The sequence below is a fragment of the Lolium rigidum genome, unplaced genomic scaffold (assembly GCF_022539505.1).
Source record: "Lolium rigidum isolate FL_2022 unplaced genomic scaffold, APGP_CSIRO_Lrig_0.1 contig_19763_1, whole genome shotgun sequence".
In the NCBI taxonomy this organism is placed as follows: Eukaryota; Viridiplantae; Streptophyta; class Magnoliopsida; order Poales; family Poaceae; genus Lolium; species Lolium rigidum.
Genome location: NW_025899946.1, coordinates 313,279 through 385,367, shown reverse-complemented (window position 1 = coordinate 385,367; position 72,089 = coordinate 313,279). Strand labels below are relative to the sequence as shown.

At 46.1% G+C, this 72,089-nt stretch overlaps 2 protein-coding genes across 2 annotated transcripts; one reads left to right on the top strand and one right to left on the bottom strand.

Moving 5' to 3' along the window:
- Positions 1–23,507: 23,507 nt before the first annotated feature.
- LOC124680548 (uncharacterized protein At4g15970-like) lies at positions 23,508–27,306 on the top strand. Its single transcript, XM_047215597.1, has 3 exons — positions 23,508–24,161; positions 25,512–25,883; positions 26,534–27,306. The coding sequence occupies exons 1-3, from the start codon at positions 23,883–23,885 to the stop codon at positions 27,017–27,019; spliced, it is 1,137 nt and encodes a 378-aa protein (XP_047071553.1). The 5' UTR covers positions 23,508–23,882; the 3' UTR covers positions 27,020–27,306.
- A 531-nt stretch (positions 27,307–27,837) lies between these two features.
- Positions 27,838–30,760, bottom strand: LOC124680536 (receptor-like protein kinase FERONIA). Its single transcript, XM_047215583.1, has one exon. The coding sequence runs from the start codon at positions 30,567–30,569 to the stop codon at positions 28,077–28,079; it is 2,493 nt and encodes an 830-aa protein (XP_047071539.1). The 5' UTR covers positions 30,570–30,760; the 3' UTR covers positions 27,838–28,076.
- Positions 30,761–72,089: the final 41,329 nt, after the last annotated feature.

The window sequence follows — 72,089 nt, the reverse complement described above, 5'->3', positions numbered from 1 at the left end:
CTTGTGGTCTGGGGCCCCCAGGCCTCCCCTCCGACTCTCCTTCGGTGTCCTGGTCCGTCTCGGTGAATTATGATGTTTGGTCTTCGTTTCGTCGAATTCCGAGAATATTGCCCGAACAGCCTTTCTGGAACCAAAAACAACAGAAAACGAGGACCGGCACTTCGGCATCTTGTTAATAGGTTAGTTCCGGAAAATGCATAAAAACATTATAAAGTGTGAGCAAAACATGTAGGTATTGTCATAAAACTAGCATGTAACATCAAAAATTATAGATACGTTGGAGACGTATCAAGCATCCCCAAGCTTAGTTCCTACTCGCCCTCGAGTAGGTAAACGATAAAAAGAATAATTTCTGTAGTGACATGCTACTTACATAATCTTGATCATACTATTGCAAAGCATATTAGATGAATGAAGTGACTCAAGGCAACGATCTATAGTTTGCTAACAAATAGATAACATATAGTAAAACTTTTCATGAATAGTACTTTGAAGACAAGCATCAAGAAGTCTTGCATACGAGTTAACTCATAAAGCAATAAATTCAAAGTAAAGGCATTGAAGCAACACAGAGGAAGATTTAAGTTTCAGCAGTTGCTTTCAACTTTCAACATGCATATCTCATTGATAATTGTCAACACAAAGTAATATGATGAGTGCAAATAAGCAAGTATGTAAGAATCAATGCACAGTTGACACAAGTGTTTGCTTTTAAGATGGAAGGAAGTAGGTAAACTGACTCAACATAAAGTAAAAGAAAGGCCTGATGACCCACAAGTATAGGGGATCGCAACAGTCTTCGAGGGAAGTAAAACCCAATTTATTGATTCGACACAAGGGGAGACAAAGAATACTTGAAAGCCTTAACAGCGGAGTTGTCAATTCAGCTGCACCTGGAAACGAGACTTGCTCGCAAGAGTTTATCGATAGTAACAGTTTTATAGTAGTAGCGGTAGTGAAATAAAAGCGACAGAGTAACAAAGACAAGCAGTAGTGATTTTAGTAAACAGCGAGGATTAAAATACTGTAGGCACGGGGACGGATGACGGGCGTTGCATGGATGAGAGAAACTCATGTAACAATCATAGCAGGGCATTTGCAGATAATAATAAAACGGTATCCAAGTACAAAGCAATCAATAGGCATGTGTTCCAATTATAGTCGTACGTGCTCGCAATGAGAAACTTGCACAACATCTTTTGTCCTACCAGCCGGTGGCAGCCGGGCCTCAAGGGAAACTACTCGGATATTAAGGTACTCCTTTTAATAGAGTACCGGAGCAAAGCATTAACACTCCGTGAACACATGTGATCCTCACATCACTACCATCCCCTCCGGTTGTCCCAATTTCGTCACTTCGGGGCCATTGGTTCCGGACGGTGACATGTGTATACAACTTGCGAGGCAAGACCATAAACAATGAATATCATGATGAAATAATAACATGTTCAGATCTGAGATCATGGCACTCGGGCCCTAGTGACAAGCATTAAGCATAACAAGTTGCAACAATATCATCAAAGTACCAATTACGGACACTAGGCACTATGCCCTAACAATCTTATGCTATTACATGACCAATCTCATCCAATCCCTACCATCCCCTTCGGCCTACAGCGGGGGAATTACTCACACATGGATGGGGGAAACATGGCTGGTTGATGGAGAGGCGTTGGCGGTGATGGCGGCGATGATCTCCTCCAATTCCCCGTCCCGACGGAGTGCCGAACGGAGACTTCGGCTCCCGAGACGGAGTTTCGCGATGTGGCGGCGTTATGGAGGGTTTCTGGCGACTTCGACTTCTCCCCGTGCGTTTTTAGGTCGAGGCTGATAAATAGTCCGAAGGAGGGCGTCGGAGGCCAGCCGAGGGGGCCACACCATAGGGCCGCGCGGGCCCCCTAGGCCGCGCCGCCTTATGGTGTGGGGCCCTCGGGCCTCCACTTGATTTGTCCTTCTGGCTCCGTCATTATTCTGGGAAAATAGGGCCTTCCGTCAAAATCCCGAGGTTTTTCCTGAAAGTTGGATTTCTGCACAAAAACGAGACACCAGAACAGTTCTGCTGAAAACAGCGTTAGTCCGTGTTAGTTGCATCCAAAATACACAAATTAGAGGCAAAACAATAGCAAAAGTGTTCGGGAAAGTAGATACGTTTTGGACGTATCAACGCCCCAAGCTTAGCTTATTGCTTGTCCTCAAGCAATTCAGTTAACAACTGAGCGATAAAAGAACTTTCACGAACACATTTGCTCATATGATGTATATATTCTCATGATATGGCTAATACTTAAGCAGTTCATAATAAGATACATGGAAATAAGATCATCTAACAGCTATGTCAATCACGAAGAGGTACCAACAATTAATAATAAGCATCATGAATCATGTATATAAGCAGGATTGCAATGTTCATAAATGAGTATGATAGAGTGGTATCTCGCTTGCCTGTATTTGATTGGCAAAACATAAATGCCCGGGCACCTCTGGAGTTCATAGAAAGACTAGAAGTAGTGATTGTCAAAGATAAAAGCATCAAAGTTATACCACAATCAATCATATTTTGTGACAAGCATATTACACTAAGAATGACAGTTGTGCTCTCAAGAAGGTGCTCAAAGAAAGGATGGAGACACAACATAAAAGTAAAAGATTGACCCTTCGCGGAGGGAAGCAGGGATTAACATGCGCTAGAGCTTTTCATTTGTAAAGCAGGAGTAAAATTATTTTGAGAGGTGTTTGTTGTTGTCAATGAATGGTAATGGGTACACCAACTACCTCGCCAACCGGACTTTCAAGAGCGGCTCCCATGAATTATTTGCATGTTTATGTGACACTCCTTCCAACCTTTCTTACACAAACCATGGCTAACCGAATCCTCGGGTGCCCGCCAACAATCACATACTATGAAGGAGTGCCTTTTTAGTTTAGTTTTATTATGATGATGACACTCCCCCAACCTTTGCTTACACAAGCCATGGCTAACCGAATCTTCGGGTGCCGTCCAACAATCACAAACCATGGAGGAGTGTCTATTTAAGTTAATTAATTCGGGACTGGGAATCCCATTGCCAGCTCTTTTGCAAAATTATTGGATAAGCGGATGTGCCACTAGTCCATATGAGAATCCGTCAAAAGTAAATGACAAGGTTGAAAGCTAAACACCACATACTTCCTCATGAGCTATGAAACATTAACACAAATTGAGAAGCATTTTGAAGGTTTTAAAGGTAGCGCATGAGAATTTACTTGGAATGGTTTGAAATGCCATGCATAGGTATTTATGGTGGACACTTTGGAACAACTTGGTTTTCATGTGTTTGGAGGCACGAGCAGCGTTTCCGCTCGGTACAAGTGAAGGCTAGCAAAAGACTAGGGAGCGACAAATCAAGAGAGCGATGAATCGTCATAATCATGCTTGCGGCAAAATAAATTAACCGAGGCATAAAAGTGATACAAGAACTCGAAACAATGTAAATCATTGAGGCTTAATTGACTTTTGTTCAGTCATATGCATGCGTGAGCATGTGCCAAGTCGATATAAATGAATTATTCAGAGGAGGATACCACAATGCCATACTTACTTATGAATAAAACAATGCAAGCAAACATCCATGACATGCTACTCATATTAATAAATTGGAGCTAACATGAGAGATCATGAACTACTAAACTTTCTTAAATGACATATACCTCACATGAACCAACTAAGCATGCTCACATGGATGAGTATATGTACAAAAATGAAAACAAATAGAGTTCATACCAGCCTCTCACCACAATCAGATTGTCGTAGATCGTCATTATTGCCTTTTCACTTGTGTAGCTTGGATAATATGAAATGAAAACCATGCTCCAGCCACCGAAGACCATTGAACTCATGATGAACTTTACAAACCAAAGAAGAACATCAAATATTTTTGGTGTTTCCGAATTTGAGAACAAGAACAAAAGGAAACAAGCAAACAAAGCAAAATCTTTTTGAGTTTTCTTATAGCAAACTAGCAATAGCAAATAAAGCGAAACAAATGCAAGCAACCAAGATAAACAAATGGTGAAGATAAACAACAGAAATATTTTTGGTCTTTTTGTGTTTTGGAAAAGAAACAAAGTGAAAGCAAGAAATAGCAAACTAAAAGAAACACAGAAAAGCGAGATGGCAGAAATCTGCCAAAACCTGACAGCAGTACAGAAATCGATTTTTACAAAAATCTTACGTTGCTCAGCTCGAAAAGTGTTCAACTAATGAAAGTTAGATAACAACCTGGGGAACCTGCACAAAAATTGGCAGCTCAAAATAACGTTCTGGCTGTGCGCACGAATTTTTACGGTAACAGTCCAGAATCTGTTTTCAGGCAGCACTTCCCCAAATATCATCTCCCTCTCATTAGAAAACCACTCAAACAAACTAAACAAGTATATACAAGTATCCAGCAACCATGATATGCAAAGAATGAGTGATGGCGGTATACCTCCCCCCAAGCTTAGGCTTTTGGCCTAAGTGGAGTTCAATCCCATCGAGGCCATGAGGTAGTATCCCCGCAGTACGACGAAGATGGATCATATTCCGGGTATGTGCTAGAAGAAGCACCCGGATACGTGACGGTGTAGTCGTAGGAGGGCTCGGCGTCCTCGGAGTCATGCTGCTGGTGGAAATCTTGTATCTTCATATGTTCATCCACCTCCTCCTTAGTGCGCGACCATGGTTGCCTGTCAATACCGAACAAACCTGGTTGGGGAAGAGGGATTTCTTTCTCATCCCCGTCAGCAAACAACATTCTATAGACCATATTATCTACAGTGGAATCAGTGGTAACAAAATGATGGCTTTTCATAGCAGTGATATCAAGCCTCCTAGGAGTTAATGGCACATCATTAGGATCAATAGGAAGCTCTAAATATGTTAAAATGCGCAGTGCAATAGTTCCTCCAAAAATAGGCCCCCTGTTAGATAGGCGGCGAGCAATAAGAGAGCCAAGATGATAAGATGTCCGTCCAGTAAGTGCAATATTCAAGAAAGCAAGATCGTAACTAGAAATATTGCTAGTGTTCTCCCTACCAAGAATGCTAGTGGCAATGTAATATGCAAAATATTTAATGGCGGGGAGTTGAATGTTCCTTATCTTGCCCCGCTGAATGGTGCGACAATCATCATTGGTGATCCCTCGATAGAGCTCCAACAAGTCTCGGGGGTTGTCATCAATCCTCCTTGCTGTACCTACGAGGGCAATATCCAATGCACGACAAAATTCTTCCAACTCCATAGTAACAGGATTACCATAGATCTTGAATGCAACTGTCGGACTATATTGCGTGTTTTGGAACTTGAAGCTCTCGACGAAATTTTGGTGAGCATGTAGTATTGCTCCCTTTCATCTCCAACGTAGGTGGCTAAACCCGCCCTGTTGACAAGGGTGAAGAAATCATCCAATATCCCTGCATTTGTCAGAAAATCATAACATGGGAAGGATGAAGCATTAGGAGGCCCATTGTCCTCTTCGGGCGCGAAGCTAGGCGCGATGATATCCTCATTATATGATCGCCTAATTTGGGTGGCGGTCCTAGAAGGCCTCCCGGTGCTGGTTGTTCCTTTCTTGAACAATTCTCCAAATTTGAACTTCTTCATCTCTTTTCTGAAATTTTTCAACAAACAATATAAAACTTGATTTGGTGACATATAATTGAGGGAAACTACCATAGGAACTTGCTAGAGTACTAATCATGCATCAAAACTAGTTTCTACCACTTAGAACAAGCATGCAAGCTCACTAAACATGTTACCTACAGCAGCAAAATATTCAAGATATACTCAACCAAACAAAATTCTATTTGGATAATCGAAGGAGTCACATACCGGAGAGCAAATGTGCCAAATTTCGAGACGAAATCTGGGCTGAGCAAAGAGATCGAAAAATCCTGAGCTCTTGAGCAAAAACGCGAGTGAGAGAAAGTTGGTTCGAGTTTTTCGGGAGAGAGAAGATGCTGGGAGAAAGAGATGAAGTAGTGGGGCAAGGAGGGGCCCACACCACAGGGTGGCGCGCCCCCCTCCTTGGCCGCGCCGGCCTGTGGTGTGGCACCCTGTGGTGCCCCACATGTCATCCTCTGGTGCTCCCAGGTGCCTCGTCGAAAAATAGGACCAACGGTGTAATTTTCGCGAATTTTTGAAAACTTTGAAAAATGCACATTTCTGGGTATTAAGTTTATTATTACTGGCCAGGAAATTTTTTGAAAACTCTAATCAACTAAGGAACTTTGGAAAAAATAAAAGTGCTACAGCAACTAAAGCAAGTGGAGGAAGAAAGAGATGTTGTTTACCTCCTCTATGCATATAAAAGGTATTTGTTAACAAGGTTGATCAAGTCTTGCCACCAAATAAATTTTACATAGCATATGAAGAAATAAACCTCAAATCAATCATGTTACCTTGAATTGTATTGATATGGATCCGATCACAAGAGTTTGATATTCTTCTTTAGGCTCATATATAGGACAATCAATAGTTCCCACTTTGATAGTTCTCACATTAGAAATAGTATTAACTCCACACGCTTTCTCAATCCTCTTGGGGAAATAGACGGTGTGTTCCTTATCATCAACATTGAAAGTAACCTTTCCTTTATTGCAATCAATAACAGCCCCTGCGGTGTTAAGAAAAGGTCTCCCAAGAATAATAGACATATTATCATCTTCGGGCATTTCCAACACAACAAAATCAGTTAATATCAAGCAGTTATTAGTAACTTGAACAGGAACATCCTCACATATACCAACAGGAATAGCAGTAGATTTATCAGCCATTTGCAAAGATATATCAGTAGGTATCAACTTATCTAAGTAAAGTCTCTTATAAAGAGAAAAAGGCATAACACTAACACCGGCTCCCAAGTCACATAGAGCAGTTTTAACATAATTATTCTTAATAGAACAAGGAATAGTAGGTATACCTGGGTCGCCCAACTTCTTTGGAACTTTGCCATTGAAAGAGTAATTAGCAAGCATAGTGGAAATTTCCTCATTGGGGATTTTCCTTTTGTTAGTAACAATATCTTTCATATACTTTGAATAAGGAGGCAATTTAATAGCATCAGTCAAAGGTATTTGCAAGAATAAAGGTTTCATCCAATCACAAAATTTATTATAGTGTTCTTCTTCCTTTGATTTTAGTTTCTTAGCAGGAAAAGGCATTTGCTTTTGCACCCAAGGTTCTCTTTCATTACCATGTTTCTCAGCAATAAAATCTTCTTTAGTATACTTTTTATTTTTAGCATGCTTTTCAGGTTCTTTTTCAACTTCTTCTTTATTAGGAGTATCATTCTTATCATTATCTTTATCATGTTCATTACCACTTTCAGTTTCAGCATCAGAAATAGAAATACTATTAGGATCATTAATAGGTTCAGAGGATTCTACAACATTCTTATGTTTCTTTTTCTTTTTCTTAGATGGAGCACTAGCTAGTTTTAGTTCGTTGAGAATCTTGTTCAACTCTTTTGGGATGCCCTTCAGGATATAGAGGATCCTGGGTAGAGACACCACCTCTAGTTGTTACTTCATAAGCATGCTTTTCTTTAGCATTATTTCCTAAAAAGTCATTTTGCACTTTAGTGAGTTGATCAATTTGAGTTTGAACCATATGAAAATGTTTAACAAGCATCTTAACATCATTGGAGGTTCTCTCCACAATATCATGCAATTCACTAATAGCTTGAGAATTTTCCATTAGATGATTCTCTACTCTCATATTAAAATTTTCTTGCTTAACAATATAATTATCAAACTCATCTAAGCATTGTGCAGGAGGTTTTGAATACGGAATATCTTCCCTAGTAAAGCGTTGAAGGGAGTTTACCTCAATCATGGATGAAGGGGGAATTATCTCACATATATCTTCTATGGGAGGTAGATTCTTCACATCTTCGCATTTAATACCTTTCTCCTTGAGAGACTTCTTGGCTTCCCTCATATCTTCATCATTCAATTTAATTAAACCCCTCTTCTTCAATATTGGCGTTGGAGTTGGTTCGGGTGTAGTCCAATCATCATGATTCCGGCCTATTTTAGCCAATAATTCTTCAGACATCGTCCGAAGTTCTTTTCACGAAAACACAACCAAGCACAACTATCCAGGTATGCCCTAGACTCAATGGTTAGTCCACTATAAAATATATCAAGTAAATCATGCTTTTCCAAATCATGGTCGAGCGAGCTCTAATAAGAGAGCAAAATCTCGCCCAAGCCTCGAGCAATTTCTCTTCATCTCCCCGATCAAAATTATAAACTCTCCGCAAAGCAGACATGTTGAGCACTAGCAGGAAAGTATTTCCGGAAGAAAACATTAAGCAATTCTTTTGGACTTTTAATAGAACTAGGTGGCAAACTATTATACCAAGTTTTAGCGTCATCCTTTATTGAGAATGGAAAGATTTTAGCAACAAAGTAAGTACGCTTCTTAACATCATCGAAAAACAAGCTACTCGTAGTAGATAACTCAGTCATGTGTTCAACAAGCACTTTCTTTTTCAAGTACCACAAAAGGGTGTTTTCTCAACAATAGCTATATGAGATAGATCAAGAGAAAAATCATAATCTTTATCCTTAATGTTTATAGGAGATGTGGCAAATTTAGGATCGGGAGACGAGTTTATATCTAACGAGTATGTTACTGCAAGCAACTTTTTAATTTTTCTTGCATCGGTAGTAGCATTGCATTTTTCAATAAAATCATCATCAAGTTCCACATAATCTTCATCAAGATCATCACTAGAGTATTCAAGTTCAGGTGAATTAACAGGTGTAGTAACATCAGGAGTTTCAGTATTTTCAATTTGTCTAGACCTAGCAATTGTAGTATCTAGAAAAGTTCCCAATGAACCACTATCATCAAGCACAGCAGAAATATTATCAATATTATGAGAGTTTTCAGATTCAGCAGAAGTACCAGCATTTGAAGCTTGTGGTGGTGAAACAAGTTTATCAATCACGAGATGGTGAATCAAGAGCAGCAGAGGTACTCGAGTTGTACCTTTTCTTGTAGTGGATGGTAATATGGCGACCTTAGTATCGCGAGGTTTACCCATGATGGAGAATTTGCAGCGAACAATATCAATCCAAGTGAACTTCCAAATAAAGCTATGCTCCCCGGCAACGGCGCCGGAAAATAGTCTTGATGACCCACAAGTATAGGGGATCGCAACGAGTCTTCGAGGGAAGTAAAACCCAATTTATTGATTCGACACAAGGGGAGACAAAGAATACTTGAAAGCCTTAACAGCGGAGTTGTCAATTCAGCTGCACTGGAAACAGACTTGCTCGCAAGAGTTTATCGAGTAGTAACAGTTTTATAGTAGTAGCAAGTAGTGAAATAAAAGCAGCAGAGTAACAAAGACAGCAGTAGTGATTTTAGTAAACAGCAGGATTAAAATACTGTAGGCACGGGGACGGATGACGGGCGTTGCATGGATGAGAGAGACTCATGTAACAATCATAGCAGGGCATTTGGATATAATAAAACGGTATCCAAGTACAAAGCAATCAATAGGCATGTGTTCCAATTATAGTCGTACGTGCTCGCAATGAGAAACTTGCACAACATCTTTTGTCCTACCAGCCGGTGGCAGCCGGGCCTCAAGGGAAACTACTCGGATATTAAGGTACTCCTTTTAATAGAGTACCGGAGCAAAGCATTAACACTCCGTGAACACATGTGATCCTCACATCACTACCATCCCCTCCGGTTGTCCCAATTTCGTCACTTCGGGGCCATTGGTTCCGGACGGTGACATGTGTATACAACTTGCGGGTAAGACCATAAACAATGAATATCATGATGAAATAATAACATGTTCAGATCTGAGATCATGGCACTCGGGCCCTAGTGACAAGCATTAAGCATAACAAGTTGCAACAATATCATCAAAGTACCAATTACGGACACTAGGCACTATGCCCTAACAATCTTATGCTATTACATGACCAATCTCATCCAATCCCTACGATCCCCTTCGGCCTAAAGCGGGGGAATTACTCACACATGGATGGGGGAAACATGGCTGGTTGATGGAGAGGCGTTGGCGGTGATGGCGGCGATGATCTCCTCCAATTCCCCGTCCCAGCGGAGTGCCATAACGGAGACTTCTGGCTCCCGAGACGGAGTTTCGCGATGTGGCGGCGTTCTGGAGGGTTTCTGGCGACTTCGACTTCTCCCCGTGCGTTTTTAGGTCGAGGCCGATAAATAGTCCGAAGGAGGGCGTCGGAGGCCAGCCGAGGGGGCCACACCATAGGGCCGCGCGGGCCCCCCTAGGCCGCGCCGCCTTATGGTGTGGGGCCCTCGGGCCTCCACTTGATTTGTCCTTCGGCTCCGTCATTATTCTGGGAAAATAGGGCCTTCCGTCAAAATCCCGAGGTTTTTCCCGAAAGTTGGATTTACGCACAAAAACGAGACACCAGAACAGTTCTGCTGAAAACAGCGTTAGTCCGTGTTAGTTGCATCCAAAATACACAAATTAGAGGCAAAACAATAGCAAAAGTGTTCGGGAAAGTAGATACGTTTTGGACGTATCAAGGCCCTTCGCAGAGGGAAGCAGGGATTAAATCATGTGCTAGAGCTTTTTAAGTTTTGAAATCATATAGAGAGCATAAAAGTAAAGTTTTGAGAGGTGTTTGTTGTTGTCAACGAATGGTAGTGGGCACTCTAACCCCCTCATCAAACAGACTTTCAAAGAGCGGCTCCCATGAAGGACGTTATCTCTACCAGCAAGGTAGATCATCTCTCTTCTCTTTTGTTTACACATGTATTTTAGTTTTATTTATGGTCGACACTCCTCCCAACCTTTTGCTTACACAAGCCATGGCTAACCGAATCCTCGGGTGCCTTCCAACATTCACATACCATGAAGGAGTGTCTATTTTCAAAATTAAGTTGCTTACTGATGAATCAGGGCAAAACATGTGAAGAGAATTATTAATGAAAGTTAATTAATTGGGGCTGGGAACCCCATTGCCAGCTCTTTTTGCAAAATTATTGGATAAGCGGATGTGTCACTAGTCCATTAGTGAAAGTTGCCCAACAAGATTGAAAGATAAAACTCCACATACTTCCTCATGAGCTATAAAACATTGACACAAATAAGAGATAATAAAGTTTTGAATTGTTTAAAGGTAGCACATGAAGTATTTACTTGGAATGGCAGAAAATACCACATAGTAGGTAGTTATGGTGGACACAAATGGCATAGGTTTTGGCTCAAGGTTTTGGATGCACGAGAAGCATTCCCTCTCGGTACAAGGCTTTGGCTAGCAAGGTTGTTTGAAGCAAACACAAGTATGAACCGATACAGACAAAACTCACATAAGAACATATTGCAAGCATTATAAAACTCTACACTGTCTTCCTTGTTGCTCAAACCCTTTTACCAGAAAATATCTAGACCTTAGAGAGACCAATCATGCAAACCAAATTTCAACAAGCTCTACGGTAGTTCTCCACTAATAGGTTTAAACTACATGGTGCAAGAGCTTAATCATGATCTACTTGAGAGCTCAAAACAATTGCCAAGTATCAAATTATCCAAGACAATATGAGGCATTTTCTGTTTCCAACCAAATAACAATAAGTGCAATAGCTTCCAACTTTTGTCATGAACCTTAAAAGTAAAACGAAGAACACCAGTGTTCATATGAAAAAGCGGAGCGTGTCTCTCTCCCACACAAGAATTGCTAGGATCCGATCTTATTCAAACAAAAACAAAAATAAAAACACACAGACGCTCCAAGTAAAGCACATAAGATGTGACCGAATAAAAATATAGTTTCACTAGAGGTGACTTGATAAGTTGTTGATGAAGAAGGGGATGCCTTGGGCATCCCCAAGCTTAGACGCTTGAGTCTTCTTGAAATATGCAGGGATGAACCACGGGGGCATCCCCAAGCTTAGACTTTTCACTCTTCTTGATCATATATCATCCTCCTCTCTTGACCCTTGAAAACTTCTTTCACACCAAACTTCTCATAAACTTCATTAGAGGGGTTAGTACTCAAAAAACTTTAATCCACTTTAGTCCTGTAGTGACACATTGCAAGAACTCAATAAAACATTAGCTACAGCTCTCCACGTCTAGAAAGCCTTGCTTAAAGTCCACAAGTGATAATGCAAAAAACAGAGACAAAATCTGTCAAAACAAAACAGCCAGTAAAGACGAATTTTTTAGCGGTACTTCCATTGCTCAAATCAGAAAACTCAAAACTAATGAAAGTTGCGTACATATCTGAGGAACACGCATGAAAATTGGCAGATTTTTCTGAGTTTCCTACAGAGAGACCTACTCAAATTCGTGACAGATAGAAATCTGTTTCTGCGCAGAAATCCAAATCTAGTATCAACCTTCTATTAGAGACTTTACTTGGCACAACATTGCAATAAAATAAAGATAAGAAGAGGTTGCTACAGTAGTAACAACTTCCAATACACAACAAAACAATAGCAAAATAAAGACATGTGTTATCTCCCAAGAAGTTCTTTCTTTATAGCCATTAAGATGGGCTCAACAATTTTAATGATGCTCACATGGAAGATAGAAAATGAAGCAAAAGGGAGCATCAAGAAGCAAATTCGAAACACATTTAAGTCTAACCCACTTCCTATGCATAGGAATCTTGTACACAAATAAATTCATGAAGAACAAAGTGACAAGCATTGGAAGATAAAACAAGAGTAACTTCAAAATTTTAAGCATATAGAGAGGTGTTTTGGTACCATGAAAATTTCTACAACCATATTTTCCTATCTCATAATAATTTTCAGTAGCTTCATGAACAAACTCAACAATATAACTATCACATAAAGCATGTTTTTCATGATCCATAAACACATAATTTTTATCAAGCTCAAAAATAATGGGATTAAAACTTTCAAACCCACTTTTATCAATAATATAACAAGATGATTGATCAATCTCAAAAATATGGGACTCCTAGATAAAGTCAAGACCTCTCCAATCCCATTTTCATTAGTAGTACAATTAATATTATCAAGTAACATAGGACCATCATCTAGAGCTCTATCATAAACATTTGCTAAACAAAACTCTTTAGTACCATGCATTTCGACATCAGGCACAAACAAAGCATTATCATAAGATTTATCAAAATAGGATGGATTATCATGAATAACAGTAGCATAATTATTCTCACAAGTTTTACTCATAGGGAATATTTCAAGAGAATCCACAGGAACATAACATTCATCCTCCTTTGGTAAGCATGGAGGACAATCAAATAGTGTAAGAGATAAAGAGTTACTCTCATTAGAAGGTTGGCATGGGTAGCTACTCCATTCTTCCTCCTTTTGTTCATCACTCTCCTCTTCTTTTTCATCCAATGAGCTTTCAGGTTCATCAATTTCTTCTTCCACTGGTTCCTGCAATATGTGAGTGCATTCTTGTGCATTAATGAGTCTCTCTTTATAATCAATGATATAAGGATTATCGCTGTAGCTTTCTATGCAAAAATTAAGGATAGAAGAGACATAATCTTTAAGGTCCTTACAAACAGCACAAGTTTCATAATTTTTAGACATGAAGGATTCTATCTCAGAGGCTCCCATAAACAAAACAAATTGTTCTACTTCTTCAAACCCAAAATAAATATAGCTATTCCAATTATAGTTCTTAATTAAAACTTTCTCACTAAAGCCACATTGAAATTTAAGATGTTTAGTATCCTGTTGAGAGCAACAGTTTATATCATGGCGTTTAAGCAAGATTTTAGCAATTGTATTCAATTTTTCTATCACAGCACTCCTGACTTTACCCGTTCTTGATTCTCTATAATTATTATATAATTTTATAAGCTCCAAATAGGTTGTGGGTTCTCCCATAGCAACAGTTTTTATTTTTTCGGTTTTTCAATTTTTTATGGATTTTCGGGTATATAGGGAAAATAAAACAAGACAAAAATAAACTAGACAAAAGTAAACTAAGCAAAATAATACTAGACAGAAATAAACTAAGCACAAATAAACTAGACAAAAGTAAACTAAGCAAAACAAAATAAAATAAAACAAAAACAGAGAGAGAGGTAGAGTGTATTCCCCAGGTGAACTTATGAGTAGAGCTATGCCTCCCCGGCAACGGCGCCATAAAATAGTCTTGATAACCCACAAGTATAGGGGATCGCAACAGTCTTCGAGGGAAGTAAAACCCAAATTTATTGATTCGACACAAGGGGAGACAAAGAATACTTGAAAGCCTTAACAGCGGAGTTGTCAATTCAGCTGCACCTGGAAAAGCACTAGTAACAGGGGTGATGTGAAAGCAACAGTAATATGAGAGCAATAGTAACAGTAACACAACATCAATAGCAGTAACACAGAGGCGATGGCACCAGAAAATAGTTGATACTACTTCCAATATCATATAGGAACGAGTATATGATGATAAGAGATGGACCGGGGTTCCCAGCTATCTACACTAGTGGTAACTCTCCAATAACAAGTGACAAGTGTTGGGTGAACAAATTACATTTGGGCAATTGATAGGATTGAAAGCATTAAGACAGAACATCAAGATTATTAATCATGTAGGCATGTTTTCCATATATAGTTATACGTGCTCGCAATGAGAAACTTGCATAACATCTTTTGTCCTACCAGCCGGTGGCAGCCGGGCCTCAAAGGAATCTACTGGCTATTAAGGTACTCCTTTTAATAGAGCACCGGAGCAAAACATTAACACTTGGTGAAAACATGTGATCCTCATACCTACGCCTTCCCCTCTAGTTATCCCAGTTGCTGTCACTCTGGGGCCTCGGGTTCCGGACACAGACATGTGCAAACAACTTGTAGATACAATCTAAGCAATAAGTATATAGCTTAAATCTACGATCATGCCACTCGTGCACTAGTGACAAGCATTAAACACAACAAGATTGCAGCAACAATAACTTCACAAACTTTATAGATAGACTAATCATAATGCAACAATCCATCGGATCCCAACAAACACAACACCGATTACATCAGATGAATCTCAATCATGTAAGGCAGCTCATGAGATCATTGTATTGAAGTACATGGGAGAGAGAGTACCAACTAGCTACGGCTAGAACCCGTAGTCCATGGGGGAACTACTCACGGAGCATGATGGAGGCGGTGGCGTCGATGGAGATGGCTTCCGGGGGCACTTCCCCGTCCCGGCGGCGTGCCGGAACAGAGACTTCTGTCCCCCGAAACAGAGTTTCGCGATGGCGGCGGCGCCCCTGGAGTCTTTCTAGAGTTTCGTCAATTGGTATCGAGGTTTTAGGTCACGAGGGGTCTTATAGGCGAAGAGGCGGCGCAAGGGGGCGCCTGGGGGGGCCCACCCCATAGGCTGGCGCGCCCCCCTTCCAGGCCGCGCCGCCTTGTGGTCTGGGGGCCCCAGGCCTCCCCTCCGACTCTCCTTCGGTGTCCTGGTCCGTCTCGGTGAATTATGATGTTTGGTCTTCGTTTCGTCGAATTCCGAGAATATTGCCCGAACGGCCTTTCTGGAACCAAAAACAGCAGAAAACAGGAACTGGCACTTCGGCATCTTGTTAATAGGTTAGTTCCGGAAAATGCATAAAAACATTATAAAGTGTGAGCAAAACATGTAGGTATTGTCATAAAACTAGCATGGAATATCAGAAATTATAGATACGTTGGAGACGTATCAGCCGCCGGCAGGTCTTCATCTTCGCATGGGAGAAACCCGAGGACCGCCACCATTATTGCTAGATCAGCAACCCCCATGCCGCCAGTCACTCATGCCGGATCACCAGAGAAGAATAAGGCGGCACGGAGCACCGACGATGGCTTGGCCGAAGCCATGGATCCTGCGTCAATTGGGGCTAAGAGGGCCCAAATCAGGCCCAGATCACCGCCACCGCCGAACCGCTGCCGGGGGCGAAGGCCGCCACACTCCACCCACTCCTCCATGATGACCGGCGAAGTGCAGCAAACCACAGCCACCGCAGTCGTGCCGCCCGACATCCTCAGCAAGCGCCCCACCGCCTCCCATGAAGCGCCGCCGCGGAGCTCTCTCCACCCCTTCGTCCTTCGACGGGAGGGGCTGTCACCGGAGACAGCGGCAATGGCAGCCTTAGGGGTGGGGGATGAAGGGCCGCTGGGGTCACGCGGAAGGGGGCCTCCGCCTCCGCCCGAGAAGGGAGCGGCAGGCCGGCAGGGGAGGGTTTCGGGAGGGGAGCTAGTCGCTTATTGTTTGTTTGAACAGTGCTATGCTGCTGTATTGAAAGAGAAGAGAGAGAACATTATACATGGTCATATCATAAAGAGCTCGATCTCAAGCAGTTCCATGAGAAAAAGAAACAAGAATTAACCATTCAAAAAGAATTCAATGCCCTCTCTTGAGCAAGCAAAGACGTCACAGAATTTAGCAATCTGGCGGTGCATGTGCAGGTCGGGCATAATGTACACACAACGACCGCGGCTGCACATGGAAAGCAAGCAAAGCGAGAAAAAGACCGACGCGTGTTTGGAGCTAGTAGCACAAGCCGACGATTTCCAGCTCGTCCGAAGCTTCGCATCCTTCCGGTGCAACAACCGTAGCCGCTAGCTGACACCTTGCCTGCCTGCCTGCTTTGGATTAGGATATTTTTATTTCTTTCTGTTCAGCTGCTGCCAAAGCACCTCGGAAACACAACACCGTGTTCAACTGTGACATGACCTTTTGCTTTTTGACTTGCCAAAACAAGAGCAAAACCGGCAACACAATCATAGAGTGTACTACCATGTTAGGTATTCTTTGTTCTCTCATCGAAAGGGTGCCCTGCAGCGGAAGGAACGATGATTCGATATTCAGTTCAGACCCATTCGAAAAGATCAAAGTCTTGTGGCTGAATTGTGCGAGTATGTAGAATTATGTCGTCTGATGTATGAGGAGCATATGCATACTTTGTTTTGTCAATCCCTGGCTTTTAAGCTGGCCGGCTTTCAAAAGATACGAAATGGTAGCAGTTCGACAGAAACAAATTCCTCTTCTGCTCATGTACATTATTGACACCTAGCTAGCCAAGCTAAGCTAGCCGTGGCCGGGTGGTCTATATGTCACTGAAATACTACTTTGTAAGTTTGTATATCTCTGATTACACGGAACATGACTAATTCTTTTTTCAAATTTTGTTATTGGTCTTCAAAATCTACTAATCATGCAGTCCTGTCTTACTCCTTATCATAATCATGCATGATAGATTCTCCATATTTTTTTTTCGAGATTGACGGGGGGAAATTCCTACCGCTTGTTATATTCCACGAAAGTAGCCTGGCAGGCCCATGTTCTTACAACAGATGTGGGGAGATACACGGGGATACAGGAGAGAAGGAAACAATAAAATACAGAAAAAAAAAACAAACTAGAAAAAGGAACACAAAGGGGAGGGGGAGGTTAGCAACCGAAGCCAACCGAACCCCCGGGAGGTCAGCTCCACAAAGGACAGTCATTGCGACTTGGCATGGCAGCGAAGGACGACGACGAAGACCTGCAGAACCGAGACCAAGCTCAGTCGAAGGGCGTCGGATAGCCGAGACTGGGGCGACGACACCGGTGTGCCGACCCCGTGGTCGAAGGGCGATGCAGAGACAAGTCACGCCACAAGCGCAAGCCAGACAAAGCCAAAACCCGACGTCACCTTGAGGACCTCACGCCAACCGCTAGCGAGCAACTCCGGAGAGAAACCACACCACAAGCAGACCGAGGGAGCAGGCTGTGGAATTCGTGGAACCCATCAGAAGCACACGAAGAACCATCCCGGCACGGACGAACGGCGTCGGATAGCCGAGTCCGTGCGGCGACACCGGTGTGCCGCCGGCGATGCCGAAGGCGGTGTGCCACCAAGACCAACACAGTCGAAAGGCGTCGGATAGCCGAGACTGGGGAGACGATACCGGTGTGCCGCCCCCGTGGTCGATGGGGCGCATACCGAGGCAACCCCAGGACGTCCAGGCGGCTCGGACGGGGCCACCATGACAACGGCCTAGGCCCGTAAATATACGAGCAGGCGGCTAGCGGGAAGACGAGAGGTAAGCATAGTCCCGAACGCGGCGAGGTGCACAGAGCCAAAAGAACGCCTCCAAGGAGGGGTATGGCGACAGCGGCGTCATCGTCCATGAGCTTTCGCTCGGATGTGCACCTACAACCAGGCATCAAGACAAGCTGACCTCTCCCACCCAGCAGGAACCACGGCGAGGGGTGGACACGGGCCACCGGAGAAGGGGAGTGGTCGAACTGCAGGGAGCCCCCACCCCGGACGGAAGGGCAGCGGCAAGAAGAGGGGCAGCCACCCAGAAGCCCGTCGCAGGGGCGCGGCGCCGGCCGCGCACGACGGCGAGCCACACACCAGGGGCCGGGATCAACGGCCGGACACCCAAGGCGGAGACTCGGAAGGCAGCCGGACCACGCAGCAGCCGGCTTGACGACGCCGGGAGCCGAGGTGGAGAACGTCTTGACGGCTTGACGACGCCAGGGAGCAGCAGGGGGGGCCAGCCATTGATCCCGACGGGGCGCCGAGGCCTGGCGCGACGGCTGGGCGGGTCGGACCGCGCACCCACGGGATCAAGGCGGAGGAGAGAGCGGCGGCACCTGTTTGCGTGCGGGCTTGGGGGCGGAGTGGCGGCCACGGCGGATCTCGACGGGGGCGCCGTCGATTGGCGCAGGGCGCGCAGGACGCAGCAGTGGCCCCAGGCGGAGAGCAGCCGTTGCGCACGCGCAAGATCCCGGCGGCCGCCGTCGTCTGGCGCGACGGCCAGAGGTGCTGTGCCTGGAGCGCCAAGCAGCCCAATGTTGAGGTGTTTCTTGGGGTTGGGGGTTTGGATTTGGGGAGGAGGTGGCCTCCCGCTGCCGCCGTCCGCCGCTGGGCGGCTTCCTCCGACGGCAGCGGGGGTGGAGGGCGCGGTGGAGAGTGGGGTGTGGCGGCGGCGGCGCGGGCGCCTCGGAGTCGCCTGGGAGCGACCCAGAGGCGGGGTTAGGGTTCTCTAGCCTCCTGTTAGATCGAAAAAATTCCATATTTATTTATTAGATTAACCATATGCAAGTAATCAAACATAGATTTCCAACTGTCGTCCCCGGTTTCCAGAGACGCCGCGGCGTCAAATGTAGGTAGGCAGGCGCCATGTGCAAGTGCAAACAACTACTTGGCCTGGTCTGTCCATGCATGCACTTACATCTGTAGCCAACACATTTCTTTTCCCCTACTATTCTCTTTCCGGTGTGCCGGTGGCAATTAGTACAACTAGCAACTAACTAATAATCATTGATAAGTTCAGAAAAGGGAAAAAAAACTCCCTAATCATCACCTATCGTTGACGTCTATGTTGCGTCAGGGCATTGATTCCCTGATCGATTTATAATAATATCGCTAATTCGGTAGCTACTACATTTTGTAAACCACCGACGAACATGCTGCTATGGCGACGTGTGTGCAGAATCCAGCGTAGGATGACTCAATGAGGTCACGCACGGTGGAAAACTTCCAACAGGCCCACCTGTCGCCGTATGGAAAAGTCAAACTCTACTAAGGTAGGCGACATCTTTATACGACCAAGGTAACCGCATGGATAATCATTCCTTGGGCCAGAATGTGACTCGTAAAAAGAAAATAGAAAAAAAATCTATTTAAAATTTTATACTTGTAGAGGTTCGACGAAACAAACCCTAAGTTTGATTCCTTGTTGTTGTATTCTAAAGTATCGACCACCGGTCTAAATTTAAACTTGAGTTGTCTCACGCCTCAGGAAAAGGATAATCCTAACCGGGAATATCCATTTCCTCACAAGCACATACGTTAGATTCCTCTCCCATCTAACTCCTCTCTCAATCTGAAAAAACAAGGCAACATAACCATACACGCCGGCGGGATTGGGAGGGGCAGGAATAAGTTACGGCGTAGCATCAACCTCTACTCATCAGCGGCGTGAGTGCGGAATCGAGGTAGACATAATCAGAAACCCACGACAAGCTTCATTTAATTTCTTCCATATTTTCGAGCGCCGCTAGACTCGTCGCTTGTGCTCCTCGCTTATGGACGGTGACACACCCGTGGTCTTAATTAATTCAGAATTTCAGATACATAACTACCCAAGACAGATAGCACAAGTAGAATAGATAATTATGTATATGGGCCTTTTGTAAATTATTTGCGTATGTGCAAGGATGGAGCCAAGAATGAAGCATAGGGGGGGGGGGGGATGCCCCCCTCGTCCCCCTTGTCTCCATCCCTGTCCGCCACCTTGGCGATGACGACGGGTATAAGGGGGGTTTCAAGGAGTTCTTCCGCAAAACCGCTCGCCGTCTCAAGACGCTTGGGTCACGTCGAGGAATCGTTGACCAAATCGGTGACCTCAAAGATCGCATCAAGCAAGTCAAAGAGGTCAAGGATTGTTACAGGCTAAATGACGCTTCTTCTAGGACCACTCGTCATGTAGCCGTTCAATTTAGACCTGGCCAAACAGCTTCGAGGTCCAATTTAGACCAACGTTCAGTTGCTCAGAGTGCAAACAACAAAACTTGAAACAAACAACGGATTTTGAAATTCAGTGTTTCATTTTGCTGAACCTCTTGGACTTGAGTGTTTAAAATAGATTTTTTTTTTTAAAAAAAATCACATGTTCCACGTTATGGGCAGGTGGGGCTAGGTGGTTAATTAGTACTGGAAGGTAAACGCAAATTCCTTATTCCTTGTAGGCCACTTAGCATGGACGGCCGGCTAAAAGAAAATTGCAGTAGTTTTTGGATCGTAGCTAAAAACAAGAGTTCGGTGAGGTGTTGAATTGCACCATGCATACATATATCAGGAGAAAAACGTTGGACCACGTCTAACTCCACGGCGCCGCGCCCAAGTATGGAGCTTGGAAATTTGTGGCTCAGGCCAAACCGGCGGATTAATCAAAGCACGCGCCTAAGTTTAGGAAGCGGGACGACCACATTTGACGTCCGGCCATGGTGACGAATTATGCATTCGTTCGTGACGACGACGTGAGAGCTAGCCAGAAATGTGCTGCTAATTTGTCGACGCGCGCACCGACAAATTAAGTGCAGTATACTACTACAGCAAGCATCATATTCGATTTCAAAGCGGAGATTAGTCTCCCCGGGATTGGCGGCAGAATGCCGGGGCGGAATGTCGCGAGCTAGCCCGTGGTGATCATGCTCATCTTTCTTCTTAATTTGTTTAATCCACAAACGGGATGCCTGTGGGCCCCTGTGTTGCGTACGTACCACTCGAGACGAGGAAAACAGAGCATGGAAGAAGAAGAAGAAACATACTGAGCCTATAAATCTACACTAGACGACGATCGATCATCAGTCACGGGACTAAAGAGGCAGTGGATTACGAAAAGAATAAAACCATTTTTCGAAAACAAAATCGTATAGTATTAGCAACAAGCAAGTATGCTTAGCTTTTGCAACGTCGACCGACGGCAACAGCTAGCAGGCGTCGGCGTCGCGCGAGACGGCGTGGGGCGATCGACGCGACTGACTACACAGAGAAGCCAGCCTAACACGCCAGAGCAGCAAGATCTTTTTCTCTAAGCACCGACTGGTCGAAAGCGAGCCTGGTTGACCGTAACATGCATCTTCGACCACTCGTCCTACATGTTTACACTACACCCTTGGCCAACTCATCGTTAGGGTGCGTGATTATTTGCCGCATCCTCTCTAAATAAACTGTTGGATGCAAAAATATATGTTTGTACGTTGCCTGCTAGAAGCAATTTTTGGTTGGGCTCTGCTAGGAACGTCAGTTTGGTCGTTTCCATGGAGCCCGAAGCTAGCGGCGTCAAAGGAGGTAACGGTGTGGGCGTGGAAGGCCAACGCGAGACATCGGGAGAACCAAAATTGCCGGAATGGGTTTCGTGGCAAAGCTAGTGTCACCTTTTCTTTCCGGCCATCTCCGAGCAGAAGAGTATGAAAATACACTCGTTTTCGCTCTCGACACATGCGGTTCCGCAGTTTTACCTCCCCCGAAGGTTCCGTCTGCTCCAGCACCGGAAGGCCATACTTGTTTGTCGTTGTAGCTACTTAGTCTCCAGCCTAGGATCCACAAGCGAGATCTTTTTCTTCTCCGACCCCGACTACTCACCCTCATTACCAATGGCGGAGGTAAACCAGCATCTCGTGCCCTACTTTCTACCCATGTCGTTAGTTGATATCCTCTACGGTAGATTTAGCAAGAACTTATGTTAGATCTAATTGAATAGGATGACCAGATGAATCTGCCCCATCAGGCAACAACAATCGTAGTTGTTGTTCAGGCCTAGATACTCTTCCTGCACATAATAATAGTTAGACGAGCTGCCTATCAGGCAGTAACTTATGGTCCCATGCTGGCCCAAGATAAGAATGAAAAATCCTCCTTCCATAAACTTTTCAAGAGGTTTAACGGGAGTTGATTGTTGCAAGATAGCATCCACATGTGTGTGGAGAGCAAGTTGCCATGTACATTCACGGTGTAGGTCATAACCAGACTTTTAGAGTGGCCCACATCACAGTCAGGTAATTTCCTGCTATTTCAACCAAGTCTTTTATGCAACTGGAGTGCTTAGACAAGAGTACTTAGAAAACAATAATCGAACACCGTGTTGTATATACAGATGAATGTTCTCTTATAATTAAATTTACCAACCAACACCGGTATTTTAGGAAACAGTAACCAAAATGACTTTTCGACTTTGCTGGGGAGACGATCATACGAACCACCATTATCGAAGATGCAGCATTCATGACAAAAAAAAACCGAGGAACATCATCCTCTTGATAACTTTGATAGTAATTCCAAAACCGATATGACGAAGCAGGAGCTATGAGACCGTACATAGTCTATCAACAACACCATTTGACGTTGCAAGGAAGATCTCGTCGCCTAACGAAGGGCCAGATGCCAGCTCCACTGACGTGGAGGCGGAAACGAAGATGGTTTCGGAGTCCCTACCCTTATCTGTTGACTTTAGTAAGAACTCAGCTCAGAGATCGGGTTCCCCACCGCTCTCGATGTGGCGGAAGGAGAAGGAACCGAGTTGTGGAAGAGTTGGAGGCGGCGGCTAGATCCGAAAGAGGCGGCTAGAGCCTTTGGTGAAAGACGAAGCCGCCGTTCATTCGATCACTACGGATGGGCAGAGACGAAGTACGCGTAGGAAGTGAAGCGAGCCCATCCAAAAATCCCAAATGCTACTACGTTGGAAACACCCATGACTCCATGAGCAAGCTAAGCTAGGTGCAGAACGGCACTACACTAGTCCTATGGTACAGAACAAAATGCGTTATGGCAGCAGCGGCGCGGTCTCGAACGGGCGGCTGGCAGCAACCGGCGGCGTTGGGGTCGCTGCCAAACCGAAGCCGGCGCGGCGGACCCATGCCCAACCGTGCGACGACTTTCAAACTAGCCACCGATCGGGCGGGCCAAACAGGTGGGCCCAACCGAGCGAGCCAAGTACCACTTCCTTTCCTTTTTTCAACAAGCTGAGACTCGAGCGAAAGAGCCACGCGACGGGCCCAAGAGTAGTTATAACCTGCTCCATGAACACACACAAATAAGAGAGAGACCACCGGCGAGGCAAGGGTAATCAGGCTATAGGCAGCAACATCAATCAATCAGTGGGAATCAGATGATCTGTCTCTAAGCCGCCACGACATACATACGCGCAATTCCACAATCATCATTTCTCCTCCTTCTTCAACCTCTTAAAAGCCTTCGAGTTTGCTTCCTTGCTTGTTGCATCTTTCCCTCCCGCTCGCCTTCCTCCTCGTGTCCAACCAACGGAGTCGCCGGCCCTGTTCTTGCCCTGCCAATTCGTCCCGATTGGTTTCTCTGAGCTCTGAGCTCTGAGGTTGCCGTGACAGATCGATTCTTTGGTGGAGCAAGACCAGATGTTGGGAGGGAAGATGAAGGGGGACGCGGGCAGCGCCAGCATTAGCCCGCTGGTGTCCTTCACGCTCGGCGCCGCCATGGCCACCGTCTGCGTCCTCTTCTTCATGTCCGCCAGCCCCGGCAACCGCCTCGTCGACGTCGCCGCATGGAGCCGCAACAACGGCACCGCCGCCGCCCAGCTCGAGCACCTGCGCTCCGTCGCCGACGACACGGCGGCCGCCTCCGACGCCGCCCGCAACGTCTCCGCCCTCGCCGCCCCGGCACCCGCACCCGCCAAGGTACGAAGCAAATCAATTTTGTCTCCGTGCTACTTGCTTGATTACCCGTACCAGACTTGGGGTTTAATTAAGATGATCTCCGAGGATTACTACTGTTGGATCATAAATACTACCATCCACGGACAGTTCGTCTCCGACAGCTGATCCTCCACGAGCAAATGTTCTGCTTACTCAAGTACTACCACTAGTATATCCATCTTCCCGGTTACCACGAATCTTCTTCGCCATTCTTTCAACAAAGTTCCGAAAGAAGAAGAGTTTCGTTGTTCATTCTCACCGCAATCTACAGCTCGGAGCCAGTCCTGTTCCATTCCGTTCCGTTCAGAAGAGGACTTGTTTCTCTATGAAATTAGCAGATGAATTCTTTTTTTCTTAAATTTCCTTGCTCACCTAATCGAGATACCGTTTTCATGCGCTGATCAGCTAGCTAGGAAGATAAACAATGCTATTAGTAGCAGAATCATCTGCTTTCGAATAAGTTGCGTGAGCCGACGGCGACGGGTTAACCAAAAGGAAAAGCCCGCGCGCGTGATCACGGTGTGTGTTGATCGAGTCCAAGCCGAAAGGAAAGCTGTTGAGGAGGCGAGACCAGCTCACGTCTCGAGGCGGCTAGCTATGTACTGTATGTGGACGTATGCTTTCTCCGCCACCTCTGACCGCCCTCCCTCACCAATTGCTCTTTCAACATCCAACTTTTTTTTCTTTCCTCCACCGACTAGCTAGGTGTCATTAGCCATTGCCATGGCCATTTATAAAGTGCTAATGACTCATCGACGCTCTTGTAGCTTCTGCAAATGATGGCCAAAAAAGCTTGGTTATGACACGAGTCATCACCCTTGTAGCTTGATCATATGATGACAAAAAAGCTTACTAGTACACGAGTCATTACGGTTCACGTTCTACTCTTCTGCCTTTGTTACTGCTGTCGGCATGGCTGCCACGTCTACACACGTGTCCGCCATGCGTCGCCCTGACAGCCGTACACGTGGCGGTCCAAACGGCTATTTACCTCTGCCTCTGATCGGACGGCCGTTGCTGGCCCTAGGACCCAGGGACCACCGTCCATCTGCCTGCCCGTGTTGATGCATCAAAGTACAGGCACGGCAGCATGGGGGCAGGCCTCCCTGACAACCAAAATCTATTTCTGTTCAGACACCCATGTGACCATCATTAGGCTCCACATGTGACTAGTAAAAACAACTGAAAAATTTGCAATCAAGTGCAGTTGCCGGTACCGGCATGGCACGGCCGGCAGGCCGGCATTCACTGGCCGGTCTCTCCGAATCCGTCCATGCATTCCACAAACCCTGAACTTTGTCTGCCCCTCACTGACGACGATCGGCATTGCAGGCGGCGTCGGAGTACGGGGACCTGGAGGAGGTGCTGGCCCGGGCGGCGATGGCGGACCGGACGGTGATCATGACGCAGATCAACGCGGCGTGGACGAAGCCGGGCTCGCTGCTGGACCTCTTCTTCGAGAGCTTCCGCAACGGCGAGGGCGGCGTGGCGCGCCTGCTCGACCACCTCGTCATCGTCACCATGGACCCGGCGGCGTACGCGCAGTGCCAGATCGTGCACCCGCACTGCTACTTTCTCAGGACGACGGGGGTGGATTACAGGTCTGAGAAGTTCTTCATGAGCAAGGACTACCTGGAGATGATGTGGGGCCGGAACAAGTTCCAGCAGACCATCGTCGAGCTCGGCTACAACTTCCTATTCACGGTACGTACTGATACATTTATCCTGTTTGTGTTTTCACCATCTCAATTTCATATTAGTTTTCGCTTATTTAGTCGACTTTATATATGGAGAGGAGTTTTACACATTACTGTTATTAATTACCGCTGAAATGTGTAAATGTATTTACCTTCTTGTCACTCTAGGAGTACAGTTAGTTAGAGTTGTCAGACGACTAGGTCGCTAGGTTTGTTACGTGTTGGTTAGTGTGCTCCGCTTGCTCCATGATCGATCGGTGGTTCAACGGGTTCGGCTGGTCAGCATGTTCGGTTGAATTGTCCACAGTCTGTCACACAAGGCGGTCTAGCTAGCTGCTGTATAGAGTCTGAACTTTTTTCGATGGAATATGCTGCTAGAGTCTTCGTTTCAACTGTACCAATCATGTGAGCTGCCGGCCGGTTGGAAACTTGTGGTTTGTATCCTACGGCCGACTGAACCATGGAACTATCAAAGATTCCGTATACAGTATGTACCCGACACGCTTTCCATGCCCCCCCGTCGATCTCAACCTTCACATGATCATCTACCAGCTACTAGAATCCTAAAACAATCGCCATCAAATTACTAATCAATCTTGTACACATACTACTACCCGGTCTCTAACGTTTGTTGCCGTGTCAATGGAAACGATGCAGGACGTGGACGTGATGTGGTTCCGGGACCCGTTCAAGCACATCTCCATGGGCGCCGACATCGCCATCTCCAGCGACGTCTTCATCGGCGACCCCTACAGCCTCGGCAACTTCCCCAACGGCGGCTTCCTCTTCGTGCGATCCTGCCCCAAGACCATCGAGTTCTACCGCCACTGGCAGGCCGGCCGGTACCGCTTCTTCGGGAAGCACGAGCAGGACGTGTTCAACCTCATCAAGCACGAGATGGTCGACAAGCTCGGCATCGATATCCAGTTCCTCGACACCAAGTACGTCTCCGGCTTCTGTCAGCTCAGCAAGGACCTCAACAAGATCTGCACCCTGCACGCCAACTGCTGTGTGGGGCTGGGCGCCAAGCTGCATGATCTGAGGAACGTGCTCGATGTGTGGCGGAACTACACGGCGGCGCCGGTGGCGGAGAAGAGGGCCGGCAAGTTCCAGTGGAAGGTCCCTGGCATATGCATCCACTGAGTTGCTACTTCTGGTGGTTGCCCATTCTTTGTGTTGCTAGCTACTCCTCTTCTTCGTCTTCTTGAATCATAATGATAAAAGAGGAAGATTGGGATTCAGAGAGGTAGCAGCATCGATCCGTTGATTCTTTTTTTTTTTGCCAGCTTAATTGAGGGCTTAGGAGGTATACCGTTAAGTTAAGTTATACTCATATCCTTATGCATATGTGCTCTTCCCTGTAATTATAGATGGAATTAATGAAACAGCTTATTTATACCCCTGAACATGAAGTCCTCGAGTTAGAGCAAGCTTATAGTATACCCGTTGGATCCAACTACGAAAGAAAAAGAGCGTTCCCTGAAATTTTCTTTTGCATGCTTTTAGGTGCTTTGAGCATTCCCTGCAAAAGGTGTGCTTAGTTAAATCCAGGGATGCTTAACATTTCTATATAAAAAAATTAAATATACTAGAGGAAATTATGGGCTTCCAAAAATCCAGCGAAGAAAAAAGAAAGCACTACCCCTAAACTCGAGCGAATTTATGGGCTTCCGAAACTCAAGGAATAGGTGTGTTTGAGCAAGCATTAAGGCCAAGCATATCTGTACCCCTGGGAGGAATGAAAGAACAGGATCCAACTCCCAAAGTAAAGAGTGTCCCCTGAACATTTTCTTTTGCATGCTTGGGTGCTTTGAGCATTCCCTACAAAATGGGTGCTAAAATAGAGGGATGCTCAACATTTGCATATAATTTTTGCAATTTAAGTTTGAAAAAAGAGAGCATTACTCCTCTAAACTCGAGCGAATTTCATGGCTTCAAACTGAGGCATGTGGAGTCTGCTAACTCAAGTTTTTTCAACAGTAAGAATACATCATTGGTGGTGCATATACCAGTACAACAACTGAGGATATGATCAGTTAGGAATGTAACCAGAATGTACAATGCGCACACAGGTTTATGGAACGGTTCAACAACACACTTGCTAGTACACAAGGGGCAAACGACCTGTAAATGTGAATCTGCCAGCTTCACAGAACCAGCAGATGATAAATAGAAGTCCTCATTAAACAGCAGTTCTGTCTTACCGGCCATCTGGATGCATGAGCGCCGAGAATACGGCTTTCTGTCCTGACATGCTCATCACTGAGCCTGAAGATGGTTGTACCCAGTTCGTCAACAATGGTGTCTCCTCGGAGTGGTACCACTCGTCCGTCAGATCTGTTGCACCCCGCTGCAGCTGTAGTGCGACCTGGAGGTTCCACAGAACATCACCCATAGATGGCCTATCCATGCTCCGTTCAGCGACACACTGCTCCGCAGTCTCTGCAAATTTCTTGAAGCACCTTGGCGTGATTTTGCCAACAAGATAGGGGTCGATGATCTCACCGAGAACACCTTCCTTCTGGCAGCACAGCGCCCAGTCACGCAGGCTCACTTGCTCCTCGGGAAGACTGGTGTTTATTACTGGACGTGCGCAGAGAACCTCAAACAAAACAACCCCAAAGGAGTACACATCCGATTTGTTGGTGAGTCGCTGGCACCGAAAGTATTCAGGATCTAGATATCCAAAGCTGCCTTTCACGGCAGTGCTCACATGGGTTTTATCCATGTCTGTACTAGCCTTAGACAACCCAAAGTCGGAAACCTTTGCCACCCACTTGTCATCCAACAGGATGTTAGTAGTCTTCACATCACGGTGGATGATGGCCTGCTTCGCACCAGTGTGCAGGTAATTCAGCCCTAGTGCTGCACCAATGCATATCATAAGACGCTGCTCCCATGGCAATGGTGGTTTGTTGGTATTATACAAGTGCTCCTGGAGTGTCCTGTTGGCCATGTATTCATACAGCAAGATCATCTCGGAGCCTTCATCACAATACCCAATCAGTGACACGAGGTGACGATGCCGGAGATCGGTTAACATCTCTATTTCATTCCGGAATTCGTGAATGCCCTGCTGAGACAGAGGATTACCACGCTTGAATGCTATCTTCGTCCCACCCGTTATCTGACCGTGGTATACATTCCCAAACCCACCTTTACCAACCAGGAAGGCTGCATCAAAGTTATTGGTGGCTTCCTGAATTTGCATGAACGAGAAGCGGTGGCAAAGCTTGGAATCCTTTGAGTGCGATGTGGTTAATAGTAGATGCATGTGTCTATCTGGAGGATTCCAGCGAATCCATTTGGTACCTACAGTTTTCTTCCCTCTGTACTTAACACAAATGCAGAAACAGACAACCAACAGAGCCAGGAAACAAGAAATAGCTCCACCAACAATTGCTAGGATACTAGCGTCAGTTTTGCCTTGACCATCAGACTTGAGTATAGGGTTAACACCAGCAAGGTTATTGCGCTTATCTTGTAGCTTGAAGACCTCCATGCCATTCAGGATTGCGTCAACATATTCTGGCTTGGTTCTGCAATCGGGGTGGAGTGCCACCCACAGATCTGTTTGACCATAACCAACTGTGGCAACAATGTAGTTGGTGTAAAACGGAATACCAATTCCTCCACTCCACTCAATGACATCCATTGACTCTGTAGTCTGATTATTGATGTATATGAAGAAGTTCCTCTGGTTCTCCTTGGTAATTGGGTACTGGATCTCACAGAAATGGAACCTCAAAAGGTAGTAGAACCCTGCATCAACAGGCAAAACCCATGTAAGGTTGTACCTTAAGTTGATATGTGCATCTCTTCCCATGGATCTTGCTGTCTCATAGACATACACTGGTGCAATATAATCTGGCATGCTAAGCGGGTAACTGATTGTGACATTGCTGTCTCTGAAGAAATTCACCCCATCTGAACGTCCATAAATATATGGGGAGTCCTCTTCCCATGAGCGATAAAAGCCGGAATCATATTTCCCGGCGGTAGTCACACCCCCAACATTGAGACGGTACATTGTTTGAAAGCCTATGTCAGAGGAAATTCGGACTAGATCTGGGTTCCCACCATTCACAAATCTTGGCACCGGTGTCGTGAAAATGTCAGGAGTTGGCACAACCTCAATGCCGTTCACAAATGCGTAAGACCTAATACTCCGTGATGATGGGGAAAATGTGACATAAAGCCCATCTGAAGTAACATTCAACGAGTATTCACGTATGAGGTAAGTATGTCCCATGACCTGAGCAGTGTGGGAAGGATTGAAGTCATTTAGAAGGCTATGGATCCCTGCAGTGACACTAAAGAATGCATCTGCAGCAGAATGTTCACCATAAGCAGATGGATAGAAGTAGAGTCGAAGGAACATGCGACCAGGGTCAACCCCAAATACATATGTGAAATTCGAAGTGAAGATGCGAGCAGTCATGTAAGGCACTGGAGAGGGAAGTGAGGGGTCTAGGTATGACGCGTTGGTTGAAAAGCCCGGAACAGCTAACCGCAAGTTACTGTCCCCTTCCCATGTTCGACCATCAGAATCACTGGCACTGCTGGTAGCGCCACATCTCAGGCGGATCTGGCGAGAGCCTTCGGAGGCGTCACACACCATGGGAAACAACAAGAGAGCCATCAGTGGGAGGCATATGTGGGAAAATAGTAGTAGTTGGATCGGGTAGGCCATAGTGGCTGACTGGCTCGTGTCTTTCTGTCTGTCAAGATCAAGTGTCTGAGAGTTTCTGTTGTTACATGTACAAATGTACCAAGCAAGAAGATCGGACTAAGGCCTTGTTGTAGAGATTCAGGAAAGATTTAAGAAACATAGTTGATTTAGCATACTAGTTCTTCCTTTGTGGTGAATGGGCAACAAGATAGCTAGACAACCCCACCTGAATATGCAGAACAAATTATTAGTTGGAAAGTGGGTGAGGACCAAACTAAAGTGCTCCAATATTAGTAGTCAATAAGAAAATGATCCATCACAGGGCTTCAAGTGACATGAGATTAGCATATCTGTTCCCCAGTCAAGCATCTTATGTACTAAAAGTCTAAAACGGCATAGTATGTTTGCCATACATATTTAAGTTTTCCATCGAAATCACAAAGTTATCAAATTTATGAGAACCTGCTCACAACCAGGGTTTCAAATTCAAACGTAAATAATAAGACAGTTACCATCAAGAAATGACAATCCTTGTGAGTGCAGGGTGAGAAAGTCCTCAACATTTAACTGAACTTCAAATTTTTAAACTGAAAACTGATAAACAATACTAATTCCAAGCGGGAACCTTGTGACTGCGATAACCTGGGAAAATGCCATCAAATTCAAAGGTTGTGTTCATATTTGTCAAATCAAATCACGTTGGCAAATACCGGTTCTGCTCCAGCAAAACATTAAGAATTTATTGCTCCAACTCTTCAAGATGAGAGAAACTAAAAGTAGTAAGACCATTTTTATTTCTCGGTCATAGTTTCTACCCCTTATTTGATGAATATGAAGCTAGGTTAAAGAATAAAAGTTACTACAAAGATTTAGGAAATATTATTTATCTAATGAATATAAAACAAAAAAAAGGCTAGCACGCATAAAGACAGCAAACCTGAAGGAGAGCAGAAACAAAGAGAAGTGATCAAAGAAGGAAACGGAGAATTCAGAAATTTAAATTTACCTGATAAGATAGCTGCAGTTGCAAATTCCTAGTGAAAACAAGGCTGAGTATCTACAGGATGATGATACATTGGCACAGTAGCTACGGCTTGTGTTTGGTGAAGTGATAATGTAATGGTTGGTGGGGAAAAAGGAGGATATATGGAGTGCATTTTGACAAACAAGTACCTATAGTTTCACAAAATTGCATTAATAACTATTTATATTTCTTTACATGAATTATTACTGTTTTAGGTTTATAATATTTTTTTCAGCACATCAAATTTATGTGCACATCAAAAGAGCAAATTAAAAAGTTAGGAGGACTTTTAAAGATAATAAACAACAGGGAGACCCATACCCAGGTCAATGGCTGGCCAACAGCTTTCATGACTAAGTTGTGAATTGGCCTGAATGGCGAAAGTGATTGTTTTTCTTCATTCTTGGATAGTACACTTTTTGGCAAAGAAACTAATATGATGGATGACTTTGATTATTCCTACTAGGCATCAACTCGTGCATTCATGCAGGCCGGCTATTTTAAAAGCTGTTTAAATACTAAATTATCTTTATCACTTATGACATGTGAAAATTTACAGGAAGAATTAAGTTAAGGATTATACATACAAAAACTTACCCCCAGAACAGGAAATAACTTATACTCCCTCAGATCCATAACAAGTGATGGAGATTTGGTACAAAGTTGTACTAACTTTGTACTAAATCCCCGACAGTTATTATGGATAGGAGGGAGTACCTTTTTTTATACTTTTTACAGTAAATCTTGATGGTCACCCTGTATATAATAAGGTCGTAATGAACATTGTTATCAAATCTGTTTTTAGCACCATCTTCTATCTTATGACATCCAAGATACATGGCATATATGACAGAAGTAACTATAGGATGAGTTGGTTACAGAAAATACTGAGAGGTGATGGACAACGAAAAAAAAAAGCAACATCATTTTATGTTATAAGAACACAGAGCTTCTATTGTAGGAACAATCTGCAGCAACTTTTACAATGATCATATGATGACCCCATGATTTCGTGAATGATTACGTAAATGTTTAACATGCAAAGCTAAATGGTTGTGGTTGAAAGATTAAACGAGGAGAAAAGAGCCATGGAATTTGCTAAATTCGACGCTTGCCATTTAAAGTCAATAGACCTCACGAAGCAAGTTTAAGGCTCCAATTTACCTTGATCAGCTACGATTTCCACGTATATAACACTGGTTTCTTCCCTCCACTCTCTAATAGAACCTCTAACCTCTTCTCCTTCAAGTGTACCACCTGTTACCAAAGAACATGGGATTTCTGCAAATTGAATATTGGACTACATGTTTGCATAAAAAAATATTGACTTTTCATAGTGGCTTGAACATGGAGAGGATCTGCATAGATAATCTCACATAACATGGCATATAGAGTAAAGTAGTACAATGCAAAATTCCATTCTGCAGATCATATCTTCGGCAATCATCACCAATAATTCATCAGGCAACACACCAATGTTCTAGATTCACTCCCCCAGGCCAGTAGAAGCATCCACAAAAATGGCCTTTAATATGATGCACATTATTCTTAGTTAAATATGACACACACATGTGCGAGAAACTATTGTTTACAATGATTTTTCCTGATTTAGGGCTACTGATAACGAAAAAGAAATGTTAAATGCAAGTGCCAATTATGAAAAAAAATAATACTTTCAAGGTTTTGGCAAGCTTTTTCCGCAACCTCCGCGCGCCTATGAATTGGCGAGAATAACACACAGGGGCATCCCAGGCTGGGCTGGGCGAGCCAAAGAATTGGCACTAGGCCAAGCAATAGCCAAATGTACAGGCGAGCTTTTGGTATGACCAGCGTTGGTTGCGAACCAAACGTACCCTTAAGACCGAGAGATAACAATGGAGAGAACAATGCTCAAATTTCTACGGTCTTTTTTATCCAAAAGCGCTTACACTATTTCCTAGTATAACGTGGTATTACCAGTTGATTGGAAATCATTCCCAAGAAAAATACTTCAGTTATAATTCAAGCACTGGCATGGCAGCAATTCATGAAGCATGCAGAGTGCATTAGTAACAACCAGTGTCCCAAGGAACATCCTTCAGTTATAATTCAAGCATGGTCGTGCCAGCAATTCAGCGAACACATATAGTGCATTGCCTAACGCCAGGAAATACAAAGGAAATAGAGGAAGGGCGTGCCACCTGACCTATACCTGGTCAGGAAGGTGTGGATGATGCCTCGCTTAGTTTCCTGCAGGGCACACACGTACACGTTAAATACGAGCCTTGATCGGCTCTCAGGTTATCCTGTGAATCGGCTCATGGAGCCGATCCACCCATGATTCGTCCAAGGTGGCCGAATATATGGTGGTCCTGCTTGATCAAGATAAAGCATATGAGATCCACGACGATCTAGGATTTTCACCGCATAATCGGATCATCCTACTCACGATTGGGCCTCGCGCTCGCGCACGGTGATCGTAAGCCAACCCTAGACAAGGCCTAAAAACCAACACGAGGTTGATCCTCGGAACATCCTGTCTAGGGCCAGCAAACTACACCCTACACGCCGCTGGATCCTCCAACCCTTTGTAAGGCCTAACTATTGCAGATATTAAACTAATCCCTGACAAATCAAGGAGCGATCGTAACGGACCAGATCTACTAAATAACGATCAAGCGGGGTGCCGCCCCTGCACCCATGATGAGGTACAAGGACGGCTAGATGCGCAAGGGTTGCACTACGACAGCATATGATACTAAGAACAATGCTAACCCTAACACATCTATGATAACTACGTTGCTCGCCATCAAAAAGGCTTCGATACGAGCAACGCATGAACAACGTGGGCAGGCTCGTGCTGCCTAGATCGCAAGATGCGATCTAGGCAGCATGGTGCTTTACCGGAGAAACCCTTGAGACGAAGGGGTTGGCGATGCGCCGAGATTGGTTTGTGTTGAACGTTGGTTGTTGTTTATTCCATAAACCCTAGGTACATATTTATAGTCCAGCGGACTTTCTAATGTGGACGTGCACCAAACCGTGCACGAGATATATTCTAACCTCTACATAACCTACTATATTAAGATACACGGGCTAACTAGCCCAAACTCTGCGCATAAAGGCCGATTCACCTATTCCCTGATGTACATATCTTCAAGTCCGTCTTGATCGCGGCCCACCTCTGGCTTGGTTAAATTCTGGTGATAACAACCTCACCGCCGCACGGTCGCCGAAGAAGTCCGGCGAGTGACCTCGCCGGCAGCAGCACCGCCACCTCTCCTTGCAGCACCGGCGCCCCTCCATGCAGTAACACCCTCACCGACGGTAGCACCAGCGCCCACCTGTGGCAGCACCACCGGTAGCACAACCGCCCGACCGGCAGCACCATCACCGCTTGTTGCGGCACCGCCAATCTCCTTGAAACATCTCCCACCGCCAATGGTAGCATCTACGCCATACATTAGTAGCACCTCCGTCCAACAATGGTAGCAGCACCGCTCTTCCTTGGCCACACTGGCGCCTCATCGCAGCATCTCCCACCGCCAATAAAAGCATCGACAAACTTCACTTGTAGCATCTTCGCCCAACAATGGTAGCACTACTGGTCGACGACATCAATGTCCACCGATGGCAGCACCTCTTCCCAACGCTGGAAGCAACTACGTCTACAGCTGGAAGAGCCACATAGTTATGCTATTGTAGCATCATTGTAACATTTTTTTCTACGATCTCCGGCGAGGTCTTTGCAGCACTGCCGCTTGCTTATTGGAGCACTGGCGTTGACCGATGGTAGCACCCGCGTTCTTCACTGGTAGCACTCGTAGACTCCACATGTAGATTAACCATGCATGATTTGCAGCTCCATCCCATGGTCTTTGCAGCTCCACCCGACGACCTTTGCAGCACAGTTCATCTGCCCGCCAATGGCGGCACCAACACTTATTCCTTGCAGCACCGACAACCGCCGTTTGTAGCACCGCCCGCCGTTGTTGGTAGCGCACGCAGCCACCATTTGCAGCACAGTTCGTCGCCGCTGGTAGCGCATGCGCCATTTGCAGCACCAACGATCGCCATTGGTAGCACTACTAGCGATCATTTGCAGCCCCATGACGCTCGCAAAATGATGTCATCGTCACAGCAGCCATGGCCAGACCCCATGAAACCGCGCTTGGCATCCCGCAAGAGCACCTGGATGGTTGCCGGTGGGACTGCGATCGTGGTGTTTGGCGGCCGCGCGAACCAGGTCGAGGTGGAGGCATGGTGGCCGGAGGTAGCACCCCCAATCTCGACCAGGTTCCCTCGAGATTGCATCCTCGCGGGCGAGCAGCACGCCGGCGACTGCACTCGCCTCGCGGTCGAGCAGGGCGGAGGAGGTGCCGCAGGGGGCGTGGACCTCCAGGTCGGTGGTGGCCCGCGCAGTGGAGGTCGGCAGCAACTCACTCGGGGCACACGGCGGCGCGGAGGAGGTCGGCATCGACCCCTCGAGGTTGAGGCCCGGCGGAGGACTTCGAGGTTGGGCCCCCGGTGGCAAGGAGCCATGGCGCGCGGCGACGGGGGTAGCCATGGGTATGCGGTGGCGGCAGCCCACCACCGAGGCCACGGCGGCCGGATTTCTATGCTTTTTTTTGGAACAGCAGCGGCGGGATTTGGGGATGGAGTTTTTCACGCTGGGAAGAAGAAAAGAAAAAGGAAGAAACCAACTGAACAGATAACGTGGGCCCTGACACGCGGCAAGCGCACGAGCCGGAGGTTGGAAGACGCCGAGCCTCCGCCTGTTTTGAAGCGTTTTCCTATGATAAAACCCAGCGAATTTTTCACGTCTTTGTAAGTAGGCCGAATGGCCCAAAGCCTGCAGTCTTCACATCATTTATATGTAAGGCGGAATAGCCCAAAACCTGCAGTCTTCACATCACTGCCATTGCTGCAAATCATTAGGTAGAGATCGACCTTTAGAAAGGTCGCCTCAGCGTAGCTCCAGACGTGTCGGCTTAGAAAGAGCGCATGCATGTGCACAGAGATAGCATGCATCGATTGCTCTCAAGCACGCATACATGCATGGCGAGTGAGTTAGGGAGCAAATGCGCGACATTTTAAGACGCCTACGGCACGAGAGCTAAAATCCAGATACATTGATGTAGGAGTACAACTAAGGTAAAACTCGAATACAGGTAAGTACGAAGCACAAGTACATCAAAGAAAGAGTACAATTCAGTGAACACTTGAGTACGGCTGTGTATACAGCATGAGTATAGTTACACACAGAGCACGAGTACAACGGAGGACGAGCACAACTCAGTGAAAAACTGAGTACAGTTCAAGTACATACGCGCGCATGAAGCAATACAGGTCCAGTCATGCACACGAGTAAGTACATGTACAGTCGCCCACAAAAGACATGTATAGTCTCGCACACGAGCAAGTACATGCGTACAGGTATAGTCGCCCACACGAGTAAGTTCAATTGTGCAAATGAGCACGTACAGAAGCACAGTCGTACACACGAGCAAGTACAGGTACAGTCACTAGTAGGAAAAGCCTCATCAGTGGCGCACGAAAATTGGATTTTGTGGCGCACGGGAGGTGCGCCACAGAAACGTCGCCACAAAAATAAGGTTTCTGTGGCGCACCAGGCCGTGCGCCACAGAATCAAGGTTTCTGTGGCGCACTAGGTCCGGTGCGCCACAGAAATAAGTACTTCTGTGGCGCATGGGTTATAGGTGCGCCACAGAAACAGGTGCGCCACCGAATTTTGTTTTGGTGCGCCACAGAACAATCTACAGGTATACTCGATTTTGGGCTCCATGGTGTATTATACAGGTTTTATACTGGTTTTATATACCGTATACAGGTTATATACTGATATAATATAGATAGATATAATATGGACATATATAATCATCACATCATCATCACATTACTTAGAGCTCGATCGAGTTATACATATAGCTCCATACAACTCATAATCCATGCAAATTAATTAAGTTCTCATCATCTCTAGATACAAACGAAGTGATACCGGCCGCCGCCTACACTAGGATGAAATAGAGTACCGCCGCGACGATGGTGAGCAAGAGCGAGAGCACGAGGAAGGTCTTCATCTTGCTCTTGTTCGCTTGGTGCGCCCTCCACTTGGCAACCGCCTCGTGTCTAGTCGGGTACCCTTTGTAGCAGTTGCCGCTGAACTTGTGCATCTGTTTCTTGCAGTTCTCCCACTCCTCGTACACTCCTGGAACCCGCCCCTCGAACACGACGTAGTACATCATCTCTATGGACACAAGGCATATTAGTATATAACAATGGAAAGAGTTAGAGGGTTCACATGCATACATATTCACAAGAATTAAAGCAAAGAAATAATAATAAACCTAGACATATAGCATCGGTATCACATAAGTAATCAAGTTCAACGACAACGACTACAATAGTAATTGAAGTCCAACAACAACGACCACCGTTTCGAGCAAATTAAGCAAGTTTAGTTTACAACACAGTACAAATTGTCCATCGATTCAAAGTAATGCTAAGCACACCGGTCTCGGTCAACGTGACTTCTTCTTGAGCGGCTCCGGGAACGGCTTGTACAAGGCCTTCGTCGTCCACGTCCTTCCATCACCCTGCCTATGTAGGCGTTCTTCGATATCCCTCTTACACAACCCTCTGAGTTGGTATAAGAGCTCCGATGCGTTGGATACATCGTGTACTATAATTTCCGAGAGCTTTACTTGGAGGCGATGGAAGTCTTCTCTAAGATCATCATCGTTGATCTCCCCCGACATTTTAATGGGGTCTCGCTTGCTAGGTGGCAGAGACATCATCTCTGCATCCTCGACAAACCCTTTAAGGTGATGGAGGACATAGAAGGCCTCCTTAATGCTGCCAGCTGGCTGCTTGATGTAAGGGAAGTCGATCACGTGCTTGAACCCGAGCTTTTTAGTGTCCGGCCTGACAAATTCCCCTTTCTTGTCGAAGGTGCCTCCATTTTTGGAGTAGCCAAGGATAGCCTCATCGAGAACACCCCTTATTCTCCTGTAGTCTTTCTTCGTCGTCGTATTCGACGAGTCGAAATACTGGGCTAGTGACCACTTTGGGCAAAGGATGATGAGTGTGCAATATTTGTCCCTGCTCAACACATGCAATTGAAATGGAATGTTGGAAAAGGATCGTCAATGGAAGAAATATATAAGAAAGCATAAGTTACGACGGCCGTGAGCGGATGTGTACTTACTCGGGAAAGACAGGCAGAAGAATGGTGTTCTTCTCTTTGTTCATGAGCATGAAGCTCTCGAGGTACCGCACCGCCTTGGTCCGTGTGCTTGAGCCGTCCTGGAGCTGGCTATCGCGCATGTAGTAGGGATCCGCTACCGCGATGTGGGGGGGTCTCTCTCGTTGATCTTCATCTGAAGATTGATCGCGTATAGGCGGACCAAGTTATAGTCGAGCCGTTTGCAGTGAAACAGATTGAAGACGTCCTCGAACGCTATGAAGAAGATATCCGCGGGGTATTCATGGACGAAGTTCGGGTCTTCTGGCACCTTGACCGAGAACACCGGGTAATTTGGATCCTTCTCTTTAAGAAGGGTGCTCTCTAGATAATGAATAGTGTGCTTGCAAAGAGAGCATTAGTCCACCTGCGAGGTGTTCCATGTCCTTAGATAGTATCGGTTTACCGGCTTCATGACACCGGGGCAAGCCATCCGGTGTCGGTGGTACCATGTCGTCGGCCCGGATCCTCTTAGGAGCAGGCTGGCTCGAAGATGCGCCCTTCTTGGCTCCTCTCTTCCTTGCCTTCTTCACCCGACCTACTAGGGGTGCTGGTGGTGCCGATGGTGGTGCTTCTTCGGGTGCTGCTGGGGTCGGTGCTGGTGGTGCTTCGGGGTTGCTTGGGTTGCTCGCTGGGGTTGATTTGGGTGGCTCCCCGATGATCGTCTTACGCAGCGTGTTAGGGCTGAAAACGGTAGCAGGCTTGACTTGAGCTGGATTGCCGGCCTCCGGAGGAGTGTCTTGAGAAAGACCCGTGAAGACCGGGCGCTGCTTCGTCACTGTAGGGGGACGACCAAGTTGATCGCCGTGTGTGCGGAAGGCTTGTTCATCCATAGGAGGCATGTACATATCTTGGCTGCAGGCGCCAGTGTTGATGTAGGCATCGATGTCATCATCATCTACATCGTTGCCATCAAGTGGCGCCATGTCCTGGACCTTAGATGGTGGCGGTTGCGATGCCGCCGCTTGGCGTACCGTGCGTCTAGTTGACGGTCGTTGCGGTAGCGCTCCCAACAACTGTTTGTGGCGTGTGGTGGTGGCGGCGATCGTCGGTTCCTTCCGGGTGGCGGCGGCAACCGCCGGTTCCTTCAGGGTAGTGGGGGCGGCGACCGCCGTTTCCTTAAGGGTGTCGTCGGCGCTCGCGATCTTGGGCCGGATGATAGGGGAGGTGGCGCCGGTGCTTTTCTTAGCACTCGGAAGACCCCCCCCCCCCCCCGACGAATCTGGTTCTTCGGCCATTTCATAAGCCATGAGGTGCAATCCCCAAGGGGCAAAACGTCGCCTTCGTCTGTGCCCGGAGGTTGAAAGGGAGGGATGGCGTAGCGGTACTCCGGCACTACCACTACCAACTTGACCTTCGCCACGTCTTCCGCCAATCTAGCGCCGTGCATAACAAGGGAAGCCATGACAAGGCCGCTAGCAACTTCCACCAACTTGCCGCCGGGCTCCACCGTTTGCAGAAGTATGCATTGTTCATCCTGAGTCAGGGGCGCCATGTTGGGCATCGTGAGATGGCAGTCACGAAAGGCATATATAGTTAAAGAAGATGACGCGAAGGAGTAATTAATGAGTTTACCTCCTTGATGGCGTCGATCTCGGCTACTGTCGATACAAGGGCGGCGGTTGGGGGCGTCGATGCGACCAGTTGGAGCTGCGGCGGCGGTTGGAGCTGCGGCGGCAGTTGGAGCAGCGGCGTCTGGTGGAGCCCCGACGCCGGCGTCGGGTGGAGCGGCACCGTCGGCGACACGTGGAAGCTTGAGTTGCTGCCGCTGATGCTGGGCACATGTATCGGCCCCACTTGACCTCCCGCATTCCAAGCAGCCTAACCCCTCCATCAACGCAGGGGGATGATCCGCCGGATCTTCTCGTCCAATAACTTGTTCATCATCTCCGTGTTCTCCACAGGCTTTTCGGCCACCAGCTTCTCTAGTGACTCCACCTTCTTCTTCAGCTCCTGAACCTCGGATTTATCCTTAGCGGACGACCTCCTCTCCAGCTTTCTCGTCTTGGCATCCGATCCGTAGTACTCGGATAGCTTCATACTTGTGCCAAAGCCGGACACACGGCCACCCGACGTCGGTGGCTTGTCCAGCTCCCTCTCCTTGTATCTGTTCGTCGCCGTGTTGAAAGGCGTGTCCCACGGTTCCGTCGACCCCTGGGACGACGGGCCAGCCGTATCCTTCATCAACTCTTCATCCTTCAGACAAAGGAACTTAAGGTTAGCCCATTTGGCTTCATTGCCTAATAAGATGAGCGAAATAATATAGAACTATCCTTACCGTGTACTGCTCGAAATCCCTCACGTCTTTGTAATCCGTAATAAATTCCCCCGTCTTCCAGCCTAAGTAGTAGCGGGACCGGACAAAGTTCCTAGCCTCGTACATCCCGGATTTTGTGCCAGGGGTTTTCTTTCCCAGACGTACCATCTCGGCATCCTCCTTGTCCCAAGTGGGTTGTTTTCCTCGGTAACCGCCACTTCCGCAATGGTGGGTCCCTAAGTTCAAGTCCCGCATTTTCTTCCCCCAGGCGGTCCATTTTTTAACACCGTCACTCTGTAAGTAAGACTTGAATGCATTAAAGTCTTCTAAGGAGATCGACGGGTCTTTGCTACTTATCCTCTCCCAGCTTTCACCGGCCTCGATCTTTCTCTTCAGCCGGTTCTTCCAGCTGCTCAAGGCGGTGCTCATCTTCGTGAGAGCTAAAGAGTCCACCTTCTTATTGAACGGCTCCGGGAACGTGTATCGTTTGTGAAGCTTCTGGAGGAGGGATTGGGAGATAGCCTCGTTCTCCTTGCTTCTGAGGTCCTGAGTTAGGATCGGCACGGTTTCACGGACGATGCACCCTAGTTGCATGCCGTACCCTTTGGCAACCCACGAAGGCTCCATCGGTAGGCCACTTTCGGAGACTACCGTGACAGCATCGGTGACGTTGGCGAGCACTTGCGGCCTCCGATCCCTCCTTGGCCTCCTCGCCGTCCTCTTCTTCTTACCCTCCTAAGGGTTGCCGCCGCTATCACCTTCCGTGCGGTTGGCCGCGTTCTCTTCACCGGTCGTCTGTTCAGCAGGCTCGGCGGCGTCGTCCCAGGTATCGTCATCGTCGCCGGTGTCGGCGGCGCCCCCCCCCGGCCCTCTCCCTCGGAGGCGGTGTCCCGGCCCTCGTCGGTGTTGTCGGCGGCCCCCCGGCCCTCTCCATCGGAGGCGGCGTCCCGGCCCTCTTCCTCATCGCCGGGCGACTCGGCGGCAGCCTTCCGGGGCCGCTCGTAGCCCTCCCAGAAGTCCTTATTGGCCTCTCTCGCTTCTTCGTTCTGGCTCATGGGCTTAGAAGTGCTGCCCGACATGTTTATTTGCACTTCATTAAAAAGAGGCAAAAAGTTAGTACAAAAGTCAACCAAAAAATTCGGCATGACCTTTGCTATTTTTTCTACGTAGGAGTGCCATTTCTCAACCGAAACGGAAATTAATCAACGCTTCGGGAGAAATGGGCAACTCAATGAAATCCCTGCAAAACCTGGAGCCCACATTCATCACCATATTCATAGATTCTAACCATGTTCATCATCATACAAAATTGTATCCAAATACTACTACATCAAAACCTGGAGCATCAAAAACCTGAAGCATCAAAACCTAGAGCATCTACAACAAAACCTGGAGCATCAAAAACCTGAAGCATCAAAACCTGGAGCTACAACTACATCAAAATCTGAAGCATCAAAACCTGAAGCATACAACTACATCAAAGCCTGGAGCATCAAAACCTAGAGCATTACACTTATACTTACAGTAGCACTAACCACTTATACTTACAGTAGCACTAACCAAAATCCTAGCTAGCAGTAGCAATAAAGAACATCAACATATAAAATTCTAGAGATAATTAAATAGCAGAAGCTTGAGCATCATATGGAAATGCTAGTGACTACAAATGAAAATGTTATTACTCATAAATATTCCCCAAAATGAAATGCTAGTGACTTCAAATGAAAATGAAAATGCTTGAACATCAACCATCTATGCATTCTCATCTTGCAACCAGGGAGCATGAGCATGATCATTGCAAGAACTTTATTAGCTTTAGTGCAAGCAATGAATTAAAAAAACAGTAACCAATGAATTAAAAAAAATAGCAAGCAATAAATTAAATAGCATTTGACTGCATCATTTGCATTTACATTTAAACCAGTAGCATCATTTGCATGAACAAGAGAACCTAAATCAATTTCTAGCTTGTACATTTCATCATAGCATCATAGCATCATTTCATCATTTCCATTTAAACCAGTAGCATCATTAGCTTTCACCAAGGTAGATATAGGTCATTTGTTTCTACATCTAGCTATGGAGCCCCTGAATTTCATCACATAGAAAGAATATAATGCCATAACCAAGAAATTAGCTACTGCTAGGATCATGGCAATTCTTTGATGGCTTGGATCATGGCAATGCAAACAACATATTGTACATTTCCATTAATAGAGAACATTAAAAACCAGAGAATTCAATGCCACAAATAAATGCAATATATGCTTCTATCAAATGGAGCTTCATATTTTCTATCTAGCATATTCACTTCATATATACTGTATAAACAAGCATAAATGAATTCAAACAAGCATATACAAGATAATGAGCATGAGCATGAGCATGATCATTTCATAATTATTCAGACAAACTAGGACACACTAAAACTAGCCATTGAGAATTTCGACTGCATTCAAATAGTAGGCAGTAGCTTTTTATCTCTAAATTACTACTGCATTCATTTGCTACTGCCAACAAATCCTAGCAGTAATTCAAAATCAACTAGGCAGTGGTTGGTTCACTGCATTCCAATGATGATATGCATCAAATATGACAACAACTAAATTAGCCACTGCATCGATTCAAAATAATCAGAATTTTATACATGAACATATGAATGGGGAAGAGAGCATGTACCTAAGGTGAGAGTGAGACCAGGGACTTGTAATTAATTTTTTAAAGGCAGTAGCAATGTTTTCACTTCATTTTACAAAAGGCAGTAGCAATGCTTTATCTATTTGACTTCAAATGAGAATTTTTTTATAGGCAGTAGCAATGTTTTGACTTCATTTTACAAAAGGAGGACAATGAACTTATCAAATGAGGCAGTACTAAAGGCTTTTTGGTCATATATGTTGCCCAATGAACTTATCAAATGAGGACAATGGCCAGAGACATGAAATGGCCCTATCTCCTTCGAAAATTTACCGATTGAATATTGTGCTATCACATGAATACAAACAAAACATAGATAGAAAATTCATATCAAAATTCATACTGACTCTCTGTTAACCCTCCTTTAAACATTGTCAAAATTCTTATCATCTGTCTAAATCAAAATTCATACTGACCATCAAATTTCTATTTGACTAACACATCAAAATTCATAAATTGAATGCCCACACAAGCTACAACAGCACTACATCAAAATTCATACTGACTATATGTATATGCAACATTGTCAATTGATCAATCAAAATTAACTACATCACCAACAATAAGTTAAGAAAATTGAGAACCAAATTGAGAGGCATAGGGGAGAGGGAGGGAGGCATAGGGGAGAGGGAGGGGGCACAGGGGAGAGGGAGGGAGGCACAGGGGAGAGGGAGGGATCTCACCGACGGTGGTGCTAGGCGGTGATGGCGAGCGCAGGCGATGGTCCTCCTCCTCCTCCTGCTGTTGCTCGCGGCGTGGGCGGGGTGGTCCTCCTCCTGCTGCTCGCGGCGTGTGGGCGGGGTGGTCCTCCTCCTCCTGCTCGCGGCGTGGGCGGGGTGGTCCTCCTCCTCCTCCTCGGCGGCAGCGGCGCTAGGTGGCGGCGCTTGGCGGTGGTGGTGGTTGCGAGAGCAGTGGTGCTAGGGTTTGTCGGGGAAGAAACTGCTGTTGTGTGAGTGGGGAAGAAAGGGTCGATCGAGTTATTTCACCAAGTGTCTAAATTCTGTGGCGCACCCCTCCATGTGCGCCACAGAATTAAGCATTCTGTGGCGCATCAACTATGACATGCGCCACAGAATTCCTTAATTCTGTGGCGCACCTAAAGGGGCGTGCGCCACAGAATTTAGACACTTAGCAAAACAAAATGGTTTAGTGATGTGTACTGACAGTTACTTAGCACTAGCCCAGTGGTTAAGGTCAATGTTAGCCCATTAGTAGCCAGGTTCGAACCTTGGCTGCTACACAATTTTTCTTATTTTTTTCATATTTTAGTTACATTTCAATAAATAACACAACATTATTTAGTAATTAGTAGAGTATTATAAATTACTTGTCTCATACAAACATGTACGTTCTTGTTTCTCTCACACACACATGCATGTACTTGTCTAACACACACTCACACACATGTGATAGACCAAAAAAAGATCTTCTTCGTCCCGGCTCCGAGCTCTAGCTAGCGTCTCTTCGCAATCTTCTTGCCCTTTCGGTTGTTGGCGGTTGAATACTTTATACCGGCCACCTTGAGATTTCTTCGCTTGAACGGACAACCTTTAGAGGGTAGGGAGGTCTTCCTTCTTACTTTACTAGTAGTAGGCATGTCGAAGTGCCTGTCGAATTCCTCCTCAATCTTCGGGTCACCGTTCTTGTCCAACTCTTCCTCGTTGGCGTCTCCTTGCATTCCTATGATGCTCCTCTTGCCCCTCCTCACGACAACACGGCTAGGCCTCGACGGATCGGTGATGAAGAAGCATTGGTCAACTTGGCTACCGAGTACCCATGGCTCATTTTTCGCGGATGCGTTCTTCGATTTTGCATCGGGTATAACCATGGTTGTGAAATATCGGTCTTCTTTTTCGACCTTCTTGGCCCATCTCACACGAAACATTGGCACCGTCTCTCCACAGTAATTGAGCTCCCATATCTCCTCGATCCTTCCAAAAAATCTTTCCTTGACATTAGTCTCGTCATCGGCGTATGACAAGCATAGTTACTCCCGAGTTTTGATTTTCACTATTTCTGTCCTTTTCCTCGGTGTAGAATCTGTAACCGTTGATGTCGTACCCCTGATAGGTCCTTACGTTATGCCCGGGTCCCTGTGATAAGGTGTATATGAGTTTTTCATCTTCGCTAGAAGGCCTTTTTCTCTGTGCTTCAACCAGTTGAGTTTGCTTGAACCAACACGTGAAGCTGGAGTTGTGCTTTTTGGTTACGTCTCCCATCTTCCTCGGCCGGCCCATATCGATGTAATTCTGCTCGACCATGCTTTTGTGCTCTTGCACGAAAGGTTCGATCAGTTTTAAGTGTTGTAGCGCGACCCGGTGAGCCCTGTCAAAGTCGTCGCGTCGATTGTCAATGCCGACATGGACTGAGCGGTAGCCCTCGCGGTGACCGACTCCAGCGAGCCTGCCGAGGTGCGTCCTGGGGGGTAGACCAACATGATCCTCGTCGTCCTCGGTGCTTAGATAATTCTGGCAGAAGGAGATGCACTCGTAGGTTAGAAACCCCTTGGCCATGCTTGCATCTGGACGGGCCCTATTGCGAACGTATCCTTTCATGACACCGTTCTGCCTTTCGAAAGGCATCATGTTGTGGAGGAACGTTGGGCCGAGCTGCTTGATGTCTTCAACGACATGGAGAAGGAGATGGACGCATATATCACAGAATGCAGGCGGGAAGTAAATCTCGAGCTCACATAGTATCACCACGATCTCATCCTGTAACATCTTGAGCTGCCTCACGCCGATCGACTTCCTGGTGATAACGTCGAAAAAGTTGCAAAGGCCAAACAGCGTATCACGGACATGCTCGTCCATTATGCCTCGGATCGCAACGGGAAGTATCTGCGTCATTAGCACGTGGCAATCGTGAGACTTCATCCCGGTGAACCTCTTCTTCGCTACGTACAGATATCTGCTTATATTCCCCGAGTAACCGTGAGGAACTTTCACTCCTACGAGGCACCTGAAAAACTGCTCGAGCTCCTCCGGACTCGGGAAGCAGCACCGCGTTCTTCTTAGCCCTTTTGCGGAGACGTTGAGTCCCTTCCGTCTAATCATCATCATCATCATCGTCATCGTCAGTATCGGGGGCTTGAAGATCTTTCCTGATGCCAAAATGTTTAAGATCGTATCTTGCTTTCGGTCCATCCTTGGACTTTTCTGAGTTGCAAAGAGTGCCAAGCAGACTCTCGGTAACGTTCTTCGTAATGTGCATGACATCGAGGCTGTGGGGCGTGTGGAGGACCTTCCGGTACTCCAAGTCGTGGAAAACGGACCTCGCTTTCCATACACCGAGCAGCGGCTCGGCTTCGGTCGCTTCTTTCCCGGCGCCGGGCACTCCTTCCAATTTTTCAGAAGATCATCGATTTCTGCGCCGCTCCTCGGGCGTGGGGGTCCATCGGGCTCATCTTTACCATTGAACAGATCACCGCGTTTTCTCCACGGGTGATCCAAGCGAAGCCACCTTCGAGCACCTGGGTACACGGTTTTTGAGGACCCGGGATCCCTTGGTAGTTGTAGATGCGGGGTCTCGTCCATGCACTTCACACAGCCGTTGAATCCGTGGCCGACCTGGGCAGATACATATGCGTAACCAGGATAGTCCGTGACCGTCGTGATCAACGCGGCTCTCATATCGAAATAAGTTCTAGTGTAGGCGTCCCACGTACGGGGTGGCGTCTTCCACAACGTGTCTAACTCCTCTTTCAGCAGCCCGAGATACAAATGCATGTCGACACCTGGTTGTTTCGGCCCCCGAATGAGAATACTCGGTGTATGTACCTTTGCTTGGTGCACAGCCACGGGGGTAGGTTGTAAGGCCATACAAACACAGAGCCAGGTGCTATGCGTGCTACTCTGGTTGCCGAACGGATTGAGTCCATCGGTGCTCATACCCAGCCTCGATGTTCCTTGCGTCGCCCCGAACCTAGGGAAGGCGATGTCCAATGCTTGCCACCGTCCGGCGTCCGAAGGGTGTGTCAGCATATAGCCCATCTCCGGATCTTCTTCGGGCTTCGCCTTTCCGCGTGCCATTGCATGAGCTTTGCTTCCTTAGGGTCCACGAAATACCGCTGCGGACGGGGAGTGATAGGAAAGTACCATACCACTTTTCGAGGTACCTTCTTGTTCCCAACCTTGTACCGTCCGTGGCCGCACACCGGACATGTGGTTCTGTCCTTGTACTCGCACCTATAAATCACACAATCATTAATGCAGGCGTGGTATTTTTCGTGCGGTAGGTCAAGGGGACACACGACTTTCTTGGCCTCCTCGATACTACTTGGCAATGTGTTCCCCTCCGGGAGACGATCGTGCCAGAATTTTAAGTTCTTGCTGAAGCTGGAATCGGTCCACTTGTTCTCGCGTCTTCATCTGCAGGTAATCAAGCGTTACATGCAAGCGCGTATCCTGCGGACGATACCCAGGAAAGATCGGAGTCATCCCGTCTTTCTCCATTTGCGACAGCTTGGCTCTCTCTCTAGCTGCAACTCTATCGTTGCTCGTCTCCTGGAGGAGAAGATCTTGAACATGACAGTCCCGCAAGGCTGAAATTAGCGGGGTCGCGCCGGAATCTTCTTCTTCATCATGATGATCTTCTCCGCCGGCATCTTCTTCTTCATGATGATCTTCTCCGCCGACTTCTTCATGATGATAGTCTTCTTCATGATGATAGTCTTCTTCATGATGATAGTCATCTCGCTCGACATGGTCTTCATGCGCACCATTTGATGGGGCCGGCCGCGCCTGGTTGTCTTGCATGAAACCGCGCCTCAGCAGGTGCTCCTCCAGTTGTCCGGAATCGGGGTTGATCCAGCGCTCGAGTTTGCATGATCGACACGGACATCTTATCCGGCGCCTATTGTTCCGAATCATGTCCTCCTTCGCGTCTATCTTGTATCTAGAGATTCGAGCGGAACTCATCGAGAGGACCATGCTTGCCCGCAAATGGTATACATAGAACAGGAAATTAGAACCGCAATAAATGCACACACATGCATGGGCCGTACCTCTCCTCAAGGTATTACATGGAGCGGAAAAATTCGGCATGACCTCTCCTCAAGGTAGGACATATGGGTAGTGCAAAATTTGCCGAAACGGAAATGAATCAACATTTCGGCAAACATCCATGCACCACACCGGCACACACACAAGCGCTCACCTGCAACAAGCATCCATACACACGACCGCCACACAAGATCTACAAGCATATGCATGTCTCCTCCAAGCATATGTATGTCTCCTCCAACTACTCACCTTGTAGATTCGATACCGAGACGAGACCGCGATCGATTAGTTCGAGAGGAGGAGAGAGTATGGAGAGCCTTCTCGTCAACTCCAATTAAGTATCAACCAAAGTAAGTGCAATAAATACCCAAGCAAGTGAAAAGTAGAGCCAAAATGGTATGAGAGAGAAGGGGGGGACGAGCTAGATGGAGGAAGAAGAATGGCTTGTGTAGTGTGGTAGGTGGGAGGTTGGCTCACTTTTGTAGATCTGGTTCGCTAATTCTGTGGCGCACCGAACTCAGTGCGCCACAGAATGCCTTATTTCTGTGGCGCATTAAGCCAACTGCACCACAGAACAGCTTATTTTTGTGGCGCACTTTTGCCGTGCGCCACAGAATAAGGAATTTCTGTGGCGCACTGAGGTACGTGCGCCATAGAAATAGTAAAACCAATGATTAGGGGTGACAGGTTGTGGGGCCCGCCAAGTTTTTGTGGCGCACGATTGGCTGCTGCGCCACAAAATTAAGCTGTTTCTGTGGCGCACCATGCCTGGTGCGCCACAAAATAAATTTCTGTGGCGCATATTTTCTGGTGCGCCACAGAACTAAGGTCCGCCTATAAGGGTTTTCCTACTAGTGAGTCACACACACGAACAAGTACAGACATGGAAGTACAGTAGCACACACACAAGTACATGTATTGTCAAGCACACGAGCAAGTAAAGTAACCCATTAAAGGAAAAAAAAACTGCACCAAATACACTAAAAACAGAAGTACGTACTTATCAGTTCAAGCACAAGTACAATCAGGTACAAACCACGAGTACAACCAAACTAGTATTGGAAGCACGGAAAAAAATATCTCGAAACCTATGGATCTAGTTTTGAAGTTGTTATCACCCGATTTTGGCCAAATCAGGAGATGGGTCGTAAGTGAAGATGGGCTTTGAAGATTACACGTGGAGCATCTTTGAAGCGGCCTTGCGTGAAGAGTTTGGGCTTAACTGCCTATGTATCTGTAATATATTAGATCGTATCGTGTTTAGAGTTAACAGATAGAGTCTGGCCCGTGCACGGTTAGGTGCACGCCTCAATTAGAAAGTCCCTTGGACAATAAATATGTATCTAGGGTTATCGGAAAAGAAGGACAATCATCGTTCACAACAAACACAAATCAGGCGCATCGCCACCCCTTCCTTCGAGGGTTTCTTCCGGGTAAGCACCATGCTGCCTAGATCGCATCTCGCGATCTAGGCAGTATACGTTTATTCGTCTACCTTGTACTGCTCGTGCTGAAGCGTTGTTGATGGCGAGCAGTACTACTTATCATTAGGTGTTTAGGGGCTTGCATTGATGCTTTCTCGTGCATATCTGCGTGGCAATGCCGTCCCTCGACACCTAGCTGCCCTTACACCTATCCAGGTGTAAGGGCAGCATCTTGCTTGTTCGTTACTTAGTAGATCCGATCCGTTATAGTTGCTCCTTGCTCAGCAGGGATTAGTTTAATATCTGCATAGTTAGGCCTTATGCTCGGGGTCGGACGATCCGGTAGTGCGTTAGGTGTTGTTTACCGTCCCTGCAAGGGATGTTCCGGGAATCAACGTTATGTTGGTTTTTAGGCCTCTTGTAGGGGTAGTTTGCATCATCTTCCGTAGCTGCTAGGCCCGATCACACGTAGGACGTTCCGGTTATGCGGTGAAAACCCTAAACTGTCGTAGATCGGTTTAGCTTTGTTTTGATCAAGCGGGATCCCCATGTCATTGTAAATCCAACGTGAACCATGGGGCGATCGGCTCCTTGAGCCGATCCACAGGGCAACCTGAGAGCCGATAGGGCTCGTATTTAATGTTTACGTGTCTACCATGCAGGAACAATCGAAGCACTCTAACACCTTCCTGATCGGGTCTAGGTCAGGTGGCACGCCCTAGCAACCGCCGGGACGTGGCTGGAAGATTTGCGGGACGACGCGAGGTGCCAGGGTCCACTAAGCGGCCTTGGGAGCCTCCCGGCTCTTCGTGTTGCTTAACCATTGCCCGTCGGTGGGTTTTGGAGGGTAACACATTCTGGCACGCCCGGTGGGACCTCTTCTGCAACATCCACGTCAACACCGACATCCGAGATGGCAGAGGAACAGATCACATACGAGGATCTCCCTGCAGAGCACAAGAAGAAGTACGATGACCTGAAGGCCATCGTTGAAGCCGAACTCATCGGCTCCTTTGAGAAGACCCGGTCGCACGGCATTAGGTTCAAAGGATTCACGCCACAAGGTGTCCTCGAAGGGTTGGATCTGTCTCTCCCTTCAGATGAACGTACCAGAGCCCTGCGACAGGAAATCAACTACGTGGTGGCTCACTCGCTGCATCGGCATTCTGAGAGCCTGGTAAATTCTTTGGAGCGCGTTGCGCCCCATGTGGTGCGAGAGATCATGGAGCGTCGGTACTCCCCTTCAGGACCTGTTCTAGGGACTCACCAGGGAGAAGTGCAACTCCACACCAGGCCACCATTGCCGTACGCGATGGCAGCTCCACAGCAACAAGGTTCACCGGCATACGTTGTCTACAAGGTTGGAGGTGATCCAGGCGACTATCAGTTCTTATATGACCCGCCCAAACAGATCCCCCATGGATACGTGTGCACGTTTGTGCCGGAATGCAACAACTGGACGCAGGCGATCCAGGCTCCAACAGGAGTGATTGCCGGAGCAGGAGCAATTGTTTCGGCAGGAGGGACGACTGCAGCAGCGGGGAGTTCGGGAGCAGAAGCTGAGAAACAGGCGTGGCTAGCCAAGTATGCCACTGCACCAGTCCATGAAAGCTCAGCTGCTACTACCTCCACCGCAGATCAGATCAGTGCAGTCTTGAGAGACCAGTTCGGCATCCTGCCGAAGAAGAAGATAATCGGCTATTCCAAGCCGTACCCCAATGAGTTTGACCTGATCCCACTGCCACCTAAGTACCGGCTCCCGGACTTCACCAAATTCAGTGGGTCAGAAGGATCTAGCTCAATCGAGCACGTGAGCCGATACTTGGCCCAGTTGGGCATGGTTTCAGCATCGGATCCGCTACGGGTGAGGTTCTTCTCGCAATCCCTCACCGGTCCAGCTTTTGGATGGTACACCTCGTTGCAGCCAAATTCAGTACGATCATGGAAGCAGCTGGAGGAACAGTTTCACACACAATACCATTCAGAAGCTACTGAAGCTGGTATTGCCGAACTAGCACAGGTTCGGCAGAGGCGAGGAGAGACAGTGTCTGAGTACATTCAGCGTTTCAGAACTGTCAAGAACCGATGCTATTCGGTTCATTTAACTGAGAAAGAAGCAGTCGAGCTGGCCGTGGCAGGCCTTGCAGCGTCATTCAAGGATCTGACGTTCCAAGTGGAGTACAACTCGCTGGCGCACATGATCCAGAGACTGACCTTATATGAACAGCGCCATCCAGAACTGTACCAGGACAAGTTCAAGCGCGCGATAACCCTGGTCAATGCTGATGAGGATGAAGATTCTGCGGAAGATCAGGAAGTCGCAGTAGCCGAATGGACTCGGATGCCGCACTCGTGTCCTGCAAATGGGTGAACCCACCAGGGCCTCCAAGAGGGTTGGACTTTGATGTGAGCAAAACTGAACAGATCTTCGATCTGCTACTGAAAGAGAAACATTTGAAGCTACCTGAAGGCCACAAGATCCCTACGGCACAAGAGATGAACAAAAGGCCATACCGCAAATGACATCATACGTTCACGCACGCCACCAACGATCGCAAAGTATTGCGCGCACAAATTCAGATGGCGATAGAATCAGACCGATTAACTTTCGGACAGTTTGCCATGAAGGTAGACATGCGTCCGTTTCCGGACGTCAACATGGTGGACCTAAGCCACTCCATAAGGGAGCCAGGGTTCTCTTTTGATGTCAATATGGCAGGGTTTGTGATCCGCCATGGCAAAGATAAAGCAGAGAGCAGCCACTTTCGTGGCGAAGATAAAGAGGAGGCCGTTCCACGCGACCGGCCCCAAGATGATGATAGACGGTACCTAACCGAGGAGGAGGTGAGAAGCATACGGTATCAGCGCCCACTTTCCGTACATCTCCTCAACAAATATGAGCAGCAGTACGACCGACGTCGGCGCTACGACGAAGACGATGAAAGATATCGTCGGTCTGATGCAGAGGACATGAGGTATCGTCAGCATAACAGAGACAACTACGGGTACGAACGTCGCGCTAGAGGGAGGTCAAGGGAGCAAGACAACGTGGACAAGCACTGGGACTGTCCTTTCTTCAAACATTGCTGGGACTCCGGAATGAGCCGATTGCCAACAATCGAGAATTGCCCAGAATGCAAACAGCAAAGGAGGAGGACAAATGAAGTTTCAGTGTTCGAGCGTCTAGGACCTCTCCCACTTCATAATAAACAAGCTGAGTCATCTCAAGAAGAAGACTTTGAGGAGTCAGATGGAGAAGAAGATAGGTATCACCTACCAAGGTGGTGCCCTGATGGACTCAGCCATTCTCAGAAGCGTAGAGTGCAGCGGCTGCGAAACCTGGAAGAAGCCGAGGCACAGTACCTGTACACGTTGAGAAGAGCACGGCCCGATCTGGCCGTGAAAATTCAGCAGACATTGGAGACGAAGGTGCGCCCGCCAAAGAAAGTATGGCGCCCCAAACAGACGAAAGCCGATGCACAGGCATCGGCTGATACAAACATGGTATCCGTGATCCGGACAGAGTAGCAGGTCCAAGACATTGGACATACGTGGCAAGGCCGATCCCTGCGATCGGCCCTCAAAAAAGGGAAAGCAAAGGATCTTATCTCCAGCATGTCACGTAGCTACAGTGGAAATCCAAGAAGTTGCAAACCATCGTCAAGCATTGCAACGGAAAAGGAGGCCGATTCTGGCAATCGGCCAAAATGATCCTCAACATACCTTTGTCTGTGTTCAGCATTGATCCAACAGATGCCTAAAGAGCCGATACCATCAATTACTTGACAGAATCGGCTCGGGGGGCACATAGATGGATGAGACATGAGGATACGAAGCTGAGAATGGATATCAAATGCCCAGCAAAGCAGCTCAAATATGGGGGCCGATACGTAAACAAATCGGCCATATAAAAAATGGAAAATCCAAAATTTTGGCAAATCAGCCATATAAAAAATGGAAAATCCAAAATTTTTGGGCACAGCCGATGTTTAGACATCGACTTAAGGATTAAAAGCCGATGCACGGCCATCGACTCAAGGGATGCGACTGTTACAAACAGGAGCCTATTGGAGCAGTCATCGAGTTACGTAGCGAGGCTCTACTGAAGGAGTCCCTCAGTGGAATGGTTGGTGGCTCCATTAGCAAATCCTCAAGACCAGCAGCGCCTGCGTAAGCATGCAGATCAGGATAAGATCATGAGGACAGCCGATGACCATTCAATTGGCTGTGACATTTCCTCCTGGGGCTTGACTAAGGTGACAACTTCATCAAACATCGTCACCAGAAGCTACATTAGTCCGCCCTAGGTGATGAGCCAATCTGAGCAGCCAGACGCAAGAATGGAGCTAGGAAGAGTTCAAGGGCCACTGCGTTTGAGGCTTCTTAGTTCAAGGGAGCTGCTGATCCTTCCAGAGCCGTCCTGGTGCATTGTCTCCTTGGACGTAAGCTTTCCTGCCCTGTTTTGATAAAGAGCTGGAGTGGCTCGGGGGGCAGCTCACTTCGAAGGTTCTCTGCTATTGAAAGCCGATTTGGTCAGGATCGGCTGGCGCTGCACTACAGTTGGGAAGCCGATGATGGCCCATTTGGTTGGTCCACTTCTGTTCTCGCCTTGGCTGAGGCTCGGGGGGCAGCTGACCCTGAAGATTCTTCGCTCTGAAGAGCCGATGGTATTGAAATCGGCTGTCTCTGCATCGTAACCATGTGGAAAGGTGGCGAGCTCTTGCAGAGGAAAACCACCAGGGTTGATGGGAGGAGTTTGAAGAAGGAGCCATCATCAGTGGTTAGGCTCTAGATCAGTTTGTGCTGCAAGGAAATGGAGCATCACAAGGACAGTTATGGGCGAATGGTGCCTGTTTTTGCAAGGTGTTAGCTTCAGCATTCGAGTTGATCCAGCAACAGTCCTAGGGCTCTCCTGAAGACAAGGAGGATCAGGAAGGGGAGGATGCGGCAGAAGAATGTCTGAAATTTAAAGTTAATGAGGAGAATGGACGTTATTTCAGGAACTTGCCGCTAAATCTAACATTCCATTCAGTCGGATCTGCATTTCCAAGATCTGGGGGGTTGCACGGTTATAGCTTGGCCCTGTCTGATCGAGAGTTTGGAGGTTCGGATGGATCTATCCTGAGATTTATCGTGAGAGATCGATGCGGTGCCATCGGCTCGTTGAGCATTGACCGAAGTGACAATCGGCGGACTCAGTACGAAGGACAATCGGCTGAAATATCATAAAGGAAATCGGCAAAATCAAATTGGGGAAATTCTTCATTGATAAACAATATTTCTTACATAAAGAGCTGATTGCTCTCAAAAGGAAGAATTAGGGGTACATTGCCCTATCTACTACTGCTGGCCCTAAGCTAAGCTCCTATCTAGGGGCCATTGCTGCCCTCATCGTCGTCGTCATCGTCGCCGTCGTCGGCGCTGCTCCCGGCCGGCTCGTCGTCGCTGCTGTAGCGGCCGCCGGCAGGACCCTCATTGTCCTCATCCTCCTCGTCAGCATCGTCGTCCTCGCTGTCGAAGTCGCTGAGGTTCCCGGGCCAGGGGCAATGGCGTTTGGCCGGCGGCTCGTCGGAGGAGCTGTCGTCCTCCTCCTCCTCCTCCTTCACCTCCTCGGAGGAGGTGACCCCCTCACAGGAAAGGCGGTCGTCGTCGCTTTCCTCCACTGCTTCCCCATTGGCGAGGAAGCGGAGGTCACTTTCCCTATCAGTTGAGGACTTGTCATCCTCAGACCAAACGGAGAAGTCGTGGTCCTCCTTGTCCCACGCTGTTGGGGCAAGGATATCGTACGCCGCCTGCGTACCCCACTCTGGTGTTGATTCCCTGATGGGAGAAGACACGTAGGAAAGACCCGACGAAGTGGAGGAGGAAGAAGAAGAAGACATGGCGGCGGAGAAGGGCTTTTGGAAGTGCTAGTGCGAAGGGAACTACAGGAAGTGGCCAAATAAAAAGGGGATATAGCGATTTAATGCTTAAGCAGTTTCCGAGGACGTGGTGCCAGAACTATCAAATCGTGCAGAGGAGTTGAGGAGGCAAAGACGTCATGATGAAGAATACTGCGACGGTTCTGCCACAACATGACCCTTCGAAGGAGACAGATGGTTTTGCAATTACCATTATCAAAACCAGGGGGGCATGTGTTATCACCCGATTTTGGCCAAATCAGGAGATGGGCCGTAAGTGAAGATGGGCTTTGAAGATTACACGTGGAGCATCTTTGAAGCGGCCTTGCGCGAAGAGTTTGGGCTTAACTGCCTATGTATCTGTAATATATTAGATCGTATCGTGTTTAGAGTTAACAGATAGAGTCTGGCCCGTGCACGGTTAGGTGCACGCCTCAATTAGAAAGTCCCTTGGACTATAAATATGTATCTAGGGTTATCGGAAAAGAAGGACAATCATCGTTCACAACAAACACAAATCAGGCGCATCGCCACCCCTTCCTTCGAGGGTTTCTTCCGGGTAAGCACCATGCTGCCTAGATCGCATCTCGCGATCTAGGCAGCATACGTTTATTCGTCTACCTTGTACTGCTCGTGCTGAAGCGTTGTTGATGGCGAGCAGTACTACTTATCATTAGGTGTTTAGGGGCTTGCATTGATGCTTTCTCGTGCATATCTGCGTGGCAATGCCGTCCCTCGACACCTAGCTGCCCTTACACCTATCCAGGTGTAAGGGCAGCATCTTGCTTGTTCGTTACTTAGTAGATCCGATCCGTTATAGTTGCTCCTTGCTCAGCAGGGACTAGTTTAATATCTGCATAGTTAGGCCTTATGCTGGGGTCGGACGATCCGGTAGTGCGTTAGGTGTTGTTTACCGTCCCTGCAAGGGATGTTCCGGGAATCAACGTTATGTTGGTTTTTAGGCCTCTTGTAGGGGTAGTTTGCATCATCTTCCGTAGCTGCTAGGCCCGATCACACGTAGGACGTTCCGGTTATGCGGTGAAAACCCTAAACTGTCGTAGATCGGTTTAGCTTTGTTTTGATCAAGCAGGATCCCCATGTCATTGTAAATCCAACGTGAACCATGGGGCGATCGGCTCCTTGAGCCGATCCACGAGGCAACCTGAGAGCAGATAGGGCTCGTATTTAATGTTTACGTGTCTACCATGCAGGAACAATCGAAGCACTCTAACACCTTCCTGATCGGTTCTAGGTCAGGTGGCACGCCCTAGCAACCGCCAGGACGTGGCTGGAAGATTTGCGAGACGACGCGAGGTGCCAGGGTCCACTAAGCGGCCTTGGGAGCCTCCCGGCTCTTCGTGTTGCTTAACCATTGCCCGTCGGTGGGTTTTGGAGGGTAACAGAAGTCTTGCCGCAAGGGTCTTAAAAGTGAAAGCGGTTGGTAATTTGGACTTACGGTTCTCAAGATATTTCATTTTGAAAAGAAAAAAATGAATCTAAAAAATAAAGAAAAAGTTGAGACAACCCACCCTTCACATGTCCTTCTCTCTCCTCTCTCATCCTCACCTTGTTTCCCCTTGCGACACATGGCGAGTAGGGAGACCACTTCTCAAGAATTTTCTGACATCACAACGCACCATTTATCGAAAGTTCCTTCGAAGGCCGGCCTTTTTCTAGAGATTTTACTGCAAATCCTATCTATCACTTTATAGGCTATAGCGAGGTCGATGGTATGCTGACCCGCAACACCTTCGGCATGGCAACAACCCAGTAATACGCTAGTATGTTTTCGTTTCGATTTTCTTTTCTTCTTCTGTTTATTTTTCATTTTATTTTGTTGCTTTCTTTATTTTTTATTTCTAGTTTTTGTGCATTTTCTGCCGTTTCATAATTTTCTTTCTTATTATCCCTGTTTCTATATTTACTGGTTAAATTAATTGTACAATCTGATTAAAAAAATTGAGGAAAAATTGAACATTTTAAAATCTAAACCTTTTCGCATGTACCCGGTGAATAATCATGCTTTCAATTTATTATCGGGTGAACAATCTGAAAATATGAACCTTTTCAAAATCATGAATAATTTTTAAAACTAAACATTTTTAAGTCATGGGAAAAAATTAAATCCAAAACTTTTTAAAATCATGAGCGTTCTTGCTCGGCAGCTGATCGCTGTTTTTCTGGAGGTGCATTGCGGTCGCTCCTGCGCTGGCTCCTTCGTTTCTAGAAATGAGCTAGGCCCATGTACCACGAACGTGACAGCGAGGCGTGGCTTCTGAAACGAGCCAGGTCCATGTACCACGAACGTGAGAACGAACTGTGGCTTCTAGGTGTGTTTGGTTGAGCTTTTAGAACCAACTTCAACGTCTACAACCGCACAATCTAAACCAAACAGTTTTTTGAGGCAGTAGATTCTACAAACGCAGCAAATTCCCGTACGTACGAATCGCCCTGCCGCTCGCAGCAACTCGAGACCAGCTTCCACCGCGGTGGCTTCTCAAAATTAGACAAAAATTACCCACTGCCATCCATAAGTTGTACCGTTTCGCCGAAACAGAGCGAATCCCACGTCCGCTCCACCCCTCTCTATCGTTTCCAAAGAAAGGTCTGGCGGCTGGCTAGGGTTGCGCCGCCCCTGTGCGCCGCCCATCGGCCGGCGGCGAGTGGCCATCCGTCCGTCCCCGGCCTCACCCCTACCCTCCTCACTCCCGACGACAAGCCGCGAGGCTGCCGATCGACCTGACCCCGAACGACGACCATCCCAATCTCACACCCACGCAGTCCGTGACACCAACGTCCATCTACTTCCCGACGCCAAGCGACCCTGCAGTGCAGCTAGAGGTACGTGGTTCCTAATCTCTAGTCTCTTCCTCTCTCACGGGCTGATGTGGATCGTCTTTCCCTAATGATTGTCCCCCCTCTGTTACTTATTTTGAGCTGGGTCGTATTTTGTAACCTGAACATATACGTGATCTCATGGGTTGATGTGAACAGTATTTTTTAATTTGTATATATCATATTCAGTACGTGATTTATCCCCTCTGTTCTGTGTTGAAATTACTACAAGAACGTGTGATCTACCTGTGCAAAATGATCTAACTTTGCTTTGTGTCACGATTCCAGTCCTATTTTCTATTACTTTTGCTGTTATTTATTTCTAAAAGAACATGTGCTGTAAACATGTATAAAATTACTACAAGACCGTGTGTTGTAAACCTGTATAAAATTACTACAAGAACTGTTTGTTTTACATCGCTGGCTTGTGTTGATATTTATTTCAGCAAGAGAGTAGTAATTGATCGAAAGTATGGCTGAAAAGGCCGAGAAAGCGGTGTGGGATGATGCACATGTTGTGCACTTTATTGCTATTTGCAAAGAAGAGATTGGTAACGGAAACCGGCCATTAGGATTTCTCAATACAATTGGTTGGAAAAATCTTGTGGAGAAGTTTGAAGCAAGAACGGGAAGAAGCTAACAAAGACTCAACTGAAAAATAAATGGGACAGTATGAAGAAAGAGTACACATGGTTCATGGAGTTGAAAATTGCTGCTACTGGACTTGGATGGGATGATGCAAAGCAAACTGTTGATGCTTCCAAAGAATGGTGGGATGAACATCTCCAGGTAAGAGAGTACCATTTTATTCGCATCAACCATGCATTACTGTATTTGCATTTGCTAACTTATTTACATTCAATTTCAGAGATGCAACAATCGTGAAAATGGTACAAAATGCAATCATTTGAGGTACAGGAAGCGTGGACCGAAGCATTTGGGTGATCTTGATGTGTTGTTCCAGAAGGCACATGTAGCAGGGCTACTGCAAGCTGTCCTGGAGATATATCTAGTGATGAATGCAGTGATGACGATGTGGTAGCGGTAGCTGGTGAAAGTGCTGAGATAAAGTTGGCTTCCTTGAAGAAAGCAAAAGCAAACAAGAAGCGCAAGGATTCAGCTAAAGACAATGAAGAGAAATCTAACAAGAAGCGCAAGAAATCCTCTAATGCAAATAAAGAGAAAGATGAGAAAAGCCCCTTCTTTCGAACATACGCAGGCACATGTGAAAAGATAGGAATTGCAGCTGAAAAGATTTCCTCAAGTTTTGTACCATCATCGGCTCCTCCAACAAACCATGTACCTTCCATTGCAGATGTTTTGCAGATGGCGAAAGATTGTGGGGTGAAAGAAGGAACCGCACTGATGCATACAACCACTATGATGATTATGAAGCCTGATTTTAGGGAGATCTTCAGTTTGCTTGAGACAAAAGAAGGGCGGTTTGATTTGCTGCAGAGGGAGCATGAAAAGGAGATGAAGCGCGCGTAGAATCAATTACTTATCGTGTCCAAAAAATTATGTATTCGCTTGTCTTCTCGTGTGAACCATTTGTGTCTTCTCGTGTGAACCATTTGTGATTTGTGTGAACCATTTGCTGCCATGTTCGTTGGTGCCATGTAAACTCACTTTTATTTTCCAAAGATCACGTTTTGTTTACTTTGATGGAAGTACCACCTTGTTGACTCCGCTTATCCAACCTAAATTGGATATCTTGCTCCTTTCAAAGGGAGAACGTACATGTCTTTGTCGTGGGCATGCACTGCAAGGGAAGTATGGGATATTGAACTTCTTCCATTCATATTATCTATTAGTATGGACCATTATGAAAAAAATACAATTATTCTCCCAAAATAGCGATTTACATATCAATTAGTGCACATGTCCATGTTTTCCGATCAACTAGTTAGTGTGTACGTGCAACGCACGTTCTTGCTCATATCAATTAAGAATCATTTCTCTCATGGGTAGTCATACTCTCATGTGACATGAAAAACCTCACGGTGAGATGCCGTAGGGTGATTATCACAGTTACATTTCTCAACGTACGTCTCAGCCAAAAGAAAATTGCAATTTATGAATGGTAAGCCATTCAATAAAAAATACTCTCTTTAAAATAAATAAATAACAACTGTCAAGAAAGTGCAAGCACAATCCATTGTGCATAAGCAACCCAGTACTTTCTTACTAATGGTAATTCACTAAGGGCCATGTTTTGTTAAAATGGTTTGCAATGCAAACCAGATGAATTGGATGATGAGATAAATACCTCATAATTCTTATGCTTGGTCTGTATGAAGTGGTTGACCAAATTCAAGCAAACCAGATGAAGCGGTGAAGTAAATTCAGTAATCCAATTCCTATAAAAGTGAAAATCAAATATTGATTGAGCTTCTGCAAATTTTGCAACTACTATTGACTATTCATCAACTTAATGAAAAAGTATTTTATAAAATTTGAATATAACATAAGAGATGGGCAAGTGACTGAAGGTACACAATGATTCTCAGCCAATCTCCATCTTTTCTTGGATAGACTTTTGGACCAATGCCTTTCATTCTTACCTAGCATAAGTCCATGAATATTGCTTGTTAGTTCCTGGATAAATATCATGAAACCTAGTTACATTCACACCTTTCATTATTTACCAGCTGGCATCCGTCCATGAACATTGCTTCTAACACCAGCAATCTGCTCTTCCCCTTGCCTAGTTAATTCCTGGGTAAAATATCATGAAATCTGGTTTCGTTCACCGAATAAGAAGCCAAGAATACTATCTTAATTAGCGCACAAGAGCTATTCCTGGTAGCAAGTCTGATGTGGATTACAGTATGCCATCTGCACTGTCAAACTTTAATACCCGACGCTGAATTATTCAGAAATTTTGCTGTCAAATCATCTTCACCAATTGCAGTGCTAAGATGTGGACAGGAATCAACAGGCCGCTGCGTATCTAGCCTGGTTTTCTCTTACGTCCAGCCCAGGCGACGTGCACCACGGCCGGAGGCGCAACCAGCCTATGCTCCTCCGCCATGGAATGCGATTAGGTTCCCTGCGGCAGCGATCAGCCGTCAGCGCTGACTGGTGGTGATGGAGGCCGTCCGGCAACGCTAAGTGGCAGCGGCGGCGATTCGCCCACAGGCCGCAGCGGTGATGGACAGCGGCGGCTGCTCGAACCCTAGCAGAGCACATGTTCATAAAGGGAACGCAAGGGAGAAGAAAGGAGAGAACAGAAGGAAACGTTTGGAGAAACGGACGCGGTGACATTCTCAGTAAATGTTCGGATTTGTCTTGCGATGTCATTGGTGAGATTTGGGCCATTAGATCGTGACAAATGAAAGGCTCAGATTGAATGTTCCTGCCAAGTTGGTGCTTTTATAAGTAGTGGAGATGGAGATGGAGATTCGCATATAAACAGTCCTTGTGTGTCTCAGGGGCATTATAGACATTTCTAACCACACCCACAGTTCACAGTTGCTACAACCAAACAACTTCCAGAAACAGCTTCCAGATAATCCACACTTCACAGTTCACAGCTGCTTTTCCACAGTTCACAGTTCACAGCTGCTTTTTTAGAATCCACAGCTCAACCAAACACAATTGTCCGACTTCGAAAAATGTTTGATTTTGAATAATGCTTTAATTTTGGAAATTTCTCATATTTTGAAAATATTATTGAAAGAAAAAGAAAGAAAAATAGAAAATAAATAAATAATAAAATAAAATAAAATAAAATAAAAATACAATAATACCTTTTGTTGGGCCTATGAAGCCACTTGTTCCAGCCGAGGGAGGTTTCGTCCCGCTTTAAGAGGAAAGTAGGAGCTCCCCGATCAGTGGCGGAGGCAGGAATAAATTTGTGGTGTGGCGGAGTCGATAAAGAAAAAAAATGTAAGACTCCACAAGATAAATATTACTACGTGTTCACGGGTACAGACGTACAGTCTAACTGCATAATCTTAAAATAAATAGTTTTCTCACAATACCTCACTAAACAAAAATAACTTGAACGAGCGATCAACAATTTAGCTAGTTCAACAACGGACGATCTGCATAGAAACAGAGAAACAACAAAAGAAAATGAATTAATAAATAGTAGCGTTATATCAGGGAACAAAGGCATGCTATTCAGGGAAGATAAATACATACCCATAATTAACTTTTATTTGCTTGGTGGCAACGGGCGTTCTTCTACCTTTCGCTTGGAGGTCTTTCTTTATTTCTGCGAGATCAAGTCCTTTAAATATTCCCCGCTCGATGTAGCACACCATCAAGTCATTAAGCCAACCATCGGACATCTTATTGCGCAACTCGGTCTTGATAATCTTCATAGCCGAGAATGCCCTTTCGACAGATGCCGTTGCTACCGGTAGTAGGAGCGCCAACTCAATAAGGCGATAAACCAAAGGAAACATGATATGCTTTTCAAGTTCAAACATCTGTTTTGCTAGGCTTGCAAGATCATAACAAACTCTAAATTGATCATGTCTTTTCATATGGGTAGTAAATAACTGAAGATCAACTGTTATACTCTTACGAGAAATCAACATCATATATTTCCGTAAGATTAGCAATTTTTTCCACGTCAAACTTAGCAAATGAGTCTCTTGGATCAAGACAAGCAAAGCCACTTAGCAATGAGATCATCTTCCCCTTGATCAGCTATGACATCATGAATATGAATTTCCACTTCATTGTCTGCCTCTTGCACAGGCACATCAATCTGCACATCTTCTTGGTCTTGGGGATTTTCTTCTCCTCCTTGTCTAGGAACAACATCAGATGCGGAGCCGGGTTAGAGCTGCTACTGCCAGATGCTTCGGCAAAGAGGCTCTTTATATATGTACATCAATTCAACAAAATCACGGGAGCCAACATAAAACCAATCAATTTATCATTGAAAAAACCAGGCAACTAATCAGTCAATTAATCATTCAGAGTTTCAGACTAGAGAGCACTACGTACTTTATACACTCGAGCCACATATGCCAATCTAACAACAAGATTAGTTTCAGAATTTGAAGTGCACTTTCAGTTCCAAAATCCAATACCTTGCGTTCTGAAGTTGGTGTTCTTCTTTGACGCCATATGGCCTAGGATCCTCTCGTTTGCCGGCGGCCGCGGTTCTTGCGCAGTTGCCCTAGGTACGATCACCACTTCGCGACTCGGCGAGGCGGGTTTCCGCCAAGAAGGGAAGTTGTCGATCGCGCGATCGGCACGGGCAGAATCCTGTATCATTCAGCCGTTTCCGAGTTGTGAACTCGTGATGCCCCTGTTCTGTACGCCTGTACCGATGGCTACCAGGCCCAACAATCAAAAGGCCCAACACGAGAGGGACTGAGCTTTTCACGTGACAAGTCGTTGTTTCCGACTCCTATCGATGCCCATCGACGCAGTCATGCAGACAAGCCTGAAGTACAAAACCTGAACCTAACGCAGTAACGCATATATATACCTAGTATTAACGCAAAACTTTAGGTATGGCGGCCGCCAAACCTCTCCATATTGCTAGCTCCGCCCCTGTCCCCGATGAAGGTTTAGGTGCTTTGAGCATTGCCACAAAAAACGGTGTTTGATATAAGTCTGATACTTCCTCCGTCCCACAAAAAACGTCTCAACTTTATCAAAATTTGAATATATCTATGTAAATACATCTAATATTTGATAAAGTTGAGACATTTTTAGTATGACGGAGGGAGTATGACAAATACAATTTGCCACTGCTCAAGAAAAAAAACTAAATTTTATTTTAATAAGCCTGCATTATTCCATGGTCGCCCAAATTGCAAATTTCCATAGCTTGAGATAGTCGGTCTGTCGTTTCCGGCGACTGACGCCTAGTACTCATCATGAAGGTTTAGGTGCTTTGAGCATTGCCCAAAAAAGAGGTGTTCGATTTGAATCTGCTATGAGAAAAACAATTTGCCATGACTCGGGAACGGAATGCATTTAATTAAAAAAGTTGCATTATTTCACATCCATCCAAATAGCAAATATCGATGGCACGAAGGACAAAATTTAAGTAGGTTTTTATCCTAATGGTCGCTCATCGGTTTGATGGCGGCGACGTCTACTAAGTTAACTTTTTAATAAATATTGTGTGCGTGAGGTGCTCGCTAAAAGTCAACTAAGTTAACTTTTTAATAAATAAATAAAAAAGATAGTATGCATTTTTTGATCCAGATGACGTGGGTGTCTCTCCTGCGTGTCCAAAACGAGCGTGAAGGTGGAGCTATGGTATATGGAGAACGTGGTAAGTCAGAGTGGACATAAAAACCGTAAAACCGAAAACCGAACCGAAGCTGAAACCGAACTAACCGAAATTTCGGTTTTTTCCATTAACCGCTATTTTTTCTGTTTCCATTTATACTAACCGAATTAAATTTGGTAGAATTCGGTTTTTAGCCCCACCAACCGAACAAGACCGAATTGACCGAATTGAGTAACCTACCATCAATTTGTGCATAAACCAATCATTCCATATTAGCCCAATTGCATTTGATGTTCCAAAAATTATTCATTCAATGTATGACTTTGGTCTTTGATGTACTAGCTTTTTCTGAATATAGCGTGAAGCCTGCATAATAGAGCACGTTGCTTGAAGTCTTAGCTACCCCTTTTTAATCGCTCACGAGTGTGCACCTGTACCACGAGTGCCGCAGCCTACCAAATAGCATCCCTCCACAATTGGTGCTCATTTGTCGATTTCTTGCGCAGTTGATGCTTTTTCTGTTGATATGTCAATCACTATTTGCTTTCTTCGGTGATGCCTACTATTTGTTCAAGTGAGTAGGTTCATTCGGTTTTAACTGAAAACCGAACCGAATTTGTCGGTTAACCAAATCTTCGGTTTCCTAAATTTTTATGCCAATTTCGGTTACCATTTTTAAAAACCGAATTTGTTCAAAAACCGCAAAAATCAAACCAAATTTCGATTAAAACCGAATGCCCACCCTGAGTGGTAAGCATGGTACGACACTCTTTCTTAAACGAGGTACAGCACAGCTGCGATCTACTACAAATCACGGACCCGTCAATTTCTCTACCTGAACTGATAAAAAATCAGCAAACACCTTAGGCACGCCAAGCAGCCGTCCACATCCGACGGAGAAACCTGTGAACGCGTCGCTGTTGTGGAAGAAAATGCATAGTAGGGACTAGGGGCTGATGTATGCAATCAATCAAGCACACGTACTGGCGCCGGAACGTTCGTAGATGCAAATCAATCAAGCTATCAACCAAAAAGTTCGTGTGTCTGAAGAGCGATCGCGCACCTACCGATAGATGCTCTTAGAGCAAGTACAATAAGATACAATCAGCTGGCTATAACAGATAAAATATTATAGATTTGCTTAGTTGGAGGAGAGAGATTATGAGAGAGAAGAGGAGTGGGCTCTTATCTTATAGCCAGCTCTAGCACGTGCTCCTAGACACTATGTGAGACTAAAAGGTGGGCCATGTATTGTAAAAGTACTACACTTTTATAGCTCACTATTGTATATGTTGACTCTAAGTTAGCTATAGATGACATGGCACTTGGCTTATAGCCAGCAGCTGACTACACTATTGAAATTGCTCTTAAGCGTTGGAATTAATTAAGGGCGGGAGAGGGATGTTTAGTTATTCTCGTGGCGAACAGTTCGTATTGCATCCTACATGATGCGCCGAGGACGGATGCATAAGTTTATATCTATAATGAAAACCACGATACTTACTACAAATCGTAGATGCAATACTGCTACTGATGCTACACTACAGGCTCTTAATCTGTGTGCTCCCGTAAGAGACGTGTTGTTCGTTTGTAGCCCCATGGAAAATGGTGTTATGGTGGAGCTAGCGGCGATGCCAGACTGGTAGTTGAACTGCTTACCAGTCGGTCCGCCAAAACCAAATCCTGGCAGTCGATGGACGAACCGTACAGCGAATCAGGGAACTCAACCACAGCGAGTGGTAGATGAACCTAACACGATGAGGTAGCACAGCTAGCAGCAAGTACATGAATGCATTATGAACTAATCATGCATGCACGGTGCAGCAGGCCACCTAAAGTAGGCTAGGCTAGCAGTTCATTCTCGCAAGATTCTCCTCCGCAAACCAATCCATAAATGAACGACTGCAGACAAGATCACGAACTGAGTAAACTGAAGCACTGTGCTGCATTCAGTCTGTAGATGGAACCTTCCATCTACAGACCCCAAACCCAGCGTCCGTCGCTGGGACGTGGCTACCAATGTACAGAACACGTCGCCGTCAGCACAACGCGAGTCCCTTGACAAGTCTAATACATAGCAGAAAAGGCCAAAGATGACAGGTTGCGCAATGCGCATACACTGGCTAGCTGCACCTGCACCGAATTATTTCTAGGTAGTTGCTGTTGCACATGATCCAACAGCAGCGATCCCTTTTATTACGTGGCTCCCTTTCGTGATCCTTGAAAACTGTTGCGACATGGTCCTTAATTTGAATCATGCAAAGTTAAAAATAGTTACTCCATGCTTAATTTAGTACTCCATTCGTACTAAAAAGGATAAGGGTTTCTTTGATTCATAGGAATTGTGTATGATTTGAATCATGTAGAAAAATTTCCTACACATGTATCAGATTTGAACAAATTCTAGGGAATCTTGTAGTGTAAATTCAATAGAAAAAAACATGAGGTTATAACTCATGATTTTTTTGCTACAATCAAACATACTTAATCTTTCCATAGGATTTAAGTAGCCATGACATTTCAATCAAATACTTTTTATATTCCTATGATTTTTCTATCCTATGAATCAAATGAGCCCTAAGATTTGTATGTATCCAGAATTTCAGATCTTAAAACGCATGTAGATACATGCATATTTAGACAAAGTTAAAACATCATGCTTAAAACTTAGAGAGTATTATCCCAAAAAAACGTAGAGAGTATTATCTTTGTTTCAAATTATAAGCCTACAAAAGCTATATTTTGGAACGGAGGTAGTACAAAATTATACTAAATCAACGACACTTATTATGGAGTAGGGGGGAGGGGTGAAAATCTAGGTGGTTTTTCCATTAGGTCAATACAAGCACACTAACATGAATAGTCATTTTAACTTTTTTAGATATTTTTAAAATTTAGAAATGAGGGTTAAGGTTTGGCTGGAAGTTATGAAATGAGTGAAAACCTCCTGATTGGCTACCTAGAATGAGCTAACATTCCCGGTTTACTCACTACATGTTGTTCGAATTGCTTGATTGTTTTATAAAAATGTTATTTTTAAAATATTTTGGTCAGAAGTTACAAAAGGCATACCGAAAAAACCCTTATTTGGTCTAAGTTTGTCTAAGTTCCAGTTAATTTGGTAAAAAAACCAAGAGAGAACCACCTCATTTGCCACGTGACACCTGGCTTCTAAGCTCGGGGTGTTGAGAATTGTGTCATACTTCTCTGAAATATATATATACCCAAAATATTGCATGTGGTTTCATGGAGAAGAAATCATCCTCGATTATGGTTTTAGAAATTATTAGGATTGAATTTTGGCCAAAAGTTATAAAAACAGTCAAAACCTCCAAACGGCCACGCAAAATGAGATAACATTGCCAGTTTACTAACTACATGTTACATGTTGTTCAAATTACTAGTTTGTTTTATATAAATGTATTTATTTTGAATAAAATGGTCAAAAGTTAGCACCAAAACTTGGTTGGGTGTAGGTTTGGTTACCACTTCCTCCACCGTCATTTTGAGGCACGTCACGATGGATGGCCGGTCCCGACGACGAGCACGACGTGTGCTGCCGGGCAGGGCAGAGTAGGAAGATAGAACAGTGCGTGGAACGGAGAGACCTCACAGCTAATCTGGGCGCCCGATCCGCGCAGAACGCTAGGCAAAATCGGCATACATCGCCATCAAGCTATCAACCAAAAAGTTGGCCTCTACCCGACGTATACGTGTACGTAGATGAAGAAGACTCAACAAGGCGCCGAGGTCACCTTGCCACTCCACTCGCGCATGTGCATCCGCGCGCGCGCCCCCGGCACAAACTCCATCTAAAGGAGTATACGTCATCACCATCCTACAAAATATACACTCGTATATAAGGACACATACTGTGGGAGATCATTGAGACCATGTACCATTATTGCCACATGTACAGAAGCTTCCAATACATGCATCGGAGTGTACTTATCATGGTGTGTCTCTTTTTTATTGTGAAATTTCACTGATCTATTAATAGTTATCAATAGCAGTACAAATAGATTTTTTAAACAGTAGGCCGAGGCCTGCGTTAAATTAATAACGCCCATGACGGAGATACAAGAGTGCTCATCCAGATTACAATACAACACCCAACTGTTACCTGTCAAAACCCACCGGCGGGCAATGGTTAAGCAACACGAAGAGCCGGGAGGCTCCCAAGGCCGCTTAGTGGACCCTGGCACCTCGCGTCGTCCCGCAAGTCTTCCAGCCACGTCCTGGCGGTTGCTAGGGCGTGCCACCTGACCTAGACCCGATCAGGAAGGTGTTAGATTGCTTCGATTATTCCTGCATGGTAGACACGTAAACATCAAATACGAGCCCTATCGGCTCTCAGGTTACCCTGTGGATCGGCTCAAAGAGCCGATCACCCCATGGTTCACGTTGGATTTGCAATGACATGGGGATCCTGCTTGATCAAAACAAAGCTAAACCGATCTACGACAGTTTAGGGTTTTCACCACATAACCGGAACGTCCTACGTGTGATCGGGCCTAGCAGATACGGAAGATGATGCAAACTACCCCTACAAGAGGCCTAAAAACCAACATAACGTTGATTCCCGGAACATCCCTTGTAGGGACGGTAAACAACACCTAACGCACTACCGGATCGTCCGACCCCAGCATAAGGCCTAACTATGCAGATATTAAACTAATCCCTGCGGAGCAAGGAGCAACTATAACAGATCGGATCTACTAAGTAACGAACAAGCAAGATGCTGCCCTTACACCCAGATAGATGTAAGGGCAGCTAGGTGTCGAGGGACGGCATTGCCACGCAGATATGCACGAGAAAGCATCAATGCAAGCCCCTAAACACCTAATGATAAGTAGTGCTGCTCGCCATCAACAACGCTTCAGCACGAGCAGCACAAGGTAGACGAATAAACGTGTACTGCCTAGATCGTGAGATGCGATCTAGGCAGCATGATGCTTACCCGGAAGAAACCCTCGAAGGAAGGGGTGGCGATGCGCCTGATTTGTGTTTGTTGTGAACGTGATTGTCTTCCTTTTCTGATAACCCTAGATACATATTTATAGTCCAAGGGACTTTCTAATTGAGGCGTGCACCTAACCGTGCACGGGCCAGACTCTATCTGTTAATTCTAAACACGATACGATCTACTATATTACAGATACACAGGCAGTTAAGCCCAAACTCTTCGCGCGAGGCCGCTCCAAAGATGCTCCATGTGTACTCTTCAAAGCCCATCTTTACTTTACGGCCCACCTCTTGATTTGGCCAAAATCGGGTGATAACACATGCCCCCTGGTTTTGATAATGATAATTGCAAAACCATCTGTCTTCTTCGAAGGGTCATGTCGTGGCAGAGCAGAACCGTCGCAGTATTCTTCATCATGACGTCTTGCCTTCTCAACTTCTCTGCACGATTTGACAGTTTTGGCACCACGTCCTCGGAAACTGCTTGAGCATTAAATCTCTGCCATATCCCCTTTTATTTAGCCACTTTTCGTAATTCCCTTCTTCATCCCCTTCGCATCAGCACTCCAAAAGCCCTCCTCTGACACCATGTCTTCTTCTTCTTCCTCCTCCGCTGCATCAAGCCTCTCCATCCAATCCTCCCCCCTCCGAGAGCCGACGCCAGAGTGGGACCCGCAAGAGGCCCACGCGGCAAACATCCGCCGCGCCATTGCCGACGGGGAAGAGTCGAGCCACGACTTCTCCGTCTGGTCGGAGGACGACAAGTCCTCGACCGACGGGGAGAGCGACCTCCGCTTCCTCGCAGACGGGGAATCGGAGGAGGAGAGCGACGACGACCGCTTCTCCTGGGATGATTTCACCTCCTCCGAGGAGGTGAAGGAAGAAGAAGAGGAGGAGGACAGTACCTCCTCCGACGAGCCGCCGGCCAAGCGCTTCTGCCCTTGGCCGGGCAATCTTAGCGACTTCGACAACGACGACGACGACGCTGACGTAGAGGACGAGGACAATGAAGGTCCTGCCGGCGGTCGCTACAACAGCGACGACGAGCCGTCCAGGAGCAGCGCCGACGGCGGCGATGACGATGATGAGGGCAGCGACGGCCCCTAGATAGGATCCCTAGAATAGGATCAGTAGTAGTAGGAGGGGCAATGTATCCCCTGTTGGAGATATGCCCAAGAGGCAATAATAAAATGGTTATTATAATATATCTTTGTGTTTATGATAATGTTTACATACCATGCTATAATTGTATTAACCGGAACATTGATACATGTGTGTTATGTAAACAACAAGGAGTCCCTAGTAAGCCTCTTGTATAACTAGCTTGTTGATTAATAGATGATCATGGTTTCGTGATCATGAACATTGGATGTTATTAATAACAAGGTTATGTCATTATGTGAATGATGTAATGGACACACCCAATTAAGCGTAGCATAAGATCACGTCATTAAGTTCATTTGCTATAAGCTTTCGATACATAGTTACCAAGTCCTTTCGACCATGAGATCATGTAAATCACTTATGCCCGAAGGGTACTTTGATTACATCAAACGCCACTCGCGTAAATGGGTGGTTATAAAGGTGGGATTAGGTATCCGGAAAGTATGAGTTGAGGCATATGGATCAACAGTGGGATTTGTCCATCCCGATGACGGATAGATATACTCCGGGCCCTCTCGGTGGAATGTCGTCTAAATAGCTTGCAAGCATATGAATGGTTCATAAGAGACCACATACCACGGTACGAGTAAAGAGTACTTGTCGGAGACGAGGTTGAACAAGGTATCGGGATACCGATGATTAAACCTCGGACAAGTAAAATATCGCGTGACAAAGGGAATCGGTATTTTATGTAAATGGTTCAATCGATCACTAAAGTCATCGCTGAATATGTGGGAGCCATTATGGATCTCCGAGGTCCCGCTATTGGTTATTGGTCGGAGAGAAGTCTCAACCATGTCTGCATAGTTCACGAACCG

What these genes read in the sequence shown, in the direction of transcription:
- LOC124680548 (XM_047215597.1), top strand. Translation starts at nt 23,883, where the DNA reads ATGTTGGGAGGGAAGATGAAGGGGGACGCGGGCAGCGCCAGCATTAGC. An exon ending in CGGCACCCGCACCCGCCAAG is followed by an intron (nt 24,162 to 25,511) that starts GTACGAAGCAAA and finishes TCGGCATTGCAG; the next exon opens with GCGGCGTCGGAGTACGGGGA. An exon ending in GCTACAACTTCCTATTCACG is followed by an intron (nt 25,884 to 26,533) that starts GTACGTACTGAT and finishes GAAACGATGCAG; the next exon opens with GACGTGGACGTGATGTGGTT.
- LOC124680536 (XM_047215583.1), bottom strand. Translation starts at nt 30,569, where the DNA reads ATGGCCTACCCGATCCAACTACTACTATTTTCCCACATATGCCTCCCA.